At 35.9% G+C, this 72,089-nt stretch overlaps 5 protein-coding genes across 5 annotated transcripts in view; all 5 read left to right on the top strand.

Annotated features, from left to right (window-relative positions):
- Nucleotides 1-17,251: 17,251 nt before the first annotated feature.
- Nucleotides 17,252-18,310, top strand: LOC104887472 (hypothetical protein). Its single transcript, XM_010672101.3, has one exon. The coding sequence runs from the start codon at nucleotides 17,252-17,254 to the stop codon at nucleotides 18,308-18,310; it is 1,059 nt and encodes a 352-aa protein (XP_010670403.2).
- A 17,431-nt stretch (nucleotides 18,311-35,741) lies between these two features.
- LOC104887429 (serine/threonine-protein kinase D6PKL1) lies at nucleotides 35,742-38,669 on the top strand. The gene is made up of 2 exons (XM_010672052.4): nucleotides 35,742-36,900; nucleotides 37,548-38,669. The coding sequence occupies exons 1-2, from the start codon at nucleotides 36,122-36,124 to the stop codon at nucleotides 38,422-38,424; spliced, it is 1,656 nt and encodes a 551-aa protein (XP_010670354.2). The 5' UTR covers nucleotides 35,742-36,121; the 3' UTR covers nucleotides 38,425-38,669.
- Nucleotides 38,670-46,050: 7,381 nt separating this feature from the next.
- Nucleotides 46,051-51,577, top strand: LOC125494677 (uncharacterized). The gene is made up of 6 exons (XM_048638363.1): nucleotides 46,051-46,554; nucleotides 46,692-46,823; nucleotides 48,021-48,122; nucleotides 48,912-49,062; nucleotides 50,276-50,735; nucleotides 51,085-51,577. Exons 1-6 carry the CDS (start codon nucleotides 46,051-46,053, stop codon nucleotides 51,575-51,577), a joined length of 1,842 nt encoding a protein of 613 aa, XP_048494320.1.
- Nucleotides 51,578-59,318: 7,741 nt separating this feature from the next.
- On the top strand, nucleotides 59,319-66,517 carry LOC104887430 (probable prolyl 4-hydroxylase 6). Its single transcript, XM_010672053.4, has 8 exons — nucleotides 59,319-59,631; nucleotides 59,729-59,824; nucleotides 59,908-59,965; nucleotides 60,054-60,158; nucleotides 64,461-64,518; nucleotides 64,600-64,775; nucleotides 64,846-64,906; nucleotides 65,952-66,517. The coding sequence occupies exons 1-8, from the start codon at nucleotides 59,540-59,542 to the stop codon at nucleotides 66,251-66,253; spliced, it is 948 nt and encodes a 315-aa protein (XP_010670355.1). The 5' UTR covers nucleotides 59,319-59,539; the 3' UTR covers nucleotides 66,254-66,517.
- Nucleotides 66,518-69,750: 3,233 nt separating this feature from the next.
- Nucleotides 69,751-72,089, top strand: part of LOC104887431 (transcription factor MYB35) — a 3,023-nt gene continuing 684 nt past the window's right edge. The window contains exons 1-3 of the mRNA XM_010672054.4: nucleotides 69,751-71,114; nucleotides 71,768-71,897; nucleotides 72,009-72,089. The exon at nucleotides 72,009-72,089 is cut by the window's right edge and continues 684 nt beyond it. Of these exons, the coding sequence (XP_010670356.2) occupies nucleotides 70,793-71,114; nucleotides 71,768-71,897; nucleotides 72,009-72,089 (533 nt within the window). The 5' untranslated portion in view covers nucleotides 69,751-70,792. The remainder of the gene's footprint in view (nucleotides 71,115-71,767; nucleotides 71,898-72,008) is intronic.

The following is a 72,089-nucleotide window of genomic DNA, read 5'->3' as shown; positions in this document are numbered from 1 at the left end:
CCCAACAAAATTGCAAATTCAAAACCTACAAACCCTAAACATGGAAGCCATCAAAACCAACATTTCCATCAAAACAAAGCCAAGCGAAGGCACAAATCCAAGCCTTTTTGCCATGTTTTAATTGAAACTTACACTAAGCAATATTACTTATTGAAAGAAAGTTACCTTCTTTGGGATATCACTTAACATCGATCGATCCAATGCTGACATTTCCTCCATTGCCAAACGTTCAAGCACAGGTAATTGAAGGATGTAATGAATGCAATTTCCTAGGATTTTTGTGTCAAAACATCCAAATAGACGACACATTTGCACCGTATCGCGATAGCACTAACGTCATGATCAGTAATTGATTCGCAGGAACTCAAATTGACGTAGGAAAAATGATGACAGTATTTTGGAATACATTTAAGAACATAATCTGTTATCTTAACACATCTAGATAAGTTTAACAATCAGGGGCACAAGACCAACTTTGAGGGCCACAATCACACCATCCAAACATCACCAACAAATCAACAATTCCCAAAGACAACAAAAAGAGCTATTATTTGAACCTAACAACCAAGAATGGAACCCAAACAAAATTGCAAATTCAAAACCTACAAATCCAAAACATGGAAGCCAACAAAACCAACATTTCCAACAAAACAAAGCCAAGCGAAGGCACAAATCCAAGCCTTTTTGCCATGTTTTAATTGAAACTTACACTAAGCAATATTACTTATTGAAAGAAAGTTACCTTCTTTAGGATATCACGTAACATCAATCGATCCAATGCTGGCATTTCCTCCATTGTCAAACGTTCAAGCAGATTTAATTGAAGGCTGTAATGAATGCAATTTCCCCAGATTTTTGTCTACGAAACATCCAAATTGACGACACCTTTGCACCATATCGCGATAGCACTAACGCCATGATCAATAATTGATGCGCAGGAACTCAAATTGACATAGGAAAGATGATGACAGTATTTTGGAATACATTCAAGAACATAATTTGTTATCTGAAGATATCTAGATAAGTTTAATACTCAGGGGCACAAGACCAACTTTGAGGGCAACAATCACACCATCGAAATAACACCAACGAATCAACAATTCCCAAAGCCAACAAAAGAGCTATTATTTGAACCTAACAACCAAGAATGGAACCTAACAACCAAGAACGGAACCCAACAAAATTGCAAAATCAAAACTTACAAACCCTAAACATGGAAGCCAACAAAACCAACATTTCCAACAAAACAAAGCCAAGCGAAGGCACAAATCCAAGCCTTTTTGCCATGTTTTAATTGAAACTTACACTAAGCAATATTACTTATTGAAATAAAGTCATCTTCTTTGGGATATTACGTAACATTGATCGATCCAATGCTGGCATTTCCTCCATTGTAAAACGTTCAAGCACATGTAATTGAAGGATGTAATGAATGTAATTTCCTCGGAGTTTTTTGTCTACGAAACATCCAAATTGACGACACCTTTACACCGTATCGCGATAGGACTAACGCCATGATCAGTAATTGATGCGTAGGAACTCAAATTAACATAGGAAAGATGATGATAGTATCTTGGAATACATTCAAGAACATAATCTGTTATCTTAACACATCCAGATAAGTTTATTGTCTTCAACCTCTCGTACTCAATGAGTCCAACAATTGATCATCCCTCATTAGGGCCGTATTTGGGCATGGGCGAGAAGGGCAGGTGCCCAGGGCCCCAAAACACATAGCCCAAATAAGTAAAGGTAAAAGAGAATTAAAGGAAAAATAGAAAAAACTGGAAAAGAAACGATCACTGCAAAACCGCAAATGTTGTCCACAATTAAGCTTATTGCGAATTAAGTTTCTTATTCAATTCTCCCACTTGTTTTTCAATTCAATGTCAAACGCTCAAAATTTTTGGGTAATTTCTCTCTTTTCTTTGCAATTTTTGTTCTTTATTCGATTTTTTTAGGTTTTGCAAATTCTGAATTTTATTACTTCATTTTTCGACCAAGAATTATTATAATTATTTGAGAATTTCAATGACACACTGTATTTTTTCATAGTAACTAAGTATTATACATTAAATCAATTTAATTTTTCTGAAAACTTGAATAAGTTTTGTGAAATCAGATTGTTGCTGATTAATTTTAATGAACGACTGAACTCGAAAATAGATTGGGCCATAGAAGTAGACAAATTAGGCCATGAAAATATATTTTTATTTTTATGTCATGTTGTAGACCCTTAAAGGTTGTTAATGCTAATAAATTTCAATCTTTCTTTAGTTTTTAGTCTTATAATCCCACTTGTATTTAATATAAAATTTTGATATTTGTATATTGTAGAACTGCATAATGAAGTGGAGTAATAAAATGATAAATTTAATTTTACCCCTATCGTTTTTGTTCTGAATAAGTTTAGATTAGTTCATAATATTTTATTAAAAATAGTGCAAAGCAAATTAATTAAAAAGAACAGACCCTTAATTCATAATTTTTTTTAATAAAATTTTGATATTATATAATATAAATTTCAATTATTTTTTATCACTTTATTTCGGTCCAGGTTAGATTTTTCCGCCTTTGGTCCTTCTATAATGGATAGTTGTAACTTTATTTGTGATTTCTTTATTAATAATTTAATTGTGCATCTTTTCAATTTCTTTTTTTGGGTTTTCTGATTGACATATTAAATGATCAAATACTTATATCCTTATTTTAACGTCTCTTTCAAAAATTTCGGACCAAAAAATTATTTATTTTTCGGTCTAAACTGAAAAATAAAATATTAAAAAAACTTGGACTTAATCAGGGCCCTAATAGGTAGGCTCGCCCTTGGGGTTCTAAAATCTCAGAAACGGGGCTGTCCCTCATATTTGAAGAACGAGAGAGATCAATTCCATCGATGTTCTTGCATGAAACCATAAAAGCAGACAATTCTGTTGCACTGAAAGTAACTCCATTATCAATATTGATTTTCACTATAAGCTTCTGCACATCGTGACCGACTTTCTTCTTGACTAAACTAAGATCTTTGTTTTTCAGATTTTTGAATAGAGAGAGATCGAGAGTTTTGCCATTCAGACACTTGTCTGATTGCAAATAATAGGACAGTTGATGACGATCCATTTAAAATTGAGCTTGAAAAACAGAAGAAAAGAAAACGATTAATGAAAATAACTATTGACCCATAAATTGGAAAGACGGTTTGAAGATGAAAGAGAGAGAGATTGTTGAAGATGAAAGAAGGAGAGAGAGAAATTGTTGAAGGTGAAAGAGAGAGAAATTGTTGAAGGTGAGAGAGAGAAAAATTAACGGTTATATCTTTTAAAAAAATCCTTACAACTTTATTTAATTTCGAAATAGTTTTTTTATTCATATGAGCCATGAAGGCAGTACAAAGTACAAATAAAGGGGAAGGGGGATTCGAACCCGTGACCAATTGTTCAGAGTACCTCAATCTTAACTACTAGGCCAAGACATCCTTGGTTTAATTTCGAAATAGTTAATGCTCATTGAATGTAATTTTCCTTTTTATTTTGTAAACATTGTTGTTATATGGGCAAAATTATTCTTTTAAGGGTCTAAATTTTTTCAATATAACTTATATTTTTATTTCTTGACTATGTATGAGACAAATCAGTGTCTTAGAACAGTGTCTTAGAATGGTCATTTGAAAAAGTTGTCCATAATGTCATAAATTTATTCTCAAAAGTTCCAATTGAGATATTCAAATTAAGGACTCATTCTAAGTCCTTTAAAGTATAGACTCACTCCAAGTCTTTGATAATATGGAGTCGCATAGGTCCATACTACGGTATATATGGGCACATGGACTAAAATAGATATAGTCTAAACCCATTTTATACATAAAGCTGAAAAATGATAAAAATAGTACAGTGAAATACCCTAATCTAAGCTAATAGATCAGCGTTTGAATTTGTTCTTTGTTGACGAATCAGCGATCAAAATTGCCATTCGATAATGGATCAGCGTCTATTGTTTTTCATCGCTGACATATTAGTGTGAATTATTATCTTCGCTGATAATGGTCTTTCTTTTAGGAGCTTTTATAATTTATTTGTTGTAATAATCCTAAAATTAGAGATTATAAGTCCAATATATTCATTGAAGGACCATTATAGACTTTAAAAATGTTATTTTTCATGAAAGAACTACGCATGGCCTGATTAGTATCTTAGGATACATAGGCAACTTATTTTGAGTTCGACCCTTTTAATATAATTTTTCTAAAAGTATATTATCGGCAAAAAAAAACGTGTGTTATGTGAATAAAATTATATTTGCATAAGAAATTGATAATATGCTACATTTGTCTCAACTTTCGAAAATTCATTTCACTAAATGCAAAATAAATAAATGAATTCTTCAATTAGTGAAATGAGTTGTATAATCATTCTACTAGACCACTTGTCTATTTTGATTTTAATAAAACACTTTTTTAGTGTTATAATCAATGGACCCATGGTCCTCTTTTCCTTTAGAACATCCCATCAAATGTTCTAGACCAATGGGTCCAAGGTCCACTTCCTTTCAAACAATCAATTAGATTATTTTAATAAGCTCTAGGTTTATTTTTTTGGACTAGAACATAATAAAGATATAATTTAATTCAACATTGGCTATCAATTCAAATTGAAGATTAATCAAATGTATGCTCTAGAGAACGGGAAAAACGAGAGCAAACATACTTAGAGAAGAAAATTGTTGAAGCCAAATCTACACAAAACTATTTTCTTTTGTTTTGTATATATTCTCTCTTTCTCCTTTTTTTTAATCTTTCTTAAGATTGAGTGGAAGTCTTATGTTGTCAAGTCTTTTGTTTCTTACTTATCTCTATTTTCAATAAGATGAGATATTTTTTTAAGTACTTTTAGTCTCTGCTCAACACTTTTCTTGTTCAAGAAATGCACAAACACAGAAAAAGTTATAAAGGCAATGACTTTATGAACAAATTTCAACATAGCTTAGACAATGCAGCTCATTCCATATACACTAGCAAATATGTGTGATGCATCATTGTCTTAGCTAATCCTCATCAAAAGTGTTGATTTGTCGAAAGAGCATATTGACTCATACATTACTTATGAGCCACAAACTTATGCTCTAAACTTAAGGGCTCTTTCTAAGCCCAAACAGAGGTTCAATTTAAACCTCAGAAATAGGGGGCTCATTCTAAGTCTACCTACAGTGATATAAGATAATAAGACACTATACATCTAGACAAGAGGCATGTTTGTCACATTTAAAGTAACTCTTTGGAACCTACATTGTGACCCACTTTCTTGGTAGCACTTTTAGCCAAAACACATAGCCTGTTTTTTCTACCTGCATCAAACCAAGCCTGGGAATGGGAATTGTGCTAGGACTATTATTGAATGACAACTTCAACCAAACACTAACAAATCCTTTAAGTTAGTTTTGATGTGCAATAAAACCAAAGGCAAATAAAGAATGTCAAAGAATAAAGTTTTCAAAATTGGAGTTGACATAAACCAAGGAATCTGAGTCCAATTCAAAAGTATATAGCACATTTTGGGTTAATAAAGGGTATTTGGGCCTTTTTTTTGTCCATTTCTTTCTTAAACCCTAAGTCTAGCCATGATACAACCTTTTTAAAGTCTTCTTTAAGGTGCACTTAGTTAATTACATGTCTTTTATATTACAAGTGACTCAAAAATAAAGAGCTACGTAAGGCCTGATTCCAACTCGAATTGGATACATATGCAACCTTTCTTAAGGCACGGCCTCACTTATCTTATAACTTTGGGATTTCCAAAGAATATGAGCAAAACCATAAGGGCTCACAAAAGGTCCTTGAAGCACAAGACTCCTCCTAAGTCTTGGATACTCAATGTGATTTGGGACGCATAAAAAACGCCCTAAAATATTGCCTAAATAACAAATAAAGCAAGACAAGTCATCTTCTACATGTTCATCATACTATTTTCTTTCCTTTCCCACAATTACGTTCTTTCTCAATCATACTTTTTTTTCTTTTTTTTTTCTTTTCCACTTTAGACGGTGTCTTTTAACTGTCAGTCTTATTCTCTAATCTTAACCAAGAGACATATACCCTAGATCAGTGGCGGACCCAGGATTTTGAATTTGGGGATACGAAATAAAACAAACACAAAAGTAGCGGAAAAAAAGTTGACAAAAATTGTTTCATGGTGTGAGTGCTGACAAGTTTTTAGGAGCGTAAAAAATGTTAAAAGTTTTTGGTGTCGTTGGACTTGTTTTTTTTTTTTTTGACTATGTGAACTACCATATAGTTAACCGACAAATTTAACAATTTGTTTGGACTATGAAACTAATTGCGTTGCTTTTTCCTCGATGTAAATAAAAATTCAATTGAAAAATCGTCACTTTAAGTGACCGAAATCTTAAATCGGGATCCATTTTGTATAATCTGATAAGAAATAGGTAACCCCCCCCCCCAATTCACCAAAAGTCAGATTTATTATGAACTTACTACTATTTATTCCTTCTCAAGTTAACAAATTGTTCAATTTCAATTTCGAATTTCAATAAGTAAACCCTAACTAATTTATGAACCATGTCCACAATTCACATTCAACAATCTACATCTAAATATTCAATTAATCTAATAATCTGACATATATAAACTTATAAAAGTAGAAAAATGTGAAATTAAAACACAAAAATGAAACCAAACCTCTGTAACTGTGAGTCAATAATGACGCGAGTCGGAAGTCCTTAACTACTCACCGTCCACCGCGTGACTGTCGTCTGTCGACTGCCGCTCTGGTATTTCCCTTTCGTTTCGTTTATGGGATTTTATTTCCCTTGGATTTCTAGGGTCGGCCAAGTCGAAGTTCGAATTAAAGGGCGTGCGAAGTGCGAACGACAGTCGGCGTCTTGGCGGTCGGAAGTTATTGCTCGGTGGTTTCAGACTTTCATGTTTGAGACTTTGAGACTTGAATGTCGTTCAGTATTGAGAGAGAGAGAAATAGAGGAGAGAGAAAAGATGGGAGCGTGAGAGTCTGAGAGAGAGGAGAGAGAAGTGATGGGAGCGTGAGAGTCTGAGAGAGAGGAGAGAGATCAGTGACACGTGATACGTGCCTTCTTTTTTTAAAAGCTGATTTTTTTTTAAAAGCTGATTTTTTTTTAATATATATATATATATTATATATAAAATATATAAATATATATTATAAATATATATATATATATATATATATATATATATAACAAGGTTCAATTGGCTTATGTGTCATTCACTAAAAGAATCTGGTCACATGTCATTTATGTAGATTAATGGAATGCATTAATTACAATCTTTGTAACTTTAGTAAGTTTGTATATTTATGTAGATTAATTTCTGATTGTTTTCCTATTTAATATATATTAGCGATTTTTTTGGCAATTTTCTCTCCCCTCTCCACATCAAACAAAAAAATTCATTATATCATACACGGAAGTAGATACAAATTGTCAACCACCTTATTTTTAATTCTCGGTAGAAAAATACTTTTTAAAAAAGTTGTTAAAAATTAAAGCTTAAACCATCAACTCAAAAATTCAATGACCACCTACTTTTTAGGATTTAGTGGGGTTAAAGCAAAGAGAATTGGTACAACTTTTAATTAAACAAAAACATTAAGTGCATATTCACCGATTTGAAGTATAAACAAAAAACGATGAAGTGTGATATAAAAAAAAACTACCACGTTAGAAAGTTGACAATCTATGATTCCACTCTCACAGTCTCACTTAGATTTGACTGGATTAAGAGGAAACAATCGACATTGATAGAGTTTTTTCAAAATAGGAGTTTGGTTTATATAATTGAAATTAAATGGAATGACAAAAACAACCATATTATTAATTTATTATACAGTCGGGCTATGGATGATGAAGATTGAAATTCGTGTAAAATGAATTACCTTATGTAGTTATTATACAACAACCATATTATTATAAATAATTGTAGCTCAAGAAGATTTGATATACCATTGTCAATTACCATCACAAACAAAATAGTGATTTCGAAGTGTAGGAGCCTTTTAATGGATATATCTAATATTAAGATAATCAAAGATCAAAGAATAACAAAGAATCTAGAAAAGGGAAAAATAATTTTATTCTACAAATAATATTCAAAAATGTAATTAAAAAAAAATCAAATGGGTGATTTCATGGAGAGTGTAGCATAATACCATAGCATATATGATCAGGAAACACATTACTCTTTCAAGAATTCGGTTAGACAATCAAATATGTATAAAATCGAAATTCAAACAACTCCATCAAATGACTGTCATCGACTATTGTTATATTAATACTAGATGTCTGTTTTGGCAACTAATACAATCAGAACAAAAGCAAAAAATATATACAGTGGCTCTTGATGTGAACAACCTCACTAGCATTTCCAGAATAATTTTCCTACACTTCCACTATGTTGGCTTCTATGATTCTATCCCAAGGATCAAAGCTATTAAATAGAATGAATATGATGGGATGAGAAAGAAAGCTAGAGTGAAAACTTTTGGCCTAAGCCCTTTCCCAAAAGCCAATTCAGAAACCCTAGAACACCGAAAAATGTCCTCTTTGAAGACCGATTGAAATGTTTAATTCGATCTTTCTATCTCTTTTTCCTCCTAATCATTTCATTGTCTGCTCAGCTTTGGTTGGTGGTGGATTTATTGCGTATTGGAGGTAGTCTTCAGGCTATCCCTAAGTTAATTAGGGATAGGTCTGCTTCAATTAAGGGATTTTCGTCCTTCAAAATCTATTGTTGGCGTCTAAAGATTGCAGTAATTGGGGTGGGCTGTGTTAGATTAACCAAATCGCTTATTAATTGTCAGTTGGTTTGGTTGAGGTGGCTCTTTTTTAGGGGTTTCAAGTACAAATTAGGGCTTAGACCTAGGGTGTGTCAGTGGAGTGAAGTGTTCTCCCAGTGTATTGATTGTGTGTGGTCAGTGACTTTTAATCTTCTTGGAGGCTTTATCATCATTTCTTTAGGGTTTGCGGTGTTGGTAGTGGTGCTATGGTTCTGGTTTCTTGTTGAATTTGGATTTTTATCCATTATTTTTGCATTCGCATTTAATGCGATTAGAAAAGGCTCTACTCAGGTATGGTGTTTAATGCTAATTCTTTGGATTTCCTGTGGATAATCTCAGTATAAAAGCCCTATGAAGGGCTTGAGAATGGGTAAGTTATTCTCATTCTCATTCGCTTCTTTCTTCTGCAATGTTTGCTTTTTTCCTTTGATTCTCTTGATTTGTTTGCGAAATCTAAGTAATTTTATCTATTTTGGTGTGAGGATGCAATCATTCAAAGACATCCTATTGGAAGCTGAAAAAGGGCCGTCTCTTCCTGATAATGGTGGAGTTCTTGAGGGGGCTCCGTCTGCAAGCATTGATGATAAGGTAGTAAGTGATCCTCCTGGCCCTTCTACTTTTCCTGAAGCTATTGTATTAGATGATCTTTCTCAAGTTAAAAAAGATATTGATGATCTCTCAAAGTCTTGTTTGGTGGGGAAAATGTTGGGGGCCCCTGTTGATCTAAGAATGATAATGTTTAAGACTAAGGCTGATTGGCAATTCTGTAAAGGTGATATTGACTATTTGGATATGGGCAATATATGGGTGCTGATTAAGTTTGCTAACCCTGGGGATCTTTTCTTAGTATGGTCTGAGAGACCATGGCATGTTCAGGGGGAACTGTTTGTGATATACCCCTGGAAACCTCATTTTGACCCTTATGTGGAGGATATAAAGTATGTAGACCTGTGGGTGAGAATTCCTAGATTCCCTGCTGAGTTACTTAATTTTGATTTTGTTGCTAATATGTTAGCCTCTAACAATATTGGGGCACTTATTAAACTGGATGCTAGGTCTGTACTTAAACACAAAATTTGTTTTGCTCGTGCATGTGTGCGTGTTGATATTTCTGAGCCCTTATTGGAGTATGCTGAGATTACTAGAGCTGGTGGTATCAAATGTGGTTATGTAATTTGGTATGAAGATTTTTCTGTGGGTTGCTCCTTTTGTGGTTGTGATGATCATAGTCTTGATGAGTGTGTGATTCTCCCCCCCCCCCCCCAAAAGAAATTAAAGTTATGCTCATGAAACATCCTAAGAAGCAGTGGCTTTCCGAGTTCATTCAAGGTGCTACTAGGTTAGCCAAGCCTCTATCCACTGCTGAGCAAGCTTTAGTGGTGGAGGCTAGGCCTAGACACATTGTCCATCGTCAGTCTATTCCTGGTGCAAGTGGTAAACAGCCTGTTTATAAGAAAAAATTTGCTGGAAAGTCTTTTACAGGTAAGAAAGATAATGTTGGTGGTGGTGTTAAGATTTCTGATGGGCCTGCCCAGGCTCATTCCAAAGTTGCTGGTATCTCTTTGCCCAGCCCAGGTGGTAAAGGTAAGGGGCTAGTATTAGGTCACTTTGTTATTGAGTTGGATTCCTCTGATGATGAATTTGGTAATGAGGCTATATCTGCTACCCTCCTCCTCTTTTTGATGGGTGCAATTTTGGTACTGTTGAGCAATCTGCTCCAGCACCTGCTGCTACCTCTAGTGTTAAGCCCCTCCTCCCTCCTGTGCGACAGGCGAAGCCTCAGCGAAGCAGATCTGGGCGCTCGTTTTATTTTTTTTTCTTAAATTTAATTCTTCGATTTTAGTTTTTTTTTTATATATTTGATTTTCTGATTTTCTTCTTGTATTGTTATAATTTTTTAGATTTAGTTCTTCGATTTTAAATACTGTTATAATTTTCATCATCTTACCGTTATAATCTAATGTTAGGAGTTTCGATTTTTTTGATTTATTGTTAGTTTCATTTGTTGTGAATGAATGTGGTGTTATCTTAAAAGATCTAATGCTCATTTGTTATGTGAATTTGGTGGATAGTGCATGGGTTATTTGCCTGGTTCTAATTTTTTAAATTTAATATAAAAAAAATTTTTTTTTTTACCTGTACCTTGACATATTGCTGCGGTTTCTAGGCCAAAACCACAACAATATACTTAAGTAAATAATATAAAAAAGGAATATTGTTGCGGTTTCTAGGCCAAAACCGCAGCAATAGTCTCTTATAAACTAATAACGCATAATTATATTGCTGCGGTTTGCCCTAGAAACCGCTGCAATATCTGACATATATTGCTGCGGTTTAAAACCGCATCAATATAATTATTACCTATTACTGCCCCCTTAATTGTTGCGCGCCCAAAACCGCAGCAATAGGTCACTTTTTTACCGCAGCAAATAGCATTTATTCTACTAGTGTCATATGCATTAAGGTTATTACCAAACATGTTTATTTCTTAATGATATCCCACGATCAAAACAATTGGTTGAATCCCGTAAAACCATTTCATAGAAGTTCATTGAGTGGAATCCCATTCGAATTCATACAAATGAAATGTAGTAGTATAGGAGCTATTCCGATTTCATCGAAGCGTAAGAATCAAGGAATTTTTGATCTAAAAAGAAAAGGGAAAAAGAATCGAATAATCATTTATCGAAATATCAAATTAAGGGATAGGAAGATTATCTTTCCAAATATGAATCAATATATATTTTATCCTTTCACAAGAAAAACTTTGTTTTTAATTAAATCCTACGAGTAAATCTTAAAAAAAAAAAAAAGATTCTATTACTATTACTTATAGTATTGGTGGGTTGGTCCTAGTAGTACCTATCAAAACAAAAATGGAATAGTAATAGAAATATGAACTAGAGTAATGGCTCGCTATTTCTTCGGTTTCTGAGTATGGATCCATGGACCTAGGTGTCTATTCATGGATTAACGAAAATGTGCAAAAGCTCTATTTGCCTCTGCCATTCTATGAGTCTCTTCCTTTTTGCGTATGGCATCGCCACTCCCTTTGACAACATCCACTATTTCGGAACTTAATTTGAAAGCCATATTTCGACCCGGACGTTTTCGGGCTGCCCCTAATAACCAACAAATGGCAAGCGCTTTTCCTTGTGTGGATCCTATTTCAATGGGAACTTGATGAGTCGATCCGCCTACACGTCTTGCTTTTACTGCGATATCGGGAGTTACTCCACGTATTGCTTGACGAAAAACAGATAGTGGATTTGTTTCTGTCTTTTGTTGAATCTTTTTCACGGCTCGATAGAGAATTTGATAAGCCAATGATTTTTTTCCGTGTTTCAGAATACGGTTAACCAACATGTTAACTAATCGATTACGATAAATTGGATCGGATTTTGCAGTTTTTTATTCTATAGTACCTCGACGTGACATGAGCGTAAAAGGGGTTCAAGAATCAGTTTTCTTTTTTATAAGGGCTAAAATCACTTATTTTGGCTTTTTGACCCCTACATTTATTTTCTTTATTGAAAGATTTCTTATTAAAGATCCTAATATGAATCTAGATCATTATTAGGATCAAAATTGCCATTTCCTGGAATAAAAAAATAAAGCAAACAAAAAAAAATAGGGTATATAGCAGATTCTTTTATTACCAACCCACCAATACTATAACTAATAGTAATAGAATCTTTTTTTAAAAAAAGATTTACTCGTAGGATTTAATTAAAAACAAAGTTTTTCCTTGTGAAAGGATAAAATATATATTGATTCATATTTGGAAAGATATTACCAGACGAATCAATAATTTCCCAGAATTTTTTGAATCAATAGAATTCTGGAGGAGAAATGGAAAAGAGGTCCAAAATATTTTGATGAAACAAGGAGGTCAATCAAAAAAAAAGAGTTGTTAATTAATCAAAGATCTAACTGATCACCACGTCTGTATTGTAAATATGCAGTTACAAATAATCCAGCCAAAGTAATAGGAATTAGACCTAAGACGATTCCAAATAGAAAAACTTCAATCATTTCAATTCGTTTGAAAAAAAAAAAAGAAAGGTAATATCTATCCCTAAATATTAATGGGAATTGCCCATGAATCTCACCAAACCTACTAAGTGGAGGATGTTCTCCCAACACAATCCTTTATCATTAAGCATCAAATCAATCCTCTGGGGATTGAGAATCATGACACTGATCCATTAGGCAAAATACCTCACCAAACCCCATTGATTTGAGTTTTGGACCCCTATTCTCCCTTTTTGTACTAAAAAGCCCAAATTAACCTCATATCATGTGATTTTAAATAATTATCAAACATGTTTTGGGGATTTCGAAAGCTACTAAGTGGAGGATGTTCTCCTAATAACAATTCTTTATCATTACTCATCAAAGCAATACTATGCGGATTGGACAATCATGCCACTGGGTCCATTAGGCCCAATAGTTCACCAAACCCCATTGAATTGAGTTTTAGGCCCCCATTCTCCCTCCTTATACTAAAAATCCCAAATTAACCTAGATCATATGCTTTTAGGTAATTACCAAACATGCTTTGAGCATTACCAAACCTATCCAATTACAATCTATTCATATTACCCATCAAAGTCATCTTATGGAGATTGGACATCATGCCACTGGGTCCATTAGGCCAATACCTCACCAAACCCAATGGACTTGAGTTTTGGGCCCCCATTGTCCCTGCTTGTACTAAAAAGCACAAATTAAACCCAATCATATGCTTTATGGTAATTACCAAACTACTAAGTGGGGATGTTTTTCCAATCACAATCCTTTACCATTACTCATCAAAGCAATCCTATAGGGATTGGACAATCATGCGACTGGGTAAATTAGGCCCTATATCTCACCGAACCCCATTGAGTTGAGTTTTTGGCCCTCATTCTTCCTTTTTGTACTAAAAGGCACAAATTAACCCAGATTATATGATTTTAGGTAATTACCAAACATGTTTTAGGCATTACCAAATCTATCCAATCACAACCGATTCCCATTATTCATCAAAGCCATCCTATGGGGATTGAATAATCATGGCATTGGGTCTATTAGGTCTAATACCCAAATTAACCCCATATCATATGATTTTAGGTAAGTACCAAACATACTTTGGGCATTAGCAAAGTTATTTTGGATATTACCAAACCTATTAAGACATTGTTATCAATTACATGTTGTGACTTTATAATTCTATTTGGCTTATTTGGATTAACATATTTATATCATATTGATTAATGTGTACTTAGTATTGTTTAGATCAATTGTTTATTTTTCAATACACTTCGGAATTGGAGGTTTTGAGACTTCTTTTAGTTTCTGTCACATTTTGGTAATTACCGAAACCCTATTTAGTAATTACCTAAAGTGTTTGTTTAGTCATCTTCTCCCAACTGTATATTCAACCTTTCGCTTTTTTCTCTTTCCTCTAAATTTTTTCATCTAGTTGGAGAATAGTAATCAATACTTAAAAAAACGCATAAATCGGTTCCAAATCGGCAGTTTTCCAATATCTTACAACAATCCAAACCATGTTTTCGTTAAATTCATACTGACATAGAATTTTGATTTTGAGTTTCTTCATTTTGAAACTGAAACCTTAATTTCCTTGGAAATTCGAGTGTTCATGGTGTACATACAATCATCAATTTTAAGTTTGTTTATCTATTTCATGGATTTACAGATATGAAAGAGAGGAAAGTGAAAAAAATTCCCCAAAATCTTCCCAAAAAATCGGAAATTAAAACTTTGATTTCAATACTTCTCCCTCACAAATTCATGATTTCTCCATGAATTATTACCATTTCATGGAAAGAGAAAGGCAAAAGTAAGACATCTGCTAAAGTTTCGAGAAGAATCGAAGATCCATTAAAGATTTGAGGGAGGAAGGGGTAGAGGAGAGGAGAGGAGAGAGAAAACTTGGGTTGAAAAAAAAATTCCCCAAATTTTTTTTGGCCGAAATTAATTTTCGAATTTTTCAGAATTTTTTCATATTTTTTTTTATTTTGTATTTTGCGAAAGTATTTAAAATATTCTCATAAATCAGAATAAATGATATGGTATCAAAAATCATTTCAAAGCAAAAAAAGAAAAGGTAAAAGAAAGTTGAGGTGGGTGGCTCACAATCATTGTGACCCCACATGTTCCATAGTTTTTTTTTTTTTTTTTTGAATAAAGACCATCTTAAAATTTTCATAAAGTAGTAGATCATTGCCGATTTACTCAATTCCCAAAACCTAATAAAGTAGAAGTAACTAAAAAGTAGAAAAGTGAAAAAGTATTATGACAAGACTCAACAACACTCAAGAGATAGACTTCTACAGGCTACAACACTACATTGTAATAGTGTTATATTTACGTGTGCCTACGTCACATAACTCCTAGCATTAGATGAATTGAGTATATTACCAAACAACACAATATTAGTGACAAGTATATTCTTTACCAAAAATTTTACTTTTTCCCCCCAAACGTAAATTTTGTGTTTTTTTTTTTTTTTTTTTTTTTTTTTTTGCAGATTATGAATTGTTGTGTTTAATATAAATTCAAAACTCGAAAAGTAATATGATTAGTATATTTTAATTTTTATTATCAATTTATTATTAGATTATATGAAGTAGTTGATAAAATTATGATCTAATTAATATTTTCAAATAAATTCAAGAATGAACATGACAAACTAAAGAAATATTACCATTTTCTATAAGAAAGAATTAACAAATAACCTAGAGATTCATCAAATCCTTATCGATCTCAAATAATTTTTTTTTACCAATCGATATCTTCCCTCATCTCAAGGAATAAATAATAAATTATTTAGGTAATAATCTGTTTTTTTTTTTCAAATTCGAATATACTATTAATTCGATTATTATGGTTCCCCCTCAAAATTGAAAATTTGGATCCTCCTCTAGAAGACAAGCCTGATTTTAGAAATGCACAATCAAAGAATTATGTTTCAATTGTTGTAGTAAACTTATTTGTATTGATTTAACGCACTTCGCCTTGAAGTAAGCTGCACAAAATCTTTTAAGAGTACCATATAATGTCATAATCTCATAATCTTCAAAAATTTGGTATTGGACTTTGAATTAAGAGCTTGAAAAGTCCTTGTATTAAAGCTTTTCACTAAAATTTAGTATTTTTATAATTCACAATTTTGTAAAGACTTCTTAAGATTTAAATGAATTTCTCCCTACAATTATAAGACTCGTTTAAGACTTGTCAAAAATATGTAATCTACATATATCCAACATCATTAACCAATATGATGACGCAACCCCATGAGATTTCTCAAGTCTTAAATTGGGTCTTGAAAAATCAAGACTTCGGTTTAGACTTTGGTAAGTCAAAACAACATTTTTTTTTTTTTGTAATAGTCTTGTCTTAATACTAGATGAGACCACTTGTTCTGACGTCATACCAAGTCTTCAGACTTAGGGTTGATGTTGCTCTAAGCATGTAAGACTCTCTCCGCTTTTTTTTTACTTGTCACATTTCTTTATTTGGTAATCATGACCTACAAAAAAGTACTAATATTTCTTTTTATTTTTAACCTCTTCCTATGTATATTAAATTCCCAAATATTTGTCATTTTTTACCATAAAGTTATGATTTCCACCTCTTCTCCTAAATTTTTGTCCAAAAGCAATGTAGTAAGAGGGAATATTACTATGCTAACGTTCTTATTGATATACCATAATCTTCAAAAAGCTACATAAATTATATTATAATCTTCATATATATTTTTCCAAAGTGAAATATTGTGTTCGTTATAGGTCAAATTAATTTTATTAGAGTAAGTAATAATTTCACACAAACTTTTCATATAATTAACTCTTAAAATATTTTGTGGAAATATATTCGATATAATCCATATAATCAATGTAGCATTCACAAATCACTAGTGTATGTTAACCATGTAAGATATGTACTACTTACGTCCTTATTGTTCTTCCATTGGGTTTTAGGATAGTGAAAAAAGGAAACCCCAAAAAAGGTGGGAAGAAGAAAAATAAAAAGGTAGTTTATGAATAATGATATTTGGCCAACAAAATATAGCAGCACATGTGTAAAATGTTAAAAAAAAATCTTAAAATGTCTACAATGACATATCAAAGATTTGAAGGAAGTATGATGATATCACGATTATTATGGGAGAAAAAGGGTATTCGATATCTATCAACCATGTTCTATATTTGAGGTTTCCAATTTGTATTTATAATTTAATTTAAGCCACTCCATAACTAAATCTTCCCCCTCTAAATAAAACTACATTCTAAAGAAAACAAATTTTCCTCAAAAAATGTGTCAAATTCATTTAGCTACACCATCAGATTTCCTGGAAACTAAAAAAAACCATCATAGAATCACCCTTCTCTTTCTCTCTTCCAAAAAGAACTCCTTCAATGGCGACAAATTACCATAATCATAATAGTCACCAACAACGAACTATAAGGGCTCCCAAAGCTTGCTTCTCCTTTGCAGCATATGCAAAAACTGTGATCACATCGCTCAAAAAATCGGATGTTCACGTGGCACCCGGTCTCACTAACAATGAAATCTCTAATGTGGAATCTGCAGGAGGTTTCACATTTCCTCCGGACCTTCGTTCAATCCTTTATGAGGGCATTCCGGTGGGGCCAGGATTCCCAAACTGGCGTTCCTCCTCCCACCATCAACTTCGTCTCCTCACCTCCCTTCCAATTCTCTCTCTTATCCAGGAAGTTTCGAGAAACAACTTTTGGGTTCCATCTTGGGGCCCATATCCTAATAATAAGGAGGAGGCCCACTACGTAGCGAAACAATTCCTAAAATGTGCTCCACCTCTAGTTCCTGTTTTCCGACATTGTTATATCCCAACCGAACCCAATTTAGCTGGAAATCCGGTGTTCTATGTGCATGGAGGGGATGTGAGATTGTTAAGCGTTGATGTTGGAGGATTTTTTAAAGAGACAGAGTTTTGGAGGAAGGGGTGGGTTTGGACGAGAAGTACAAGGGACAAAAATGCGATTCCAGCATGGGCTCAAAGAACGAGACGCATCACATTGTGGACAGAGGCAATAGAGCGTGAACGCACATGTCGGAAATGGTGGACAGGGGAATTGGGTGGGTGCATTGAGGAGGTGATGTGGAGGTTAAGGGAGGGTGGGTGGGCAGAGGAGGATGTGAGAGAGATGATGATGATGAACGATTGTAATGAGGATGTGAGACCTAATTGGGAAGTAGTAGGTATGGGAGTGGAAATTGAAGGTGTGAGGAATCATGAAGGTGTAGTCAGGCATGTGCGAAAGTTGTCACGAGAATTGCTCAAAGGTGGTTGGAGTATCGACGATGTCATTTATTCGTTTAGTAATTGTGGAGAAATAGAAAGTGGGATCCTTGATGGGGAGGCTTGGGTGGAGTTTAGATCTCGGTCGTTAAATTTGATGGAGCTCCGAGATGAATGCGCAAGTTCATCCATTTGATTTGAATCCCATCTTATTTTAGAAGTTTATCTTATGTTTGTCTTTTTTCGTGAAAACAATACACAACTTTGTATATATATTATGGGAAGTAAATACCTGGATTTAAAAGTTAAATAGTTTACTTAAAAAGGTTGAAAACCTTAGTCCAAACCCACTAATTTTCTGTCAGGTTCTGGTTCAGTTAGCTAGTAAAATATTTTTACCACCTCTAATAAAAGGTAGCAGTATTACAACATCAAGAGAACTTTTTTTAAGAGAGTGTATATTGTATTGGGAGAAAAATAGTATTTTAATTTTGTTTTCCTATTTTTCTTTGTTTGGTTTGTAAATTGATATATATAGGTTTCTTCAAGGTTGAAATTGTTTCATTAGGATGAAATGTAATTTCTTTTCTAAAATAAAGCATGCCCCATTTTACACGTCTATTTATTACCTTCCTCTTTCTCTTATTTATCTCATGCATTTTTTCCTTGTATTTTCCCCTTCCTAACCTAATGGTTTATGAATGTAATTAAATAAAGAAAGAAAAAATTGCCTTTAAAAACTAACTTCACAGTCAAAACAAAAACCATTGGATAAAAAGAAATATTCAATGGAAACTTGGATTATTCGTGTCATCAGGTGTAGACAATAGAAATACAATTATATTACTCTGTAAAAACATTGCAATATAAATAAGCAAAATAGTCCAAGATCTCTGTTAATTAAGGACTGCTTTTTCATATGCTTGACAAGCCTATAGTTACATCTTCTCTAAAAAAACATATGGTTACATTTATTAATTTTTTCCACCTCAAGCTCCATTCTTCGCAAAATCAATGGCTCGGGTATTCAAATAAGGGTCGGTATATTTCATTGTTTCTTTATATTTCACTTTTCGACCAATTCAAGTAAATTAGCAAGTTATATAAAGAAAAACAATAGTGATCAAGCTATATCATATAAGGAAGAACAATGAGTAATACATCATGATCCATGAACAAGTTCAATTCATTAGATACATGTTCAATTCGGTGAAAATCAGATGAAATAAGCACAACATACATTACATTTTCCCCAAGAAAAAATTTCTGATTCTAGCACTATAAAAACTAGAGGTGATCATGGCCGGACTAGGCTATCTATAAAAAATTTTGGCCCAGTGGTCGGCCTGGACCGAAATTCGGGCCAATTTTTTGTGCTCAAAGCCCGCTATTTCGGGTCAAAGATAGCGGGCTTGTCGGGCTAAATCGGACTGGTCCGAAATTCAGACTAAAAAGTCATCTTCGGCTTGCCCAAAACCTGTCCAAAAGCAAAAAAATTCGGGCCGAACTCAAAACAGAACCAAAAAATTTGTCTAGGCCGAGGAAAAATTCAAACCGGGTTGGGCCGAGCCCCCTCATTTGAATTTTTTTAAAAAAAACTAGAGAGAAACCTAGGCTAGTCCATGGAATGGGACCATCCTAAAACATCCTTACGGATGATAGAGAGGAAAGTAAGATCAGGAAGTTCAAACTTGTGGTGGAGAGAACGACACAGATTCCCTTAGTGAGCCAGGAAGTCCGCCGCTTGATTAGTCTCCCTGAAACAATGAGAAAAACCAATGTTCCCAATATGAGCCAAATCAGCACGCGCATCACAGATTAAGGCATTAATTTCCCACAGAATTTTCTAAGTCCTTCGGAGAGAATTAATGATAACCAGATTATCCCCTTCCACAACAAGATTATGAATGCCCGAGGCTAAAGCTAGCCGCTCTAACCCTCTTCTCTCATACCCCAAGCTTCAGTAACAAGAATAGAATGATTACTATGGATTGACATGGCTCCCATAGTAACAATATTACCCAACCAATTACGAATAATAAAGCCACAAGCAACACTCCCATCCTGCAGTTTAGACCCATCAAAATTTAATTTAACAGACTCTGAAGGCGGTTCAAACCACAAGACTTTCCTAGGGATTAAGAAAGCTTTTTAGGGGGGTTAGCAGAGCTAATCACACCACGAAAAACACGGTCCGCTTGTTGGGTATAAAACCATTCTTGACTAAATCTTTTAATAAGCGTAACCGTCCTAAAACAGGAAACACTCTCATTTTGGAAAATAATTTTGTTACGGGCAAACCAAACATGCTATCAAACACAAGCCAGTTTGACAAAACTCCCAAACTTGATGCCATCACAAATCGAGGAGAATATCATATCGATTCCCTCCCTAGGGTCTACAACAATAATTGTTGGCCAGTCACCAGATTGAGAAAGTTGAAAGAAAACATCATGAGTGAGATTACAATCAAATAGAAGATGATGAGTATCCTCTGAGTGATTACCATAAAAAACACAATCCTTAGGCATAAACACATGAGACTTCTCAAGCTGGGACTTAGTAGATAGACCATCAACACACACTTTCCAAAGAAAAAATCCAACTTTAGGAGGGACATCTAGAGTCCAGATCCAGTTAAATCCCACTTTAGTAGGAGCAGACTTATCTAGGTTCTGTAAAAAATTCACTCTTGACTTTACTGTAACAATCCCATCCGAATTTAACCCCCAGACGAGCTTATTGCATAGTTAGAAGATGGGAGAAAGCAACCCATCACATCCTTTACAGTACAACCTGGGAGGAAACTTTCCAAAAAGGACGTTCCATGTCTTGTCCGCCGTAAGACAATCACTTACACACAAAGAATCATAACACAACGGACCAAAAACAATGAACGAAATAGGCCCCGGGTAGACCTAGTTATCATGCCAAAAACATATATTAGACCCATTACCTACCTGCCACCTCAGCCCACGCCTGAAGAAGGGACAAAGTTTCATCAGATTTCTCTACTGCCAAGAAGTACTACTACCTACAGCATAATCCCAGATAGAGGAGTGGTTCAAATATTTCTTTGAAACCATATCCACCCAAATATTAGAAGGGGGCGAAATGATTTTCCACAGGAGCTTTATTTGAAAGGCCATATTGGTAATTTTTGCTAGTACGAATCCTAAACCACCAAAGCATTTAGGGCGACAAAATGAATCCTAACCAATCATATTAGTCATACCTGCATTTGGATCCTTATTCCAAAAGAAGTTCCTATTAGTTTTATCTAAGCTTGAAAGAATAGGAGATGGAAGGGAGAAACTTTTCATTTGGAAATTCACTTTAGTGGCTAAATTAGAATAAATAAACACAGATCGACCAGCTTCAGAGAGAGAATTCACCTTTTATTTCGTTAATTGATTAACAATTCTATCCAACACATCCCCAAAAATGTTCTTGGTAACACGAGTGTCAATAATTGGGCATCCTAAGTACGTACCAAGTGAAAACGCACTATTCGTCATCAAAATATTCTGAAACCTAAGATAGTCCTCTGGGGAAACTTTGGATGTACACTGGAAAGCCGACTTATGGAAATTAACCAACTTATCAGACATGGAACAATACTTTTCTAAAATACTTTTAATAATATGACAACTTTCATTAGTAGCTTTAGCAAATATCATATTATCATCAGCACAGGTCAAAAAAGGCACTTTAACACCTAACCGACCTAATTAAACACCAAGCAGCTTAGAGTTAGAGAAACTCTGATTATGAATTTGCCGAGCCAGAAGCTCTGCATAGAGAATAAATAGATTAGGAGATAACAGGTCGCCTTGACGAATATCCCTAGAAGGAAAAAATCTAACCCCATGAAGTCCTTTACCAGGACTGAAATGAGACCGAGGAAATACATGATTTAATCCATTGAACCCACGTAGGATGGAAACCTAATGTTTCCAAAGTCATAATAATATAATCCCATTCAAGCCGATCATAGGCCTTTTTCATATCCAATTTAAGAGCAATCCACCCCTCTTTCCCACCCTTGTTCTTAAGAGAATGGAAAACTTCATGAGCTATAAGAATATTATCTTGGATTAACCTTTCAAGGACAAAAGCCCCCTGAAGCGGATGAATAATAGAACCCAAAAATTCTTGTAATAGACTTGTAAGGATTTTAGAGATGATCTTATGAATGGTCGAACATAAACTGATTGGACGGAAATGGTTAGCAGACTCAGGGTTATCTACTTTAGGAATCAAAGTAATAAAAGTGTAATTAATTTCATGTAATTAATTTCTCGAATGGAAGAAAGCTTTAACTGAACAACAAACAGAATCGCCCATAAGAGACCAATACTTTTGAAAAAAGAAGGGGGGAAAAACCATCAGGTGCTGGGGTTTTATCCGAGGCTAAATAAAAAACAGCAAGTTTAATTTATTCACTAGTCACACTTCGAATGAACTTCTCGTTATCTTGTTCTGATAAAATAGGTGTAATAAGCTCAAAATCTATCAGTGGGTCAAAACCACACTCCCTATTAGAGGTTAATCTTTTAATAAAGTCTTGGGTGATTTCGCTTTCGATTAAAGAAGGATTTGTAACTAACTCATCCGAACTAGACTTAAAAGATTTAATCTGATTTCTATTTCTTTTAGTAGTAGTTGAGTTATGGAAATATGTAGCATTAGCATCGCCCTATTTCCAAAACTCATCCCTACTTTTTTGTTGCCAAAAAGATTGTTGGTAGGAAAACAACTTTAGCCCGTTTAGCTAATAAACGATCTTGAGACGCTTGAATCTTTAATTTATCCGGATCAGCCAAATTGTTTACTTGTATTTTCCTTAAATTATCATCAACATCTAAAACTTGCCGAGCCATATTCCCAAAACGAACATGACTCTAATCTTTGATTTTGTCTTTTACAAGTTTGCATTTCTTAATGAAACAAAATATATATGACCCATTAAAACGGGTGGCCCAGGTTTTTTTTTAACTAAAACATCAAAAAAAAATTCTAATACAACACATTTTTTGAAACCGAAAAGGCGGGATCTTAGTGTGCATGATTTGATCTATATTAAGGAAGACTTGACAATAATCCGAGAAAGTGAAAACATGGTTGAACAATGAAGTAGAGGGGAAAAGGCTAAGCCAAGGAAGACTAGCGATTGGTTTATCCAATCTTTCAAATAAATTATTGGCCCCACTTTTCTTTTTACGCCAAGTCAAAGGATTACCCATATGATTAATTTCTACACAACTCAATTCACTCAAATTATTATTCATACGGGAGAGACGAGCATAACTAAAATCAGCTCCCCCTACGTTATCAAATCTGGAACTAATCTCATTAAAATCCCCTAAATTAAAATTACATAAGGATGATTAAGATTTTTAACATAAATAACAAGTTCTTTCGAAAAATTATTTTTCTCATGGCTTTGAGCATATGCATAAATAAAGATAGCAATAAATGAGATACCATAAATAAGGTAACTTATATTACATGCCACAAACCGGGAAGATTTATGAATAATAGAGAGGGTAAAAGGAGTTATTGAATCATCTTTTCACAGCAACCACACACCACTAGCAAGACCAATAGTAGGCAAAAACTCAACATGGCTAAATCCAACACTTCGCACCATAGTAGGAGAAGGGTGGACTTTAGTTTTCGTCTAACAAAGCATAAAAATGGATAACTTATTTACAGAGCAAAAGTTTTTAACTTCTAAAAGAGTATTTTTCCTATTGCATCCTCAATATTCCAAAATCCAACTGTCATCTAAACCATGATAAGCAAAATATATGAGTCTAACCGAAGAGACTAAACATAATATTTTCTTCAGAGTGGATGAGGCTGAATCATCTCCATAGCTCTTCCTCCTCTTGGGGGACTAGAAAGAGAAGTGTCATGCTCCACTCCCAAAGCTTCAATATTCCTCACTATATATAGAGCTTTCAGAATCAATAGAATTGAAAGAGCCATCAGGCTGAGACTTATACTCATCCAACGAGTTAGAAGCAGGCAGCAGAAGGGTAGCATTCTCAACATCGATGCGCAACCAAAAGCTGTGTGGTCCAGTGTTTTTGAGGTGGTGCTATCCTTTTGAGAGATATATGGGAACTTTGAAGGATAAAGTTCGGAATCCTGCGCAACCAGAAGGTAGTATAATTCAAGGGATTGTGGGTGAAGAGATCAGTAATTTTGTGGCTGAGTATTTTGCTAGTGTTGATCCTGTTGGACATCCGACATCCTGACACGAGGGCAGACTTGAGGGCAAGGGTACAATTGGTTCAAAATTGATCACACCTTCTGTAGAAAAGCGTAAACAAGCTCATTTATTTGTATTGCATCACGTACCAGATGTCCATCCTTATTTAAGTGAACATATGGAGGAATTACGTGTTAGCAATCCTGGAAAAGGAGTGAGGGCATTGACGCAAATGCATAACAAGACTTTCATTGATTGGTTTCATAAACGAGTACTCAATGATTTGGATAAAAGTGTTCCTGAAACAGTCAAGTGGTTAGCATTTGGTCCTCGTGAAACTGTACGCTCTTATGAGGGTTATGATATTAATGTGTATACGTTTTGGATTGAAGTCAAGATCGCAACAAAATAGTGGTGTTTCACTTGTGGCGTCGTCTACACAATATGCAAGCTCGAAAGAAAAGTCGCATGTGGATGCTGAAAGCAACTATTATGGGCGAATACAAGAAATATGGGAGCTGGACTACTGTACTTTTAATATTTGCCTCTTGTGTTGCAAGTGGGTTGACGATAATCGACGTTGTGTAAGAAACGATGATCCTTGCGGATTCACTCTTCTTGACCTTAGTCGTCTACGTGAAACTGAGGAGTCGTTTGTAATTCCATCACAAGTCAAGCAAGTATTTTTTGTAACTGATCCTACTGATCATAAGTGGTCAATTGTTGTACCTGGTAAAAGGAGTATCCTCGGTATTGGTGATGTTGATAATGAGGAAGAATATGATGCATTTGATGACCTCCCCCCTTTTACCTATCCTCAAATTAATGTGGAAGATGATGTGAATATGTCGGAGAACTATATGCGTGTAGATCACACGGAAGGGATACATGTACTTGAGGATCCTAAGAAACGGCGGAAGGTCAATAAATCATGAGACATAAACTCAGGTGTGTAATTTCTCCAATTTGTAACTATTTTGGCCTTTTCGCTCCCAAATCGTACTTATCGAGTCATTTAACCCCAAATTCTCTATGAACATGATTATATGAGGCATAATATAACTAGTATATAGATTCTTAGGCTTGCATTTGTTGTTGGTTGCTTTTCGGGAACGAAAACGCCATTTCCGGCCTATTTTGACCTATTTTGGCCTTTTCGCTCCCAAAATGTACTTATGAAGTGATTTAACCCCAAATTCTCTTTGAACATGATTATATGAGGCATAATATAACTAGTATGTAGATTTTTAGGCTTGCATATGTTCTTAGTTGCATTTCGGGAACGAAAAGGCCATTTCCGGCCTATTTTGGCCTATTTTGGCCTTTTCGCTCCCAAAATGTACTTATCAAGTGATTTAACCCCAAATTCTCTTTGAACATGATTATACAAGGTATAATATAACTAGTGTGTAGATTGTTAGGCTTTAATTTGTTGTTGGTTGCATTTCGGGAACGAAAAGGCCATTTCAGGCCTATTTTGGCCTATTTTGGCCTTTTCGCTCCCAAATCGTACTTATCGAGTGATTTAACCCCAAATTCTCTTTGAACATGATTATATGAGGCATAATATAACTAGTATGTAGATTCTTAGGCTTTAATTTGTTGTTGGTTGCATTTCGAGAACGAAAGGCTATTTACGGCCCATTTTGGCCTATTTTGGCCTTTTCGCTCCCAAATCGTACTTATCGAGTGATTTAACCCCAAATTATATTTGCACATGATTATATGAGGCATAATATAACTAGTATGAAGATTCTTAGGCTTTAATTTGTTGTTGGTTGCATTTCGGGAACGAAAAGGCCATTTACGGCCTATTTTGGCCTTTTCGCTCCCAGATCGTACTTATCGAGTGATTTAACCCCAAATTCCCTTTGAACATGATTATATAAGGTATAATATAACTAGTGTGTAGATTTTTAGGCTTTAATTTGTTGTTGGTTGCATTTAGGGAACGAAAAGGCTAATTCCGGCCTATTTTGGCCTATTTTGGCCTTTTCTCTCCCAAATCGTACTTATCGAGTGATTTAACCCCAAATTATCTTTGAACATGATTATATGCGGCATAATATAACTAGTATGTAGATTCTTAGGCTTTAATTTGTTCTTGGTTGCATTTCGGGAACGAAAAGGCCATTTACGGCCTATTTTGGCTTTTTTGCTCCTAAATCGTACTTATCGAGTGATTTAACCCCAAATTCTCTTTGAACATGATTATATGAGGTATAATATAACTAGTGTGTAGATTGTTAGGATTTTTTTTTGTTGGTTGCATTTCGGGAACGAAAAGGCCAATTTCGGCCTATTTTGGCCTTTTCGCTCCCAAATCGTACTTATCGAGTGATTTAACCCCAATTTCTCTTTGAACATGATTATATGAGGCATAATATAACTAGTATGTATATTTTTAGGCTTTAATTTGTTGTTGGTTGCATTTCGGGAACGAAAAGGCCATTTACGGCCTATTTTGGCCTTTTTGGTCCCAAATCGTACTTATCGAGTGATTTAACCCCAAATTCTCTTTAAACATGATTATATGAGGCATAATATAACTAGTATGTAGATTCTTAGGCTTTAATTTGTTGTTGGTTGCATTTCGGGAACGAAAAGGCCATTTACGACCTATTTTGGCCTTTTCGCTATCAAATCGTACTTATCGAGTGATTTAACCCGAAATTCCCTTTGAACATGATTATATGAGGTATAATATAACTAGTGTGTAGATTGTTAGGCTTTAATTTGTTGTTGGTTGCATTTCGGGAACGAAAAGGCCAATTCCGGCCTATTTTGACCTTTTCGCTCCCATTACACCCCTCCCACTTCCCCCCTCCCCCTGCTTCCCCCTCCCCCTCCCCGTCCCCCCGCTGCACCCCCTCCCCCTGCCTGCTGCTGCCCCCCTCCCCCTGCTGCCCCCCTCCCCCACCCCCTGCTGCCCCTCCCCTGCACACCCCTCCTATGCTGCCCCCCTCCCTGCACACCCCTCTTCACTCCCCCTCCCCATTGGCCCCTCCCCACTGCCCCAGCCCCCCTCCCACTGCACGCGCCCCTCCCCCTCCCTCTGCTGCCCCCTCCCCACTGCACAGCCCCCTCCCGCCCTTAATTTTTTTTTTTAATTAATTCGTATGTTTGTACAATTTCAGGGACATGGCGGTGGTGCATACGGATACGAGTGCGGAACACACTACCGAGGATGAGTGTTTCGATTACGAAAAGGAAAAGCGGCAATTGGTTAAGGCTCGCCGTGAAGAAAAAGATTTACAAAGGCCAAGTAAGAACTTGGAGACGAAAAAGAGGAAAGGAAGGGGACCTACAAAGTCACTAGGGAAACCCACACTAATGACTTTGGATTACGATCATTTGGGGCAACCTTGTGGAAAATGGCATCAAAAGTATGCCATGCAAGTTGGGATTTGCATGCATAAGCTCTCCATTCTCCACTCATGGAAAGAGGTGCCCGAGTCTTTGAAGAAGATGATTTGGGAAGATACTATGGTAAGATTTGCGTACAATTACGTTTAGAATCTTAACACTTTAGTTAAATATACTATGTAATATTTACTAATTTGTGAAATGCGTTCTTGATAGAATCAATTCCATATTCCAAATGATGAAGCGAAGAAGAATGTGTTTCTATCCGCGGTTGCCCAGAGGTTCCGAGACTTCAAGGCCAAGCTAGTGTCGGGGTGGATCACGAAGCGGAGAAAAATCGGGGGAACAAATAAGAAGAAAATCTACGAGGGAGCAACACCTTCTTCTGAGGCTTCACCGGACACATCATTTGAGGCGCCCTCCAAGCTTCCATATCAGATATGGAGGCATATCACACCTGAGGAGTGGCATGCATTTGTTGCACAAAAAACAACCCCAGAAGCTGTTGTAAGAATATTTTACTAGCTAAGATTTAATACTTTTAGATCCAATATTATTGTATAACACCATATCTAACCTTTGTTTATATTTGTGTGTTTCAGGCATCTCGTGAGAAAAGTAGCGCGAATGCAAAAGCTAGGAAGTACTATCACCATCTGGGTGCTCAGTCATATGATCAGGCGAGAGAATCGTGGATGTATAGCCATTACCCCACGATTGCATCGACCACGGCATCGGACACTAGCTCTGCGACGACAGTTGCACAGCGGCAACCAGATAGAGCGCTCGATTGGTGGTGTTCCATGCATGGGGTTGATGCAAAGGGATAGAGAGTCTTACCTGATCCCGGAACGAAATAGATAGCTAATGCCATTGTAAGTACATATTATAAGCTTTTGATAAGGTATACATAATAATATAACTTGTGCGCTCACGAGTATTTTTCTCTTATCCTTATGCAGATTGGCTTGAAGGAAAAGGAGGCAACTGGTGAGTTCACTCCTAGAGGACAAGTTGATACCTTACACGAGACTCTAGGACGGGACCAGTATGGACGTGTGAGGGGCGTAGGAGGTGTCCGCCTCGGGGTGAGAAAGGTGTATGGCGATCAATACACCTCTACGTCAAAATCCAGTGCCTCTAGTATAAATCCAACAGCTGCCATAGATGTGGAGGCTATGAAAGCCCAAATTCGGGAGGAGCTCAAAGCGGAGATGACTCAGAATTTCAACGCCATTTTGGCGCAGATGGGCTTACCGACATTTGGTGCTTTCTCGCAGGGTAGTGTTCCTACGCAGCCTGTTCCTACGCAGCCTCATCCAGATTCGGAGTTCACGGTAATCATTTAATATTACAACTATTGTTCTTAAATGCATGAGTTTCTTACTATATATATGTTGTTTCATAGACTAACTATGAATAGAGTTTTTTTTTAAAGGAAGAGACACCATGTGAGCTATTAAATCAAGGAGATGGTCATGGTAGTTTCATTGTCGTTGCTTATGGATCTACACAGCCCCCTAGGGACCGGGTACGATTGCACAACCAGCCAGTCGCTGATATTCACTATGTGGTCAGCGTTTCAAACATTGTGCCCGGTTTCGAAGCATTTCCTCTTCCGCCGCCGAATGCAGAAGTTGGTGTACAGTTATTGACTGATGCCCTTGGCAGTATGTTCTATGGCCGCGTGCATTGGTGCGGTTATCAGATCAGGTACAATGATTAACATAAGTTATATACACAGTTTTCTTTTATAGTTCCCATATATGATTGTCAGTAATATCTTTTAATTTAACTAATTACTAGGGTTCGGGGAAGGCCGACAGGAAGGGAAAGAAGGTAGCTTCACCTCAGGGAGGCCGACGTGCCCAAGTGGAGAAAATAAATGTTTCTACGGCAAAGTCTCCACTCATTACGGATATGGAAATGGTGCAAGGCCTTACTCAACCGTGCTTCTGGCTACATGAGTGTGTTAGCGATGCAGACGATGAAGCAATGATTGAGATTAAGTTGTCGGACCGCCAATTCCACTACTTTGAGGATTCATCGACCTTCATTTCTAAGGTTGATATTAAAGAATTCTTACTTGAGGAGGAGTTAAATGTTTCCATGATACAAACATTCATGAGGTAATACTTTATTAGTATATAAATTAATAAATATACATATATGCCTTAATTAATTAGTATTCAATCCAACTAATAACTTCCATAATAAGTAAGTTTTATTTTAATCAATATGATTTATCAGGCTATTATACAATGATTTGAGGACATCTAGTGAGCCAATGTTCGGTTGGTTATGTCCAAGCTTAGTACGAGATGCCAGTTGCGTACAAAACGAAAAGGAGGTGATGGCATATCTCAAGGAGTCTTTGAGAGCATGTTCTCGTCTTGGACATAAGATCATTCTTTTTCCTTACCTTGAATCGTATGCTTCTTAAACTCACTTTTTACTTTAATTAAATTGACCTATTAGTTGTTCTACTACGATATAATAATAACATTTTATTGTTGTAGGAACCATTGGACACTGATTGCAATATGTTTGCAACTAACGAAGTCTACCACTTCGATTCTTGCGTAAAGAAACACTCGGTCTTACTAGTCAGATCATTGTTAAATAGGTAGCCTAATCGAAACTAACATATGCACACTTATTAATATTAAATGTACATCTAATCTTATAATAATGTATTGATGTAGTGTGATGAAGGGTTATGCATCTGGACTTCGACAGGAAAACCTCCGTTTGGATTTAGTACGAGGTAACATGAGTAATTTTTTGCATCCTTTTATAGAAACACATAATACACATCTAACATGTCATTTATTGCATCTTTGGTGAATTTTAGTGTCCGGTACAAGAAGGTGGACTTGCGTGTGGGTATTACGTCATGAGGTTATGCTCGATATCGTCAACTTGCAAAGATGTTGGTGATCTTCGAAAGGTATGTAACTTTTAGGTTTCCAATTGTTGTTTGTGCATTTCCGGCCTATTTTGGCCTTTGCTTTCGCTCCCAAAATGTATTATGAAGTGATTTAACACCAAATTCTCTTCGAACATGATTATATGAGGCATAATATAACTACTATGCAGATTCTTAGGCTTACATATGTTCTTGGTTGCATTTCGGGAACGAAAAGGCCATTTCCGGCCTATTTTGGCCTATTTGGCCTTTTCGCTCCCAAAATGTACTTATGAAGTGATTTAACCCCAAATTCTCTTTGAACATGATTATATGAGGCATAATATAACTTATGTAGATTCTTAGGCTTGCATTGTTTGGTTGCATTTCGGGAACGAAAAGGCCATTTCCGAGCCTATTTTGGCCTTTTCGCTCCCAAAATGTACTTATGAAGTGATTTAACCCAAATTCTCTTTGAACATGATTATATGAGGCATAATATAACTAGTATGTAGATTCTTAGGCTTGCATATGTTCTTGGTTGCATTTCGGGAACGAAAAGGCCATTTCCGGCCTATTTTGGCCTTTTCGCTCCCAAAATGTACTTATGAAGTGATTTAACCCCAAATTCTCTTTGAACATGATTATATGAGGCATAATATAACTAGTATGTAGATTCTTAGGCTTGCATATTGTTGTTGGTTGCATTTCGGGAACGAAAAGGCCATTTCCGGCCTATTTTGGCCTTTTCGCTCCCAAAATGTACTTAAGAAGTGATTTAACCCAAATTCTCTTTGAACATGATTAAATGAGGCATAATATAACTAGTATGTAGATTCTTAGGCTGTCATTTGTTGTTGGTTGCATTTCGGGAACGAAAATGCCATTTTCGGCTTATTTTGGCCTTTTCGCTCCCAAAATGTACTTATGAAGTGATTTAACCCCAAATTCTCTTTGAACATGATTATATGAGGCATAATATAACTAGTATGTAGATTCTTAGGCTTGCATTTGTTGTTGGTTGCATTTCGGGAACGAAAAGGCCATTTCGGCCTATTTTGGCCTTTTCGCTCCCAAAATGTACTTATAAGTCATTTAACCCCAAATTTCTTTGAACATGATATATGAGATATATTATAACTAGTGTGTAGACTTTTAGGCTTGCATTTGATTTTGATTGAATTTCGGGAAGATATATGTCATTTTAGAAGTACTAACTACGGTAAAATGATTGAATTCTTATATATGTGTTTATTCCTTGGTTGTTTTGCAAGGTTTATGCGAATTCCCACCACGTTTGAGGAACTTCACCAAAGAAGAAATAGATGAAGTTCGGGATAAGTTGGCGTCCCACATTACATGAGATTGCATAGGATGACATTTAGCTCGAATGTACTAGTTTCTATCAATCCTATGTACACATTTTACATTATTAAATATATTTGAAGTTAATTATTACCTTTCTCCACTTGTCATTTATCGTATTGCAATTTGCAATTTTTTTTGTCCAAGGGAGGTTTCTGGTGGGGTGGGTGGTGGGGTGGGGTGGGGGTGGGGTGGTGGGGTGGGGGTGGGGTGGGGTGGTGGGGGCTGCTGGGGTGTGGGGGTGGGTGCTGTGAAGGGGGCAGTGGGGGTGGGGGCTGGGAGGGGCAGTGGGGAGGGGGCAGTGGGGTGGGGGCTGGGAGGGGGGGCAGTGGGGTGGGTGCAGTGAGTGGAGGGTGGGCAGGGGTGGGTGTGATGCTGTGATGCAGGTGTGCAGGAGCTGGAGCAGGAAAAAAAAATTAATAAGTGAAGGGTTGCGCTAGTTGGAACTAGCGCATCCCTTATAAGAAGAAGGGCTCTAGTTCCAACTAGCGCAGCCCTTCTTCTTAGCATGGCTCAGCCCATCAAACTTAAAAGGGCTGCGCTTTTTAACAAGCGCAGCCCTTCTAAGCTTAGAAGGGCTGCGCTAGTTAAGAAAGCGCAGCCCTTTAAGCTTAGAAGGGCTGCGCTTTTTAGTAAAAAGCGCAGCCCTTCCTTTTGAAGGGCTGCACTTGACTAGCGCAGCCCTACTTGAAAAGTGAAGGGCCGCTATGGAAAGGGCTGCTGTCAAAAAGCGCAGCCCTACATGCCAATTTCAGCGCAGCCGTTCTGCTTTTTTCCACTAGTGATCGGAACCAAAAAGAGAGGGGTCGGTCTACTCAAACCCAATAAGGGGAGCAAACTAGTTACTCTCATAGACATCAGGATACACAATCTGAAGGGGGACAAGAGATCATATACCAGCATTGGAAGGAGAAAACACTTCCTCATTCTCATCCTCCCAAAGGGAGAGCACTCCACCAAGATTTTTTGAAAAGCTTTAATAGAGGGGCTAAGCTTGCCAAGAGGCCCAAAATCTCATCATCAGTTAAGTCTCAGAGTTAGAACAATTACCTTAAGAAGTAGCTAAAAGAATGGATTTACCTTTACCATGACCCTAACCAGCAGCCATAAATAAGCTTTTACCAGCATTCACAACCTTAACAGAATCTTTGAAGACAATGCCTTAAGACCTCTTACTAGCAAAAGAGCTCTTTCTAGGACCAGCAACATCATAAGAATGAGAGAAAGATCTTCCCAAAGCCTTAGACTTTGTTGGAACAAGAATGGCCTGCTCAGCCCATGTGCCAGCTTGAGCTTGCCCATGGGTTTGGTAAGCATCTCAACTAAGCATATCTGCTTAGGATTTTTCAGCAAACACACCTTCACTTCTTTATAAGGAGCAGTCAAAAGAGGGAACTTATCAATATTATGGTCATCACAACCACAAAAGGAACACCCTGTAGAAAAATCTCCGTACCATATAATATGACCACATGTCTTACCACCAGCTCTCTTTATTTCAGCATACTCAAGCAAGGGCTCAATTATGTCAACCCTCATACACGCCCTAGCAAATCTTATCTTGTTTTACAATAAAGACCTTGAATCAAGTTTCACAAGAGCACCAATATTATTAGAAGCCAAAAGACTAGCCACAGAATCAAGATTCAACAACTCAGCAGGGAACCTTGGAATGCGAGCCCAAAAATCAACCCACTTAAGTTCCTCTAAAAAATTATCAAAATTTGGTCTCCAAGACTGAATAACAAACAGGTCGCCCTGGACATACATGCCAGGGGCTTTCAGACCAAACCAAGAACAAATCATTAGAATTCGCAAAACGAAGCAAAATCCATTGATTACCCATGCATTTCAATATAGTCAACATCCCTCTTAAGAGATTTTTGGTTAGCCATAGTCTTAGCAATAGTACGAGTATTTAAGGGAGCACCCAACATTTTACCTACAAGACAATACTTAAAGATTTCATCAATATCTTTTTGAATTTGAGATAACTCATGTAAAACAAAAGACTCAAAAAAATTAATAGCAGGAGGGGAGTCACTAACTTTAGCAAACTGGGAAGAAGGACTATTACTAGAGAGTGGGAGGTTAAAACATGAGGACTTGGCTCAGAAACAAACCAAAAACCCACATTATCTCCATCTCACAGGGAGGAATTGGATAAAATAGCATCCTTAAAAAAGGGATTTTTAGCCATAAACAACCCAGCAGAAAATAAAATTAAATGATCAAACAACCATAATATTTTAGAGAGAAAACTTGGAAATAGACTGAATGAAGTAAAGTAAAATAACTTATTCACAGTAGGTATTTAAAGCAATTAGGGTTTGCATGCACCAACTGACTTGGATAAATCCCAGATAAGGGAGAATAGTAACTTACCATCGCATTAAATGCAAGAAAGGACTACAAATCTAAAAGCCTAATCCACGCTTGCTTAGCATGCCAATTAATAGCAATCTGATGTACGAGCACCCCTCTGAAAGAGAGGGACTTCACATTAGCACACCGATAACTCACACTCCTCACTATATTAGTCTAAAATGCATTAAATGCAACCAAAAAGAACCTCATCTTAGAAAGCCTCAATTTAATTGAAAACCCTATAAAATATGGAAGAAACTCAATTCCGCCTAATAAGAGACAGGTTATTATCTATTGATACGCCAAATACAGGCTGGAATCTGAAAATTATAGCCACAAAAGCTAACTTTAATGATAACTAACTCTACACCATAGCGTAGTAGAGTCATGATTAAAACAAGGGTGGTAGACATTAGCAACCCAAACCTCAACTAGACCCATAAAGAGGAACCAAAAAAGGATAGTTATTGCTGAAATCTCATCGCATAAGGATGAAATTATGAGATTTAATTGAAAACAAACTGAGAAATAATTGAATAGTTGCCATCGGAATTTTAACGGGTTTCTAGGGTTATAAAGATATGAGATTGGAGCTTTCCTGTTTTTATCCTTCTCTTTCTCTCTCTAACTTCCTCTTTCATATTTGATAGAGCCCGCTCATCTGATCAGTTCAAATAAAAACTACAAATCAACAACTAGAGGTGAAAGTTCGGTGTTTGGATTAGGGGCACCTAATCCTTCTGATCCTAACAATATTTGGATTTCAAGTTTCCAATCTGAATCCAAACCGATTAGAGTTTGAATCCGATCAAATCCAATCCGATTTTTCATACTTTAGATTGAATCCGATCCGAAAATTCAATTTTTTAAAACTATAATTTTTTGATGAAATAAATTAAGAACAACAGAAGTCTAGTGGATTTAGGAAATGAGAAATTAAGTGATGTTAGAGTTTTAGGGGAAGGGTTGAAGTGATACGCCTAATGGGCTATGGACTAGGCTTTTCTATAAAATAAATTCAGTTAAATACTTAGCCCAATCCGGATACATAATACAAAGTATATTGTTATTCGATTATATTGTATTTTTGGATCCGATTACCCTCAATCCATTTTTTTTTGAAAAAAACTCAATCGAAATCTAATCCAAACACAATTAAAATACAATCTAAATTACTAATTCGTATTAAATTAGATTTTATCTGAATAATTTTCACTCCTATCCATAACCTCACAATTTCACATAGGATGCTTTACTCTTGTAGTAGTAGTAGTAGGTAGTTATAGAAAGTAATAATACTAATACTACTTTTTAACGGTATTGGCCGTAACTTACCAAAAAAAAACTCTGCTATTAATTATTTTATATTTAGCCTATTCTGGAAAATCTGAATCACTTTTGTCTCCCTCGTAATTCCAAAGGCATCACTTTTTCCCTCCTTATTCTCTCTCTCCTCTCTCTCTCTCGAAGACTAATTTTTTTTTGTCTGTAAGCTGTAACTCATCTAGGGCATTGAGTCGTAAACTCAAACCCCAACTCACTCTCATTGATTCTTTCACCTCACACAAATAAAAATTTTACCCACAAAAATTTCAAATTTGAATGCCGTTTTTATTCTTTCCCTCTTTCTCTCTCCTCCATCTTCTCCCGCTTTGACCGCCTCGGCGACGACGTCCCTTACCATTGACCCATCTTCCCATAACTTCAACTCCCCTAAAGGCTAAAAGATAATCATTTCTTCATTGACGCATTTCGTCGAACACCTTACCTTTTGTACTACCATGAATAAACCCAGGAAACAAAGCTCTGATCTTCAAACTCAATCTTTCACTACTACTACTACTAGTACTAATACTACAACTACCCTTCAAGATCTAAGCATTAAAAAAAGTGATAGTGTTAGTGTTAGTGTTAGTGTTAGTGCTAGTGTAAGTCCATGTAGTAGTAGTAATACCGTGTCCGGATCGGAAGTTTCCGGGTTTATTAAGCCGAATATCGGGTGTTTGCTTAAATTAGGTGAAAATGGAGAAAGTGAGAAAAGTGGGAGTTTGAGTTTGAGTTCAGCTAGTAATTGTAGCAATAGTGTTGATGGAGGTAATAGTAATAATAATAATAATAATGATAAGAATGAATCAAGTAGTAGTAGTTTTAGAAGTTTTTGTCCAAATAAGCCTCATAAAGGGAATGATATAAGATGGGAAGCAATACAATGTGTGAAAGGGAAAGATGGTGAGTTGGGTTTAGCACATTTTAGGTTATTGAAAAAGTTGGGTTTTGGAGATATTGGGAGTGTATATTTGGCTGAACTTAGAGGAATGGGTTGTTTGTTTGCTATGAAAGTTATGGATAAAGGGATGTTAGCAGGAAGGAAGAAGTTATTGAGAGCTCAAACTGAAAGAGAGATTCTTGGGTTGTTGGATCATCCTTTTCTTCCTACACTTTACTCACATTTCGAAACCGATAAGTTTTCTTGCTTGTTGATGGAGTTTTGTAATGGTGGTGATCTTCATATTCTTCGTCAACGTCAACCAAACAAGCACTTCCCTGAACAGGCAGCAAGGTTGGTTTTCTTTTTCTTAGGAGTAGAAAAATGAATTAATCTAATATAGTTCGACTTTCATTTTACGGCTTGTTCCTTATCGTTTTTTGTTTCTAGTTGTTCTGGAAACAAATAACAAAGATACGAAAACTAGAAAATGTAGTTTCCAGTGTTTCGATGTCAGTTATCAAAATTGACTGAATTAGTATAAGTATGACTAATTTTTAAGTTCATTATACCTGACTTTTCGATTCCCGTTAAATTAGCATTTCTAATTGCAATTATATGGGTAATTGATTATTGGAGATTAAATTAGCATAGACATGATCAAGAGGTGTAATTGAATAAATAGTGTCTGATTCATGATAATGTTTTGATAGTGTGGGTCTATGAGATCTGAAGTTGTTAATTTCAGGCTGCAGCTAAGGGAACATGTTTCTCTAAGAATCCCACTTGAAAAATGTGATATGATGGAAATGATTGGCATATATAATATGGTCAAGACATGACATGCTTGAAAATTTAACCCTTAGGCATTTATTCATTTATTTTAATTTGACAATTTTGATTGATGTTGAAAGTTTCATGGACTTGTTGAGTCTTCAGTTTGTTTAGTCCTACTGTATCACTTAGCTTCCTGATTGATGATTAGTTTCCAATTGTTGCAGGTTTTATGCATCTGAGGTGCTTCTTGCCCTTGAATATCTACACATGATGGGTGTAGTGTATAGGGACTTAAAACCCGAAAATGTCTTGGTAAGAGAAGATGGACATATCATGCTCTCGGATTTTGACCTCTCCTTAAGATGTTGTGTAAATCCAACTCTTGTTAAAGGTAGCAATCAGCCCAACTGTACAAACACATCATACTGCATTGAACCTCGATGCATTCAGCCGGCTTGTAAACTACCTGTTTGCGTTGAGCCCTCTTGCTTGCAGCCTTCTTGCTTCAGACCGCGCTTTTTCACTTCCAAGTCTACTAAGGTTAAAAGCCAGAGATTTAGTTTTACAAATCTGGATTCACTTCCAGTGCTTATTGCAGAACCTACCACTGCGCGTTCTATGTCATTTGTAGGAACACACGAATACTTAGCTCCTGAAATAATTCGAGGAGATGGGCATGGGAGTGCTGTTGATTGGTGGACATTTGGTATTTTCTTGTATGAATTACTCCATGGAAAGACACCCTTTAAAGGCAATGGAAACCGTGAAACATTGTTCAATGTGGTTGGACAACCACTCAAATTTCCTGAAGGTTCAGCAGCAAGTTTTGCAGCTAAGGATTTGATCAGAGGTTTGTTAGTGAAAGATCCTCAAAAGAGATTGGGATTCAAAAGAGGAGCAACGGAGATCAAACAACACCCGTTCTTTGAGAGTGTAAATTGGGCTTTAATTCGCGGTAGTCTTCCTCCAGAGATCCCAAAGCCTATCGACTTAACTATTTTCAACCACTCAACAAAAACATCTGAACCTCCTAATGAAAAACAGGGAACTTCTGATTCAGATAGGTCTTCTGGTCCTTACTTAGATTTCGAATTCTTCTAATCTCTATTTTAGTTAGGATAATCTTTGATTAGTTAGGATAATATAAGTGCCATTTGTGTATCCATTTTTTTGTGTTCTTCAATGAAATGAGGCCCTTTTCCCCCTGCATTTTATGCTTGGCATATTGTTTTGGTTCAAATTATGTGGTTTGTGTAGGATTTTTAGTCATAGTTGAAGTTGATTAGCTGAATGTCATTCTTTTTCCTACTAGAAATAAAAGGCACAGGGAAAGATGCTTAACTTTTTATGATTTGTCTTTCAATATCCTGCTGTAATATGTCATATTGGCACAAAAAAGATCCCTTTAGTGGCCCTTTGGTGGTGGGTCTATAATTCTAAAACTCTTATTTTTCCATGTAGGGTTGTTGTTCAATGTCACGATTTGCCTCGAACTAGGGAGTGGCCCTATTATGCTTTTTTTAGGCCAGCGTGAATCTCTTCACTTTTAGATAAAACTATTGAAGTGGACTACTCATTATGAAAATTCCATGCAAAAGTTAGTTCAATTTCTTTTTTGTACATGTATTTTGTTTTTTTAGGGGAGGTAATTGACAGTTGATTTTCTGTGTTGCATTTTGCTTTTCTAGTGTTGGATGTTGTGCTCCCATGAACTTTTGTTGGTAAAAGGTGCTCCCATGACCTTTGCAAGTAAAAATTTCCTTAATTAATGAGGAAGTAATTGTCACAACTCATACGTCCTACCCTCTACAAGGCCTAAACATTTTGGCTTCTTATATTTATGATGTTATATGAAGGTTTGAAATGAGGGGGTTCGTTTGAAAACGAAAAAAAAAAAGTGAAGACGATCCGTACGTGTAGGGGGGGAGACAATTTAAGTGTATAAATAGTCCCCTCACTTGACTAATGTTTGTAAAGGCGAAGGTCATATCTATACTAATATATTAAAAGGCGTGCGAAAGAACGTCTATGTGCCACGTGGCACTCTCCCTAGGGTATTAGTTCATGTAATCCATGTACATTAAAAAATTTAGAAATTGCATGGTATAGGATTTGATCCCTAGACCTCAAGTAAATATACTAAAGTCTTAACCACTAGACTAAGTTGTATTTAGTGTTCTTATCATAAAGTGTTATATTAATAAATGAAAGTTTTTCTTACCCGGGGCATAGCCCGGGCCTAATAACTAGTTAGTATATAATATTATGCACAATTGGGACCATGAACGCTTGATAGATATCTCTCAAGTAAAGATCATTTGAGTAAGACTATCTTAAAAAATCTTTTAGAAATCACTAAAGTTATGTTTTGATTGGGAGAAAGTATATCTAGGAAAACTATTTTCCTCAATTTCCTTTATTTGAATTATACCACATCAAGGAGGAAATATATGGGTTGAAGTTCATTTTTCAAAGAAGGAAAATTACTTTTCATAGTGAGGGAAGAGAAGTCGCACTTTTTTTGACTCTTTTGAACGACACACAACACAAACAAACGAAAATAGGTTTATAGAAAAGTTATTTTCCTTGCAACCAAACAAAGGAAAAATCAATCAAGAATTGATTTTTCCTTTAAAAAATGGTTTTAGGCTCCATATGGTACGACGTAAAATATTTTCGGTGAGAACAAATTATAATGAAGAATACAATTCCAAAATTAGTATTCTGTTGTTTGGTTCCATGTAAGAAAAATGATGAAATGAAAGAGAAAGTAAGGAGGTAGTGAGAGAATTATACAAGAGAGATAAGGAAAACAGTTTTCCCTTCATTTTGAAGGGAAAATGGTTTTCCATTATTGGGAGAGTAATTTTACCCCAATGGAAAATGGTTTTACACTCTTTTGCCAACCAAACAATGAAAATAGAGGAAAACAATTTTCCAAGAAAACGTTTTACGTCCTACCAAATGGAGCCTTAATGAAAAACCACTTTCTATTGAAAATATTTTATGTCTAACTAAACACACCCTAATTAAAGATTCAAAGTCTATCATATTAGACTGTTGAAGATGAGATCATTAAAAGAGAAAGTATAGAACTATTGTAGTAGGCTAACGACGCAAATTCTCATGAAATTTCATTGATATACGGGACTATAGGAGATTACTCATCAGTAATTTGTAATGAACACATATTCATAAGGGTTTATTCTGACAACCTTTTTTTTCCGAGTTAAGCAAACAAAAAGGACCCCAAGTTTGCTTTTTTTTACAGTTTGGGACCTGTCCTTTTTTTTTACACCGTTTGGTACCTAATACGGAGTTCTGAGCATAAATGTTAACCTTGGTTAATTTGTGGGCCCAGTTGATAATTTAATAAATGTGAAAACCCCAAAAGATATCATTTGTTGTTTTTCCCCCCAAAAAAATTTTGTTAGTTGAGAGACAAATAAGCCGTCAAAACAACGAGTGCAAGCAGCTAAAAAAAAGGGTTTTACCTATACTTGGCGCCATTCCATCTTCCACTCTCGTGTTCCAGAAACCTTGAACTCTCTTTCATCTCTCTCAAAGGCGAAAAAAAACTGCTCAGAAGAAGAAGCTTCATCTCCAAATTATTCGGCTAACAATTGCTTATATATCTGTGGTAATCATCTAAACTCTCTATTTCTTGTCTTTTTTTAGCGAAATTTAGTGTTTTTGTTGGGTCCGTTGGAGGGGTTTTGGGTGTTGGAAATTTGGAAATTCAAAATTCTGAACTTTTTTTTTGTTTATATTTGTTGTTTTTTTAATTACCCTATCTAAATTTTACCACCTGATCTAAATTTTAATTACCTTAGGTCCCTAATCAACTCTCTAGGACATAAGAATGTGATTAAGTTACACTATTGTGATCCATTTAATGAACTAAAGCTTGGTGTTAGATTCTTGGACTATGATAGTACAACTTTTGGCGTGTTCTTAAGTTTAATGGAGAAGTGTAGGATGATTGATGTTTTCTTAGAGCATGGGGATCTTCCCACTAAAGTCATTAATGTTGATGAAAGTGACAAACATAACACTGAGTTAATTGATTTGGAGGAAAATGATGTAGTTTGGAATCCTTATGTAGGAATATGTCATGTGTTGGAAGATGTTGTCCCAAATGTTGATGTGTTAGAGCAAATGATGGATGATGCAAATATGAGTCAATCACTTAGCTTAGGGTCTGTTGAATCTAATGATATAGACTATGATGATGAAGGAACTAACCATGAGGATGATGAAGTGAAAGAGGCAAGGCACATCATTGTATTTGAAAAAAAAAAGAAATGGCATACCATCAGGAGCTTCAGTCACTTGATAGAGTGGCTGAGAGGAAGGGTATATGTGATGATCATGGCTCTGATTATGAGGGTGATTCATCTAACTTTGATAGCCCACCTAATTTAGAGGATGAGAGTGATTGTGGCTATCTTCTACCACCCCCGCCCCTAAAAACAGGAAGAACAACCAACCAACTACTAAGAAAGTTGGTTTGCTGGAGCAGGAATGCCCTTTCTTTTTGGGACAACAGTTTGAGAATGCGAATGAGTTTAGGGATGCAGTAACCAACTATTGTTTAAGTGTTGGAAGGGACACATATTTTAGCAAAAATGATGCAAAGAAGGTAGGGGCTAGGTGCAAATCACAGAAGTGTCCTTTTATGTTTGGTGTTCACTTGAAAGGGGAAAAGGCCACCTAGTTGTTAAGACCCTGGTTCCCACACACAATTATGGAAGATTAGCCACTGTGAAGAAAATTAGGGCAACTTGGATTGCTAAAACCTACCATCAAAGTTCAAAATTAAACTTTACATGAAATGTTAGGAGATAGTAGATACATTGTGGGCTGAAAGAGGAATTAAAGCTTCATTGTGGCTTGCTCTTAAGGCCAGAAGAAAGGCACAGCACTTATACTAGGTGAGTATGAGGAGCAGTATGGTCTCTACATATAATGCATAAGAGTTGTTAAGGTCAAACAAAAATAACACAATAAAGTTTAAACTGACCCAAGGTGTATTTGAAAGATTGTTTATGTGTTTTGATGCACTTAAAAGAGGGTTTCTTGCTGGTTGCAGACCATTCTTTGGTATTGATGGTTGTTTTTTAAAAGGTCCATTTGGTGGGCAATTACTTGTAGTGTTGGAAGGGATGGGAACAACCAAATGTTCCCAATTGCTTGGGCATGTGTTGAGGTGGAGTCCACAGACAGTTGGGGATGGCTCTTACAGATTTTGGCAGATGATTTAGGGACAAGTGATGGTCATGGCTACACAATCATGTCTGACCAATAAAAAGGTTTGTTGAATGTTGTGTCCCAAATATGGCCAAAAGTAGACACAAGGTGTTGTGCAAGACATGTTTACTGCAATTTCAGGCAGGTCTTTGGTGGTGGCTTAGAGTACAGAAGAGGGTTTTGGAAGGTTGCTAAAAGCACAACTGAAGCTGACTTCAACAGACGCATTGAGCTTTTTGGTGATATATCAAAGGCTGCTGCAGCAGATTTGAAGAAAAGGAACACAAAAAAATGGGTCAGGGCCTTCTTGACCACACTTTGTGATAGTATTGATAACAACATGAATGAGGTGTTCAATGCATACATCTTATCTTCAAGGCACAAACCTATCATAACAATGTTGGAAGACATTGGAGAAGGTTTGATGGAGAGGTTGCACAAGAAGAAGACCTCATCTCAAAGAAGGAAGTTGAAATCTGCCCTAGGATTCAAGTAAGGCTGAAAAAATCTAAGGTTGATGCAAGAGGTCCGTCTGCATATAGGGATGGACACTTCTCTTATGGAGTTAGATAAGGAGCTACAAAACAAGGTATGTTGTGAGCTTGTTAGAGAGAAGTTGCAGTTGCTATGCTTGGCAACTCAGTGGTGTTCCATGCAACCATACAGTAGCTGCAATATGGAAAGCACATGAGCTGCCTGAACACTATGTGTCCCATTATTTTTCAAAGATACCTACCTTAAAGCTTACCAATTCCCACTAGAACCACTAAATGGACCTACAATGGCCTACATCACCCTACCAACCTATCATTGCACCACCACTGAAAAAAATTCACAAAGACGCACAACTAAAAGAAAGCCACCTTAGGAGAGGTCACTATTGTGGCACAAAGTTGTCAAAGAAAGGAGTGATTAATAGGTGCAGTAATTGTGAGGAACAAGGACACAATAAGAGAAAGTATCAAGGCAAACCTAAGGAACCAGTAGCCCTTCAACCACCAAAGCAGCCTAAGGCACCAACTCAACAGAAGAAACAGAAGCAAAGTGGAAATGCAATTCCTAGGCCACCTCAGGGAATTGGTCTGTACACATACCCAAATGGATTCTAGACAGAAGCAAGGGTAAGAACTGTATGCTTGTGTTAATTTTTTTTTGCAAGATACTAATTTTTTAAAATTTGCAACAGACTAATCTTTTACCATTTGGCAGGTGTTTAATTTAAGTCAATCACAATCATAGTCAAATGCATCAAACATAACTCAATCACAGTCAAGCAATGCAAGGACATTTGGTTCATTATACAAAGGACCAACGCATTTATTTTGAAAGATAAGCTTACAAGGTAATCACTACATTTTTACTTCACATTTTCTTAACAAAAACTGCAATTATTAACACTAACACTACAATAAACACTCTCATTTTCTTAATCTTTGTTTTCGGTTCTTGCACTTCATCCTCAAGCTACATCCTCTTCCTCATATATGCCACCATTTTGTTGCTCAATTCAATATGGTGAGGCATGTCTATCCAATCAAAAAAATCACAACCATGTCTTGTTTTGAAATTCTCACAAATATAAAACCTCATGAATGGATTTCTGAGTGTTTTGGACACCTTTTTTTTGGCAACCATAACACAATAGCAGAATACTTGACTGTGATTCATCTTCTTCACTACAGGACTGCCAATACTAAGAGATGCTGCAATGGAGTTCCTGAACTGAATTGTGTTTTTGGGTTTTAGATTATACAGTTTTTTTTGGGAAGAATAAACATGGTGTTTTTGCTTTTTTTGGATGAAGAAAACTGGTTCATTTGTTCCATGTTCCACGGAACCCATGTATTTATGCAGTTGATGAAGTAACAATTACTTTTTTGGATTTTACGGAATATTTAGTGCTTTATTATTATTATTATTATTATTATTATTATTATTATTATTATTATTATTATTATTATTATTATTATTATTATTATTATTATTATTATTATTATTATTATTATTATTATTATTATTATTATACCTCCGGTGTGGTTAAAGTGTGATTAGGTTACCGGATTTTCCAACCCTGGTCCCAAATGGTGCATAAAAAAAGGACAGGTCTCAAAGGGTGAAAAAAAACAAACTTGGGGTCCTTAATGTTTGCTTAACTCTTTTTTTCTTTATTCTTATTATTATTTTACTGAAGTTACTAACATTCTATTCATGATTTAGATCGTTAAGGTATTTCTGCAATTGTAAATAGTTGTGTATTATACTAACTCCTTGCAATCTTTTTATTTCTTTTTCACGTACACTATTTTTTTTGTGCTTGATTACAATGTTTTCCACCTTTATTATTATTAATCAAGACCTAAATATTAAAAACTCCAGGCGTAGGATAAGGTGATTTGTCTATCGTGTGCCCTGAGCTTTATGGGCCGGAAAAAGTGAACAATGGGTTTCACTGGCCAAAACCGTATGGGCGAGAAAGGTATGGGGTTAAATTTTATTGCTCCTGTTGTGGTTGATGGTAAGCCTACTGCTAAACTGGATAAAAAAAGCGATTGACCTATTAAGTGAACAATGGGTTAATGCTTTAATCATGTATGTAGTAGGCCAAAACCCCACTATTAATGTTATGACTGCTTATCTGAAATCCCAGTGGAGTGTGAGTATTGAGCCAACATTGTATAAACATGAAGCAGGGTATTTCATTGTCAAGTTTGGTTGTCAAGAGGATAGAGATTCTATCATCTATGCTGGGCCACACTTGTTTTATGGCAAACCCATAATTGTTAAACCATGGACATCTAGTTTTGATTTTCACAAAGAGGTGTTGAAGGTGATTCCAATATGGGTTAGGCTGCCTAACCTACCTCTCAACTGCTGGAGTGATGATTCACTTAGCAGGATAGGGAGCTTGCTGGGGGTGCATATATATGCTGATGAATGCACTACTAAGATTTTTAGAGTGTCATTTGCTCGGATTCTGATAGAGATGGATGTTACTAAGGAGATTCCTAAAGGGTTGAATATAGAGGATCCTAGTGGTAGGGTGTTCTCCCAAAAAGTTATCTATGACTGGCTTCCTGCTTACTGCAATAAATGTCAGCTTATTGGACATTACTGTGCTCAAAGTTTGGCTAAGAAGCCTGTGAAACAAGTGCAAAAATGGGTTCCTAAGAGCACAGCTCCTCCTCACACCTCAGGTGTTGAAGTCACTGCTAATATTGGTGCTCCTCCCTTAGTAGTAGATCCCAGTCCTACTGGTGAACCTGCTAAGGAAGTAGAGCTAAGTATTACTGAGACCACTCCAGTAAACACTCCTGAACCTAACCAGGGGGGAGAGGAAGAGGAGCCTTGGAAGGTGGTTACTAGAAAATCTAAAGGCAAACAAGTCTCTTTTCATTTAGCTAGGGTGGTGTCATTTTCTCAAGATCCAGGCAGACCTGGGGGTGCTAGGGGTCCTAACCCCTATTTGTCATGATGAAGATGGTTGCTTGGAATGTAAGATGTCTTAATGACCCTATTAAAATAAAAGAAACTAAGGTGTTTCTGCAGCATCATGGGGTGGATTTCTGTGCTCTCTTTGAGACTAGAGTGAGAGATCATAAAGCTTCAACAGTTCAAAAGAAGCTTGGTAGTAACTGGAGTTGGGAGGATAATTATGGTTTCTCTCCTAGGGGCAGGATTTGGATAGGCTGGAAGCCAGGGGTAGTTTCAGTTACTGTGGTTAGGAAGACAGAACAATGTGTCATGGTGCAAGTAGCAAGCTTAGAGCAGAATCAACTCTTCTCTCTTATTGTAGTGTATGGTCTACATACTATTGCAAATAGAAGGCAACTCTGGGTGGATTTGAGGGAGATGGTGGATAATGTTGCTTTCCCTTATCTTACTATTGGTGATTTTAATGCAGTTTCTCAGGCCTCTGATAGGATTATTGGGACTCTTGTAAGTGAAGCTGAAACAGTGGATTTTTCAAATTTTCTTATGGAGGTGGGTGTGTTAGAAGCCCCTTATTCTGGAGCTCATTACTCATGGAATAATAAAGTGCAGGGGAAGCTAGAATCTCTAGCAGGATAGATAGGGCTCTTATTAATGATATACTACTGCATAAGTTCTCTGATATCAAGGTTGAGTACCTTGCTGAGGGGATTTCAGATCATACTCCTTTGTTGGTGTCCTTCTATACTATTCATGAGAGAGGTGGTAGACCTTTTCGTTTTAACAATATACTGGCTAAGGATGTAAATTTCTTAGCCACTGTGAGAGAAGCTTGGTTGTCTACAGGTGATACTCACAAGCTTAAGAGTGTCTGGCTGAAATTAAAGGCAGTGAAAGAGGCTTTGAAAAGAATTCACAACACTCCACTAGTGGAAAAATGAAGAAGGGCTGCGTTGAAAAAGGCATGTAGGGCTGCGCTTTTTGACAGCATCCCTTTCAGTAGCAGCCCTTCACTTTTTAAGTAGGGCTGCGCTAGAAAAGCGCAGCCCTTCACAACGAAGGGCTGCGCTTTAACCTAAAAAGCGCAGCCCTTCCTACCAAAAAAAAAAAAATTCGACATTTTTTTACTCATAATCTCACATTTTCTGAAATTAAACAGAAGAGAAGAGAAACGAAACGAAACGAAAATGAAAATAATAAACCCAAAACACAAAAAAAAAAAGAACGAAACGAAAATGAAAAAAGGAACAAAAACTAATATACAGAAGAGAAGAAATTATAGATCTGAAAATACAAGAACATTAATCAGAACAAAGATGAAAATACAAGAACATTAATCAAAACAAAGAGAAGTATACAAGAATATTAATCAAAACAAAGAGAAGTATACAAGAACATTAATCAAAACAAAGAGAAGTATACAAGAACATTAATCAAAACAAAGAGATGTATACAAAGAGAAGTATACAAGACCTCCAAACATTAACCTAATAATGTTTAAATACATAAAACAAAACTCTAATACATAATTAAGGAAAAAAAAAATTCGGAAAAACTTAAAATGGCTATTTGGAGGCTTAAACGAACTCAATGGCTTAAAAAGCCTAAACATCACAGCATAGAGTGAGTTTGACTCGTTGGTCGTTCCGCTTCCGAAAAGGTATCACAATAGGCAATCGGACTCCGTCGGCATGATTCGTGCAAATCATTTCAGCTTTTTGTCGCAACATTTCTGGGATTTTTGAGAGAGAAGGAGGAGAGGGAGGAGGGACGTGAGAGAAGGAGGAAAAGGAATAATGAGGGACGTGAGAGAGGAGAGAGAAGAATGAGGGATATATTTGACGAATCCCGCTTAATATTTGAAGCCCGCGAACTTTTTTATTTCAAATTTTTTTAGGAAGGGCTGCGCTTTTTTAAAAAAGCGCAGCCCTTCACTAGTAGGGCTGCGCTTTTCCTAAAAGCGCAGCCCTTCCTGCGCAGCCCTTTCTGTTTTTTCCCCTAGTGCTCACTACTCTCAGGCTCATATAAAAGTTGAGGAGTTTAGAGCTCAACTTGCTAATGTGCAATCAAGGATGGTTAACTGTGGTGATGTGGAGCTCCATCTGGAGGAGAAAGATTTGGTGAGTAAGTTGAGGTATTGGTCAGGCATTGAAGAAAACATATTGAGACAAAAATCTAGAATTAGTTGGCTTACTATGGCTAATTCTAGAGATGGCCAACAGTGCGGGCCAATCCAGCCCATCCAACTCAGCCCACCTCGTGGGCCGTGTGGGTCGGACTTGCAAAAAGCCCGGTCCAGCCCAGCTCGAACCTTGAAATTGGTGGGTGGGCTGTGGGCCAGATTTCTTGAGCCCAGCCCACTAAAGCCCGCTACTAAAACCGCCCAGCCCGGACCACGAAACCGGTCCAACCCAACCCATTGTGTATATTTTAATCAAATTGTATATATTTTAATCAAATTGCATATATTATAATTCAATCAAATTTTAAAATAATGAAATTATTCTTTAATTTTGATAATTGTATATATTTTTATTCATTTTAAAGATTTTATATAACAACAATGAATAATTTCGATGATTAAATAATTTTGAAAAAAAAATCTCATGCCGGCCCGCCAGCCCGGTCCAGCCCAATAGACCTACGAACCGCCAGAACCGCTTCTCGGACCGTGAAAACCGGTAACAGACCGACGTGGGCCAAGACTTTTCAGCCCGCAAACCAGCCCACCCAACCCATGAATTTCATGGTCCGGTCCTGGGCCGTGAAATCTCAGCCCAGCCCGCTACAGTCCACGGTCTAGCCCGCCCAGCCCGCACCAGTGGCCATCACTAGCTAATTCTAATACATGATTCTTTTTTAATGTTCTCAAAGTAAGAAAAGCTAGAAATGATATCACTATGATGCAGGCTGCTAATGGGGTTATGTTGACTACAAGAGATAAGATTCAGGCTGAAATTATTGACTTCTATACAAAGCTCATGGACACTAGAGCTGGATCTCTCCCTAGTATTGATCTGCACACAATTAGAGCTGGAAGTAGAGATGGAAATGGATCGGGTTCGGGGCGGGTGGATCATCACCCGCATCCATCACCCGCCTCCATCCACACCACCCGATCCATCCATCACCCGGTCAAACATCCACCCGAATCCATCCATCCATCCATCACCCACAGGTGAAACGGGTGGATCGGGTGATAATCGGATGAACTATGTTAAAATCAAAATAATAAAAAATATCAATAACATCAAATAACTAAATCCAAACTTCAATTAATTAAAATACACCAATACAAAGTTCAACATTCAACAACATCAAATAATTAAGGAGTCAAATAAAGTTTAGCCAACATATGGCAATATCTTAATTCATTATAAAAGTCAGAAAATAAAATCAGTAGCAAATAGCAACATAACAATACAGTAGCACAACAGCAGAGTAGTACAACAACACAGCATCACAACCATGTACAGCAGCATAACAACAACACAGCAGCAGAACACCACCAATAATCACAACAGCAGCAGAACAACATCACAACCATGTACAGTAGCAGCAGCATCGAACAAAGCCCTCCACAAGAAGTCTATCACTTACATAATCATCATATATTTTTATCTTCATCTCCCTGCCAATAATTAAACAAACAAATGATATTAAGATAAGAATAATATTTAGAAAAGTAATAAGTTAGGAAGTAGGAACTTAGTATATAAAATTATTAAACAAACAAATGATTAAGATAAGAATAATATTTAAGAACTACCATTTTGAAAATGCAAATTTTCCCCCTTAAGAAAATGCATATCAGAAGAGAACACAAATTTTGACGAGGATTAAAATTTGAGTTTTAAAAAAAAAAAACTGAATTTGGGTTTATAATCTTACTTGAGTTGAGAAGAATCCTCCGGTAAAGCTATGGCAGTCCAGCAGTCCGGCAGTCAGGCACTATGGTAATGGTGAGAACTGAGAACTTGCTTGAGTTGAGAGTTGAGACTCAGTGAGGGAAGCTGCGCCTAGGTTAAAGTTTAATTGCTTTGTTTGGGGTCTTTGGGCCTTTAGACAGTGGACTAAATGACCCCAAAAAAAAAAAAAAAATTTAACTTTAAACGGGTGATGGGTCGGGTGACGGATGGAAAAAATATCACCCGAATCCGTCACCCGGTTATCCGTCACCCGGCTATCATCCGTTTAAACCGGGTTTTTCACCCACTTAATAAACCGGGTGGAGCGGGTGGTCGGGTGATCCACTGGATATTTTCATCTCTAGCTGGAAGGCAGTTGAGCTATGATGCTAGAGTTTTGCTTAGTCAACCGGTGACTCATGCTGAAATTGACCAAGCTCTCTTCATTATTGATGATAATAAAGCACCTGGACTTGATGGATTTAATGCTTTATTCTTTACGAATAGTTGGGAGATTATTAAAAATGATGTGTATGAGGGTATTGAAGATTTTTTTCACTATGCTTTTATTCATCATCCCATTAACATCACTGCTATTATTCTGGTGCCTAAGATTGCGCATGCATTACAAGCAAAAGACTTCAGGCCAATTGCTTGCTGCTCAGTGTTATATAAGATCATAGCTAAAATCCTTACAATCATATTACACTCAGTTATTAGTGAGGTGGTGAATCCCTCTCAAGATGGTTTTATCCCAGGAAGAGCTATAAATGATAATATTCTTTTAGCTACTGAGTTGATTAAAGGCTACACTAGACTTCATAGGTGTGTTATCAAAGTGGACATAAAAAAAAGCTTATGACTCAGTTCAGTAGCAGTTTCTGGAGCTCAGCTTCCCTAATGACTTTGTGAAATGGGTTATGGCCTGTGTGAGGGGAGTCTCTTACTCTATACTGCTTAATGGTATTCCTTCCCCTCCTTTTCAAGCCAAGAAGGGTCTCAGGAAGGGGGATCTTCTCCCCCCCTTTCCTTTTTGCAATTTGTATGGAATATCTCAGTAGATGCCTTGGTGAACTGATGAAAGACAACCCTGATTTTAATTTTCACCCTAAATGTGAAAGACTCTTTCTCTTACACGTCTAATGTTTGCTGACGACTTATTGTTATTCTCAAGTGCTGATGTTCGCTCAGTCACTAAGATTATGGTTGCTTTCACCAAATTCTCTCAAGCCTCGGGTTTAGAGGCTAGCTTGGAAAAAAGCAATATTTACCTTGCTGGGGTTAGTGCTCATGAGGCTACCCTCCTTGCTGAAGCTGTGCAGCTAACTATTGGAGATCTGCCTTTTAAATATCTGGGGGTGTCCCTCTCCTCAAAGAAGTTGAATTATTCACAATGCAAAATCTTGATTGACAAGATTACAGAGAGAGCTCAAGGTTGGGTTACTAAAACCTTATCTTATGCTGGTAGATTACCGTTAGTGAGGAGTGGGTTGAGCACAATGCAACACTATTGGTTTCAGATTTTTCCCCTATCTAAGAAGCTTATCAGAGTTGTGGAGGCAGTGTGTAGGAAGCACCTGTGGACACGTAAGACTTTAGACTCCAAGAAAGCACCTATTGCTTGGAGTCAGTTCTACAAACCTAGAGCAGCTGGGGTTGGAATTTAGTAAATATGGAGGTCTGGAATAAAGCTGCTATCCTAAAGCTTCTATGGGCTATTGCTTTTAAAGCAGATAAGCTTTGGGTGCAGTGGATTAACTCCTATTATATGAGAAGAACGGATGTGTATACTATAGCTCTTAAGAGCAACATGTCATGGCAGCTGAAAAAGATTATTGAATCAAGAGATCTCGTACAAACTGTGGGAGGCCGGAATGCAGTTATGTATAATGGGAAATTTTGCATTAAAAAGGCTTATAAGCTGATGCTAGGCACTTTTGAGAAAGTTCAATGGAGAAGAATGGTGTGTAACAACACAGCCAGCCCTAAGAGCAAATTCTTGCTTTGGATGGTGCTTCAGAACAGGGTGGCTACTGCAGATAGGCTTAGTAAATGGGGGATTCCTTGTTCTATTACTTGTAAACTGTGCAATACAGCAGATGAATCAGTGCAGCATCTGTATTTTCAGTGTGGTTATTCTGTGGCAGTTTGGAAGGAGATTCATGTTAAGCTCAGGTGGCATTTCCAGATTCTTCCTTTCCATGAAGAGGTGAAAAAAGCTACTAGGAGAGCTCATGGTAGCAGCAGACAAGCCAAAGTCTATATAAAGGTTTTAACAGAGACAATCTATGGTATTTGGCTTCAAAGGAATAACAAGATCTTCCATAACAATCTTGTACCTCCTTCTGTTTTAATGAAAGAAATTCTGTTTAGAGCTGCTTGTAATTGTACTAAGGAAGAAAGAATATTGCTAGTGTTTTAACCCTTTTTTGGGTGTGCGTCTCTCTTTGTAGGCCTCTTGGCTGTTTGTAGCCTGGGCTTGAGTGTTATCCTTGTAAACTCTTTTTTTGGTTGTCAATAACAATTTTGAATTGCCAAAAAAAAAATCAAGACCTAAATAATTGTTCTAACACTAAATCACACAATATAGACAATTTGTTAGGAACCCAGTAATTTGATTGTTAAATAACATGCACGTAAAAAAGTAATCTTTTATGTGTTTAATGAACCAACCTAGACTAATATTTTCTTAGAGTGCTTAACATATTGTATGGTTATTCTTTTGCATAAAACTTGCTATGAATTGTGTTAAGTAGAGGTCAATGTGATTCATGATCATGTTCGTACCTTTAACCAGAACTCAATTTTTGGTTCATGACCATTAATGAAGTTATGGTGGTAAAATCTAGATTGGATAAATCCTCAAGATGTCCCTAAGTTTCATAAATGTCCAATTACGTTTATGAGTTTTCCTTTAAAGAATTGTTGGTGACTTATAAAATGTGTTTTTAATAAAATGCTTCAATGAGGTAGTCAAATGTGCTCTCACGTCGCGTAGGCGAATAAAAACACGCCTACATAATCAAGTAAGAATAATTAATTAAATTAAATTAGGGTAAGGGGAAATTTATGCATCAATCATTGGTAGGGTTCAACTTAACCCTAGATTATAGGACTAATTACTCATTATTGAAACAGCAAAGCAAGTAAGAAATACAAAAATAAAAATGATAATAAATAAAGAGAGAGAACTAGAAAAACTTAGTTTTTTACTTGAAATAAGATGATCCAAGGTAGCCTAATTCAAGATCTAGAAATAATGTAGTCCTCTCTAAAAGTTATCTAAAGTCTGATAATAAAACCTAAGTCCGTTACTAAAAGAAAGAAAAGAGTATTTATAGTGTCCGAAATTAAATGAACCGACAAAATAAGTTGCGTTATAGAACAGGCAACATGGACATGTTGGCCTGTTGTTACATAAAGTTCCTATGACCAACAAGCTATTTGCCTGAATAAATTGAAGCAATACGGATGCGTCAATAATGAAAACATGTAGTGTGCAAATTCCTTGCTGCATAGAAAGTTCTTGTCTTATGGAAAAAGGAGCAACACTGACATGTCAAATGTTTTGGTACAACAAATGCAAGCAGCTCAACTTCGAACATCTATAACTTTCTATCAAGAGCTTCGTTTGACACATGTAATATATTTTTATAGAAAGCTGATTAGAGTATAGCTTCCAGCCCAGCTGAGATTCTCTTTTTATAATCTCTATGTCAAAAGTTATAATCAAAATAGTGAAAAAGTGTCATATTTCGCACAACTAAGAAAAGCGGTTTGTATCTTCTCCAATTCAGATCCAATTTGGGCACATTATAAATCGTTTAAAAGGTTGTCCCATAGCCTTTATCTCATTTGCTCCATAGGAGTATAGAGTACCTGAAATTACATCAAAAGACCGAAAATCAATGGAAGCACAAATGCAAGCTAAATGGTCTAAAACTAAGCTAAATGAGACTTAAAATGCATATAAGGATCGCTTCTGGTGGGCTCCTCATATGTTATGAGCACATGACATAAGGCTTGGGGCTTCTCTATTGGTCGACCTTAAGGACCTTAAGGATTACACTCTGGTGGAGTGTCTTAAGGGAAAACCCTCTGGTGATTATTATGAAAGTCGCTTTGGAAGTAGGCCTTTTTTTTGGTGGGAAGCGTTCCCTAATAAGCGATGTGTTTGCAATATGGTGTTGCCAAATTCGCGTCATTCTCTTACCTATTGCCCAATAATTATGTTTAAAGAAAGAAAAGTATAGGAATGTGTATAAAGATAATGGAAGACAAGGAGTAAAGATTATTCCATAACATTGTGAAGTCACCAAGTGTATTGTATGACATGTTTAAAGCATGTGTTGTTGTTGTTGTTGTGATTAATTGGTTTTCAAGAAAAAGAACACCAAAGCATTTTTTTTTATGTCTTTGTATGTTTTGTTTTGTTATTTTTGTGGCATGTCACTTGGCAGGTGGCAGATTCCTATTTGTATAAGTTCAAGGCTTTGAGTTTATTTTATATAATTGATGGTTTCAGATTGCTAAAAGTATGAAATAGTAGTATTAATTTGTATTTCGAAGTGAGGTCGCTCGACTTGTAATATTTTAGTTATTAATGTAACTAATTTTGGTCAGAAAAGAAAGGTAATAAGACACTTTTTTTTAGTGTTAGATTTCAAACTTTCTAAGATAACCTATCCTCTATCTAAAACAAAAATCTTCCCAAAAGCTAACCCTACAAAACACAACCCCCGCCGCAACCATCCTAGGCTCGCCGGGAGTTGGCAGCTCAGCCTCGTTGTCGGCGAGCCTATCCCCTTGTTCGACGCTACTTTACCTTCCCCTCCCGTTTCCCCGTCGATCTCCTTACCGCGTCTCCCCTTCCCCACCTTTTCGTCCCCCTGTTCCATCGTTCCCTCACCCCTTCCCAGTGTTCTGCGGCGTCCTTCACCGCCGTTACGTTGGTCCCCACCTCCCTAATCGGTTCCCCCGGTTAGTTTTCCACCCCCTCCCCCTCCCCCTCCCCCTCCCCCTCCCCTGTTAGCTGTGTCTCCTTCCCAATCCTCCTCTGTTAGATATATCCCTTCCCATCCCCGGGCGCCCTGTTATTACTGTGTGTCGAGTCTTCCCCTCCCCCTTTCCCCCTGTGTTATTTGTTAACTTTATGTTTTCCCCTTCCCTTCACCTGGTTACGTGTGTAATTTACTTCCTCTTCCCCGACTTCTGTATTCATCGTCCTGTCTTAGTGTGTTACCCCATCCCCGTCTCCTGTTTAGTGTCTAAGTGTGTATCCCCTTCGCCATCACCCAATCGTGTTCGTAGGTCTCCCCTTCTGACGTAGGAAGGTTAGCGGATAAGTTCGATAAGGAAGTTTGACAAAAGGGCCTGAAATGATTTCCACTAATCGGGCTTACGGAGTCCGATTGCTTATTGTGATACCTTTTCGGAAGCAGAACGGACCAACGAGTCAAACCCATCGCTACGCCGTGACCTATAGGCTTTTTAAGCCATCCGAGTTCGTTTAAGGCCCGAAATAAGCATTTTAATGATTTTCGAATTTTATTATTTCCTTAATTTCGTATTAGGGTTTTGTGTTAAGTATTTAAACATTATTAGGTCATTGTTTGGAGGCAGTTTTTGACTTTTAATGAAATCGCAAAGTTCCTACTCTTTTCTGGTGGATTCCGGAGTTTTTTTACAGATTTATCGCTTGTAAATCTGTTTGTTCTTCATTGAGATTAGCGCTTGCTTTTCTCCATAATTTCCGACTGCGTCACCTTCCCCTTTCCCATTGTCAAGTTGTTATACTTGCTGCCACCTGAGTGTCTGATACGTGCATTTTTAACGCACTTGTGGACTTCTTTTAGCTCATTTTGACCCTCTTTCTTCCATTTCTTCCATATTTCTTCTCCATTTTCCCTTCTATTTCATTCATTTGATCATTCTTGATCATAGTGATATTTTGCTAGATTTTCAGTCATTTTTGACCGAATTTCTAGTACATTTGCTTTCACAACGGTGCGCCCGCACTCTCACAACGGTGCGCCTGCACGATTTGACGACTGATTTAGTTTTGAGGCAGGAGGATTAGTGCGCCCGCACCTTTCGTTTTTGCAAATTAAAATAAATCGAATTTCGAGGCATCTAAAAGAACGAGTTTTTGTTTGATTTTAACTTATGCTATTATTCTAGAGTTTAGAGAGTATTGTTAGGGTTCATACTAGAGAGATAAACACATTAGTTTTGTCAAAGATTTGAGATTGCTAGATCACAGTTTGTGATTCCTACAACTTCAAAGGTACTTTTTATTCAATTTAATTTCAAAGTTTCAGTTTTTATTCCATCTTTTCATGGTTGTTCTTGTTCTTCCTTATTATTAGTTCTCCATCCTTATAGTCTCATAATTGTTATTTCTATTAAATTAATTATCTCTTAATCATGTTTAGCCCTAAATTAGTCATATATTTCATATTTAATTGCTTAGAATCCATGATTAGTGAGTAGTTTCTATATGTTGAGTTTTTCTTCATATATTTTAGTGGGAATGGAAAAAAATGCATATCAAGTCAAAAACACAATACCAATCAGGGGCAATGTCCGGGTCCAAATACTAGTTTTATTAAATTACCTGGGGAATCGCGCGAGCCCAACAACTACTTGCACTTAATATGAAGTGATAATTAGGACCATAATGCAAATGTTTCAATAAATCATATTACAAGCATAATTGTAATAGTTTTCAAGTGTTCGTGAGGAATAAATGGTTGAGTAAAAAATAATAGAAACTTATGATAGGTAAAGAAATCAGATCTACAAGAAAAAAACTTAAAAATCATAATAAAGATAAGGAGATGCGTATCTATATGTCAAAGAAAAAAAAGAATTTAAATTGCTCTACAATCTACATGCTCGAAAATTTCTTGCATTAATTTTTTGTATTATTATGAAAGGAAACAAACCAGTCCACTTTCATTTGATACTTGATTCCTAGAAAAAAATTTAAAGAAAAACATGGAAGAAAATGAGATGCGTAACATTATCAAACAAAATGGCAAAGTAAAATGTTGATTTATACCTTTTTCGTAGTTGAAAATCTCCATAGCACAAGAAAAAGTAGAATGGAGAAGTAGTAGAAACGCATAGGACATAAGGAGCTGTGAAAACATGTTGAGTTTAGGGTAATACTTGAATAGCTGGATGTAACTTGATAGGCAATAATTTTCAAGATTTTAGAACATAGATATAGACTCTGTTTGACAATCAACGGATAATTGATAATTGTTAGCTGATTATTTTAGCTGATAACTGATATCACTAGTTGATTTTCTTAGTTGTTTGTATAAAAGTATTTGGTAAATAACTGATAGTTGATTGCTACCTAATTGTGTAAAATGATCAATAAGAACATGATACAATAGTAAGGCTAGTAACTTTAAAGAAATTTATGATTTAAATGTAATTTAGCCCACTCATCACAAACTTTTGATTTCAAAAAATTGATCCCCCTAGCTTATTCAAAAAGAATTTTTTTGGGCCTATCAGCTATACTAAATATATGTTTACAAGACAATCAAATCAGAGGATTGACAAGTGAAGACCACTTATATGAGTTCAAACCTCTAAATTTTCTCCAAACTTTTTTTTTTACCAAATATGAACATAATTTAGTTCATTAGTTCCCAAACTTCTAATGTAAAAATATTATTTCTAAGTTTCCTCTAAAAGAGTTTTTTGAGCGCATAATCAACTATATCAAACCTCTATAAATACGCAAATTAGATCCTATACCGAGGTGTAGGATGAGCATCATACACCTTACCCATGTGGTTGGCTTTTGATAGTATTTTTGAAAGTGGGCTAGCTCTTTCTCTCTCATCACTCACTCATTCACTCTCTTTCTCTCTCATTTATTTGCTGAAACAATTCTTTTAATGTACAAATGCATATGGTTTGGTGTACAATAATATACGAGTGTACATTTGGGGATTTTCAGTGATCAAAGTAATGACCATCAGTGTACATTGTGATTTATTGAATTTCGGTATGAGACTGTATTGAATTTCATTAGTGAACAAACATCAACACACCCAATGTACAAAGATTGGAAATTACTCACTTGACATATTTCGGTATGGGACTGTAATTGTACATATTGAATTTCATTAGTGAACAAACATCAACACACCCAGTGTACAAAGATTGCAAATTACTCACTTGACATCAGCTTCAGGAATTGGGTTACTTTCAGCTGGGAGACTGTCATTGTACATTTTGATTTTGTTAATGAACAACCACGAAGCCAAGAATGTACAAGGAGGTTGAGTGTGGAAAGGAGATAAGTGGTGAACAGTATATGAGGGGAAATGATGGCGGTTGACATCAAATCAGTTATTAAATGGTGAATAGTAACTGTCAAATCAGTTACTTTTTGAATTTTCGACATGTACACTAGATGTAATGGGAATATACATTGGTTGTCAAATCAATTACTTTTTGTATGTTGAATGGTGCGTTTCATTCTTCTTGCCTTGCATTTTGAAGCTGGTGTAAGATGCTCATCTATTAATTGCTACTAGCCTTTGTATGCACGCGATGCGTGCGTTAATTTTAAAATTTATTATTCTATTAGATACTCCATTCGTACTTTATTTATGATTAAACTTAAATGTGAAAAATTCAACAGTTAGATGAATTTAGATATATTAATTCGCTAATGTAAAAAAATAAAAAGGTTGTGAGTGATTGTTGATATTAATTTTTTGTGAATGAATATTCAACAGAAAGAACAAAAATAATGAGTTGGTTTAACTGAATTAAAGAGTATCAAAGGTAGTGAATGTTCAGACTTTTCATGTGCACGTTATGTATGCCATCTTTTTTTATAAGGTATAAGTATTTTGTCCATTTAATTTTTGATTGAAGTATTTGATGCATATACCATTTTAAACTTTTTAAATGGCAAGTTGGAATGAGAATTTTTAAATGATTTGCTTTTGTAATTTTTTTCATTTCATTAATTAGATCATTAAGGGTATTTTAGTCACTTCAAAAGAGGACACCACACCTCCTCCCTTGGCTTATATAATAGAGAATTTAAACTTGTTTTAAATGGCAAGTTGGAATGAGAATTTTTAAATGATTTGCTTTTGTAATTTTTTTCATTCCATTAATTAGATCATTAAGGGTATTTTAGTCAATTCAAAAAAGGACACCACACCTCCTCCCTTGGCTTATATAATAGAGATAAATAGAGGTGATCTAGTCACTAATGGAGTAACTAATACGTGAAGTCGAATAAATAAATAAATAAAATACGTGAGGTCAAAGTTGGCAATTTGGCATTAACTTCACAGAAAATGAACCTTCCAAACGAGTGAAAAATTGATTTCGAAGTTGAATAATTCCAGATTTGAAGAGTCAAAATTAAATTCTGTGGGTGTCCTTTTGTCTGTTTCTCTCACAATTCCACTCTTTCCTTCAATTCCATTCACTCAAATTTCAATCCAGTGGGATCCTCAATAACGTGCAATAAATCCACACACAATCACACATCACCATCTTTCTCCCTTACAACAAACTACGCACATAACACATTACACATTATCATCAATTCTTCATTTGGGGAAGAAGAAAAAAATTTGATGATGGAATTTCGCATTTTTCTCACATTTTCTCTCTCCTCTTTACTCTTGCTCTTCCCTAACCCTTCCCATGGCGGATGGCTCGGCAACAAGTAGGTTTCTCTCTCCTCTTTTCTGTAAATTTCTGCAACGAATTTCACAATGTACCGTAATTTTGATCATTTTGCGCCTTTAAAATCTTGTTTACAGGCGTCGAGAATCCGTGCTTAGATTGAAGAGTGAGACTGTTACTTCTTCTTTCGGAGTTGATCCTACTCGTGTTACTCAGCTCTCATGGCATCCAAGGTTTTCTTTGTCTTTCTCTCTCCTCCTTTATTTGAATGCTTTAATGGCGTGTTCTTGACTGTGATTTTTGCTGAAATTTTTAGGGCGTTTTTGTACAAGGGATTTTTGAGCGAAGAAGAATGTGATCATCTTATTAAATTGGTTAGGGTTAAAGAAAAAATTAATTTGTGATTTCTTTTTATTGCTTTTAGTTTTTGAATTGAGGCATGTTGTTTTGAATTTATTTTAGGCTAAGGATAAATTGGAGAAGTCAATGGTGGCTGATAATGATTCTGGTGAGAGTATACCCAGTGAAGTTCGGACTAGTTCTGGCATGTTTCTTAAGAAGAGTCAGGTTTGTATTTATGTGCATATTATCTCCTACTTTATTTCATGTTAATTATTTTTATTATGCTGAGTTTGAGAGAAATTGTTTGTTAAGTTTTTAAGGTTGTGACTTGTGAGCAATGTCAATTAGAGATACTTTAAGTTTAGAACTAGTTATAAGGATAATGATTCTCTTGTTCTCCACCATTCGAACATTTAACATGTTATACACGAGCTGAGCTGAGGTGAAATGTGGCAGAGCTCGGCTTTATCTAGATAGAGTCTATCTGACTCAAGCTAGAGCAGTTTGATACAAAGCTGGCATGAGAAACAACATTCAAACAGAACATTTGATAAGCTTTTGTTGTTGCTCTTTGGATTGACGGTAATCTTCAACTCATCGAAGCCGTGTGAAAAGTTATTATAACTCTATAGCTCTATAATCATATGAAACGTTTGCTATATAGAGTAAAGGATCTATAACATAATATTTGAAACATATGTATCATTTGTCTTAGAGTTCAAGAGTCCATGAGTCGAATTTAACTGATATCAAATTTTGCTCATTCAAAGTTCAACTATAATAGTCGTTTCAAACTTGGCTTGTTTCAAATAACTCAAGATGTGCCATACTTTTAGAAGTTCAAAATTCGAACTATTATGTTCATGGTCAGCCCTATTCATCATGAAATTTCCTTCATCAATGTCAGCTTCATTCGTCATTGTTGTGCAGATGCACATAATTTTTTTGCCATCCTCCTGATTAGAGTTGTTGCCGTCTTCAAGACCATTGTTCTGCCATTGTCTTGATCATTGTTGATATTATCCTTCCTATCATTGTTAAAGTGGCCGCATTAACACCCCGAGGAAGCTTGTTTTTATCTGTTTCGTTTGGGAGTCACACGTCATCTTCAATGTGAAGTCATTAGGTAGCCTCAGGGTTGCTGCCAAGTTATGTTTGCTTTGTGCCCCTCATGTCCAAGATAAGAATGAACACCATCCCTGAGATCCTGAGGAAGCTTCTTTTTGTCTCTTTCATATGGATTTGCACATGTGACAATCTTTAATGCAAAGCCATTAGAATTAGGGCTGCAACCAAGTTAGGTTCGCTTTGTGGCGCTTGTTAATATTTTCTTTCCGGCATTCCATTAGGTTCGGCTTCCGTCGCCGCCAATATACGCAAGATGACTTTCAGCATGATGACTGTGATTGACGACAAAACTAGCATGCATAAATTAGTCATTATCTGATGGTCCTATTGTGTAGTGTTGAAGCTATATTTGTCGGTGAAAATAGATTATCAGTAACTAAATTTTTCATGAGTTTGGGACATACTAGTTACTAAAAAAGAGTTGTGAAAAGAACATTTTGAAATTCTGTAAGTGAGCTGCACATCAAACAGTTATTGTGCGATTGGCTGGATTTGACATCTTGTTGTGCAGCTTGAAGACTATAAATACTTAAATAGACTTACAGAAGATCCAACTCGTTCTTTACAAGTCTTTTGAAGATTCGTTGTGAATTGCATATGTGCTTGGCATATCGGTGATCGCATTTTTGAGTCTTGAGAGATTCTGCAGCAAAAAAATAATAATTCACGGTATAATGGAAAGAAAACTTTACAGAGAAGCACAAAGGAAAGCACGAAACCTATATCAAAAGGAATGCTAGAGGGAAAGCCATAAATGTGACATGCTTGTTACAATGCATATCAGCATATCAACTCAAAACAATGATGAATGAAGCTCATGCTGGTCAGAGAAAGGCAAGAGTTGTTTCCTTGGTTATGTTGGTTCAATTTGGTTGTTTGCAGCTTTCAATATCCTCTTGGATAAAGTTTTTGATAGTGTAGATGCTCTCATCAAAATCTAGAATCATGAATTGAGCGAATCATTTAGCAATGTGCTAGTCTCTGTATGGCTCTGCCCCCAAGTAAAAGCTATGGAGCACCTTGCTGAGGAAATTCTCAAAACAAGTATAAAATGCATCTAGTTGCCCTCCAAGTATAAAACAAGTAGCACTGAAGGACATGATAAAATTCAAAATACTCTAATAATCAGGCTGAAATTATAGATACTTATAAATGTTCAAACTCAATTGTGCATATTAAAAGCAAAAAAAAATCATTAACATCTAGTTCTTTGAACTAGCAACAACTCAGTTCAATGCCCAAAGTAACTAGTAGATATAGTACATCATTTCATTGTCAACACTCTCGGAGATCAACTTGCGCTCCAATTTTGTCTAATCAAGTGAGAGTTCTGAACTCAGAAATTATTACATCCTCCAAAGGATAAAATGCATCTCTACCAATGTCCCATCTTGGTCATTTCACGATCTTCAAAGAATTTGATTGGATTCTTGATGGAGAAAAAAGAAAAGAATTGGAAGATGATAGAGAAATAAGCTATGAAATTGAATTTTTAATGGAGGGAACAAAATTTAGAGAGAAGAGAGAAAGAAATGAATTCCATATCGAGAAGGTGTTTACTCAAACCTAGTTGACTCCCACTTCTCTTCTTTGCTGACGCTTTGGGTTCTTGGGAGCGACGAGAACTTGACAGAGAAGTAGAGAACAAAGAAGAGTCTGAAGGAGATGGGACTTTGCCATGTATTGTGTTCGTTTCCATCTCCATGTCGTTCACTCCAGGGCACTTGTCCCCATTACCGACTTTTGTTGGATGTAAGAGCTAGAAGTGTGGAGTAGTAGGGAGTTAAGCAATGGTGGATTAGCATAGTAACTCATACTTCCTTGTAGACGTTGTCTTTGACTAAGTTTGGCAATCAATTGGGACAGCAAAATAGGAGGTGATGCTATAAGTATATAACAAAAGCGATGGAAGGTTTAGGATAAGCTTGCTTTAGCTCGTGAAACATCTCAAAATTTTCATGTAACTAAAGTATCTGAGAATTTTTTTTTGTTTATGATATGTTCGATCTTGCTGGGTTGCTGGTGAGCATCAGGAAAATATCTATAGAGGTAATTCATCGAGGAATACCCTATAGGCTTTATATGATGCATAATTTACCTGGTGATACCTTATCACAATTTTCCCATGGAAAAAGACTTCTGCTTAGTTGATTTTCTTTCCCTTTAAAGCTTTTCTTTGTTGTCATTTCGTCCAACTTACGTCCCATTACTTTATTTTGGAAATTCTACATTTACTTTCACTAACAACTACACATAGCTATTAAACCCTACCTCTGTCCACTTATCATCTTGTTCGCTTGTCGTGGATATCAAAAGGGAGGATATAAAGATCCAATTTGCTTAAGATTCTTGTAGTGGAATCGTTCAAGCAACTAATGAAAAACTAGGATTTCTTTGGGTGCCTTGTAAAGTTAACAGGTTGGTGGAGTGATTAATATACTTTTGTTCAAACAATCCAAAGAGGCGCCCTTGCTTCCTTCACCAACTCGCTTCTTCGATCACTTCACTGTCAGCTTGTTTATATGGGTTCTCAACTCTGAAGATTCTGTTCTTATCTTCATGCTTAGCTGTTTCCTTTGTCAGTCTACCAACTTCATTAAAAATCACCTTCTTCACCATTACTAATGGATTAGTATCCCTTTGCCAATCAACAAAGCTTTCATCAACAGTAGTTTGCATCAGTTCCTCCTTAAATCAACGATCACGTAAATTACATGCAATGAGCTTCCTGCTCCAGGACCTCAATATTCTAATAAGAACTCCACACTTGCATCCGTTAGGTAAAGTGGTGGAAGAGGTAACGTCACAAACATGTGTTGCTTACTTTTGTCTGATGTTCTTGATGAGGATGAAAAGAGAGAAGAGAATTAGGTTTTCAGAGAAGATTGGGGACTATATGGTACAGTGATGGAGAAAAGATGATGAAAAGGGAGGTGAATGACTACAGTGAACAACTTTTGGAGGGACAGAAAGTCAGGTGATAAGAATTTTAAATTTTTCCACTCGAAAATGGTAATAAGGGACCTCTGAAAAAATGTTCATTATTAAAGTTTTTTAGAAGGTACTTCCTCAGTTCCTCACAGAATAAGTGTTCTATAAGGTATTTCCAGACAAAGTTCCCTAATTATAATAAATTTATATGTCTATCATGACAGGACTTGGCCTAAGCTTTTGCCTGATAGCTTTCAAATAGATGTAAAAGATTTTCATTTATTGGGGGACAAATCCCTATCTGGTCAAAATCAACACGTGTGAATATGTAGAAAATGCTTAAAAAGATTGCGGTGTGCATAATCTATTGTGTTCGAAAAACTGTCATTAATTCATGTCACTTTAACATCGATATATATTTTTTAAACCCGAAAGGCTTATAGTTCACCTTGTGTTTTGCCTCTAAAGGACGACGTGGTCGCTAGGATTGAGGGAAGAATTGCTGCCTGGAGTTTCCTTCCACCAGGTGAATATTGCTCTCTGTCATCCATAATTGTTCTGCTTACTTTTAATTTTGCTGCATAATCACATTATCATCATTGTTCAGAAAATGGTGAGGCTATGCAAGTTCTTCGATATGAGCTTGGTCAAAAGTATGAACCCCATTTTGATTACTTCCATGATAAGGTGAATCAGCAGCTTGGTGGTCACCGGATTGCCACTGTTCTCATGTATTTGTCGAATGTTGAAAAGGGCGGAGAAACTATCTTCCCAAATTCAGAGGTAACTGCTTTCAGCTACATGACCTTCATGCTTTTTGCTCAAGTTTTGTCTAATTAGATGTTTTGTCCAGGGAAAACTGCAGCAACCAAAAAATGACAGCTGGTCTGATTGTGCTAAAGGTGGCTATGCAGGTAAGAAGTGTTGCATTATTTTACAAAAACAGCTAAATGTCAAGCATGGATATCCCCTAAGATGCCTGATTGTCTTTATCTGTACACCATTTCTATGTCTTCCTCGAGTATGAATTCACCAATCTGCGAGCATCTGTTTTTTTTTTTTTTTTTGGGTCTTTTTCTAATTTGACTACTTTCAGTTGATATATGTAGTATTGCTGCTTTTTGTATTGTGTCCAATAGTCATGATATCATGACTCTTCTGTTGCTCCCCCTCCCCCCGGCAGAAAAAAAAACAAAAAAACAAAAGAGTTATTCACGAGTATGATTGTACCTCACTGCTCATGTACAAGTAAGCTTTACCAAAGTTCGGGATCTCCATTTATGTCTTTAAGAGCAATTATGTGGATGCTAAGGAATGTTGCCACCCCATTGATCATGGAACTAGTCCCATTTGGGTATTAGTGAGAGGATACAAAGTAGAAAAGGAGGCAAGAGTAGTATGACCCAAAAGGATGGGGTCTTGGTGATGACCAAAATTTTCTGGCCATCCCTCTAATCTCATCCTTTCTCTCAATCTCTCTTTTTCTTACTAATCCCCAAAGCTTCCCTTTTTTATTATTATTATTATTATTATTATTATTATTATTATTATTATTATTATTATTATTATTATTATTATTATTATATTATTATTATTATTATTATATTATTATTATTATTATTATATTTATTATTATATTATTATTTTATTATTATTATTATTATTATTATTATATTATTATTATTATTATTATATTATTATTATTATTATTATTATTATTATTATTATTATTATTATTATTATTATTATTATTATTATTATTATTATTATTATTATTATTATTATGACCAATTTTGTTGGTCGTTGATATAAAGAGTCTGAATGTGAAATCTGGATCTATGGTTGTAGGTTTTTATTAATAAAGGCCCAGGACATTTACATATTTAACACTTCTTTCACAATCTTATCATCTTGTCCTAGTCACTATTAACTTACAATTTTATGTGTCATTGCTTGCAGTGAGACCCTATAAGGGTGATGCGTTGTTGTTTTTCAGTCTTCATCCTGATGCAACTACTGATTCACTGAGCTTGCATGGTAGCTGCCCTGTCATTGAAGGTGAGAAGTGGTCTGCAACAAAATGGATTCATGTACGATCTTTTGATAGATCCATGGTAGATACATCTTCTGGAGGGTGCGTAGATGAAAATGTGAACTGCTCTCAGTGGGCACGAGCAGGCGAGTGTAAAAAGAATCCTTCGTATATGGTAGGCGACGAAACATCAAAGGGACATTGCCGAAAGAGTTGCAAGGTTTGCTGAGCGTATGTACATCAGTCATTCCCTATGCATGGATTAGTTCTCGGCTTCCTTTTTCCCCCTTTTTCTTTTGGGTAGGGATGGGGAGGCTTTGAAAAGGTTGGATATCAGTTTTGTTTAACTGTGGGTCATCTAACACTGAGATAGTTGTAGATAATGTTGTGTGATTGTGATATTAGAAAGAAAGGAACTACAAGTCTACAACCTTGGATTGTTCTTTCTCCCTTTCTCCCATATTAGTTCTATCTTTTAACTGTACTTCTAATATGAACTTTTCTGGTGGCCCTGTTTGGTTAAGAAATTGAGGCAAAATTAGAGATTTGAGTTCATATTAAAGGATTTGACTAGTTAATTCTCTAATTTGAATGTTTGGTTAAGAAAGGTTTGAAATAGTTGATTGGGCCTCAAAAGTTCTTTTTAAAGCTGAGGGGAGGAACATTTTGATATTAGAAATTGGTTATGAGTAGGTTAAATTATGAATTTTTTTTTTAAAATTATTACCTTACTAAGGTATCCATCCAGAAATATAAGAGCATGTCCACTCATGGTAGAATTGACCATGAAATTTGGTGGAATTGGTCATGAAATTGGTCATCCACCAAGGTAAAAAAACACTTAGCATTCCATCCATGGTTTTTTCATGTTTTGCATTGGGTCATAAATGACTCAATCCATGCTTGGGCATCTTATGACCCAGAACATGGATTAAGTCATGTAAAAGGAGAAGGAAATAACCCACAAAAAACGTATCAAATTTGGCTGCCTAAACTCAAAACGTTGAGTTTTGAGGTACAAAAAATTGGAGAGCCAATTCGCGTGTGCCACGCATGCTGCTGCTAAACAAAAACATTAACGGGAAAATCTGACGTGTCAGACGCGCATTAGTATGGGTAGCGCGCCCAGAGAACCACACGCTGACACGTGCATCTTCAGTTCCAACTGTTATTTTTGTTATTCAGATTTTGTAATCTGAATAACTTTAAAAATACAAATAAAAATTTATATTTTTTTGAGATCTATATGTTGAAACCCATTGAAACCCGCTTGTGAGTGTCCCACATTGGAGAAAGAGGAGAGAGTGTTACACTTTATAAGGTAGATGAGTTATTCTTACTATTACCAATTGGTTTTAGTATGGAACCTCCTTTGGGCTTACAAAATGGACCAAATCTCTCCTCCTCCTTGTTTGGGTCACCCATGCCCGTTTCGTATTGTTTCTAACTTTAACATGGTATCAGAGCCCAGGTTGCGGGTCTCTGTCCAGCCCCTAAGAGGATTCTTGCTATGACCTTTCTAGGTAGCTTTGAATTTCTAAGAACACTCACAAGTGAGGAGGTGTGTTGAAACCCATTGAAAGCCCACTTGTGAGTGTCCCACATTGGAGAAAGAGGAGAGAATGTTACACTTTATAAGGTAGAGGAGTTACTCCTACTATTACCAATTGGTTTTAGTATGGAACCTCCTTTGGGCTTATAAAGTGGACCAAATTTCTCCTCCTCCTTATTTGGGTCACTCCTGCCCGTTTCATATTGTTTCTAAATTTAACACTATAAATAGACATCCATTTTGTTATATTTTGACACACTTCAAAATTAATTATTTTCTCCCTCTACATTATACGTACTTGAATATTTATCTTTGGAAGCTTTTATTCTTGTAGAAATTATTATTGAAGACAATTAAAGTGAGTCAAAAATTATATTCATCAATTTTCGTATTTTATATAATTGAATTATTATTAATAGTTGAACTTCTTACAATAATTATTATTAATTACTTTATTTTTAAAATAAATTTTTACTAAGTGTTGAATTTTATATATTAAGTATTGTGATAAATTAATAGTTTGGGGTATAGTAAAAGATAGGAGAGAGAAGGATGATGTTCTTTTTTTTTGGATCATGAGTGGGGTGCAATTGTCAAAATGAGTCATAAAATATGACTAATTTTTGTAAAATAAGAGAGAAAGTTGATGAAAGAGGGATGACATGTTTTTTGGGCATGAGTGGACATGCTCTAACATATTTCACTCCTCCTCTATTCTTTGTCCATGGTTCTACTAACTAATGCCTTTTCATTTTTATGCTCCTAATTGTCACTTGCAATATGCATGAATAGCTACAACTAATAGATAGCTTAATTAAAATATTTCTACAATTAATAAATAGCTTAATTTAAAATATAGCCACAACTAAGAAATATTTTTGGGATATTCCATTTGGTACCATTGAATTTTTAGCTTTTCCATTTGGTACCACTGTTATTTTAAAATTCCACAAGATACCACTCTAATTTAATATTAATCTTTATCATACCATTTTTTAAGCAAAATGTTAGTTAATGGTTGAACAAGAATACGGTTTTGTTTGGGTTTGCATGTTTCTATTTATAGTTGCAAAAATTTAATAAATTAAGATTTTAGGGTGTCGTTTTAACCCTTAAATCTCTATTTTTCAGTCAAAATTTTCATAAAAATGATCATAATATTCTATGTCTTTTTATTGTCAAATATGACTTCAACTTTGACCTTAACGACTAAAACGATTACTAAAACCTTAACGCAAATTAAAACATGTAAATCAAAGTAAAACTCTAGCCTATTCTAACTTAAATTAACACTTTACTTAGTTGCATGCTACAATAGAGAATAAAATCAAATTATAGTGGTACCATGTAGAATATCTGAAAAATAGTAGTACCAAATGGAAAAGCCAAAAGCACAATGGTACCAAATGGAATATCCCAATATTTTTTATGTGCACAAAAAAATTAACATGCAAATTATCAACTCTTAAATTTTGAATAGTTAAACACTTAACTGATGACTAATCTTATATGGTTTAAATTTGTGTTGCATTCCATCTCCTCGGAAGAAGTTTCATCCACAAAACTTTTTTCAAAATTAAAATTAATTCATTGATCCAAAATCATACGACATCTGCAATCAAAGTTAAAATTAACAAATATTTATCAAAATGAAATAAATATGATTCTAATATGACAAAACCACCATTGTTGGGGAGATCTAACACTTCCGAAAACCCTCGTTTTTTACATCGTTGTCTGATGCAACCTTTTACAAGGGGGTCTATCGATCTTTTGTAGTTTTGAAGTAGAAATGATTTAATTCAAGTGATTGTAAACGAATTATTAACATCTTTGCAACCCCTCATAAATTTCGATCAACAAATTAACCTCTTAAATTATACAAAAAACCAAATTAAAGTCTCGAAACTCTCACATGGATAGAAAAACTCTCCATTAAAGAGACACTGAAGTTTATTAGAGATCATAACATAAAAACGAGTAACAAAAGGAGAATAGGGGATTAGCACCAAAAAATTTGACGATAGCCCCTAGATTGAAACTTTAGGGTTTTGTGGAAAATGGGAGAGAAAGAGAAAAAAGGAAATAAGAGGCAGATATTTTTTAATAAGATCCTGGTAACTAAAGTCTTTAAAGTTATTAGATGACAGTAATACCTTCAAATTTCTCGTCTAGAAATTTTATATTAAAATATGTTTTCAAAATATAGGAATTTGGACTAGGACTTTGGTACTTAAACTGATTTCTAATGACCCTCCAGATTCCTGAGGCTGAGGGTACATCATTCTTCAAGTTATGAATGAGTAAATATTCATACTCTGATTGCATTCATCGCCTCAAAAGAAGTTTTATCATAGAACTTAAAGTTAATAATTAGTACAAAAGTTTTTAACATTATCACATTACGGTAATATATTCAAGTTTCTATTATAGAAACTTAAAGCTAATACTCCCTCCGTTTTTTTTTTAGATGTAACATTGGACTTTTCACATTTGCCGAGGCACAACTTTGACCGATAATATCTCCAATTGTATAAAAGTAAAAATTATAAAAAATATATATTTGGAAAGCGTATACCATAATGAATCAAACAAGATCCCACATGACTATATTTTTTCTTATGTATAAATAACAATTAGTGGTCAAAGTGTATTGGATGAATAGTGTCCAAAGTCAATATGTTACATCTAAAAAAAACAGAGGGAGTATTTAGTATTAAAGTTTTTAACGTTATCACATGACGGTAATACATTCAAGTTTCTCTAAAAGTTTTATATTAAAATATGTTTTCAAAAAGAGAAATTTTGGGTGTTACAGTAAATAAAATTATGTTAATGTTGGAGTGCTGATGTCAGTAGTGGTATACTAAGAGAATCTTCATAGCTTAACAAAATCTGATAATTGTATCTCATTTGTTCTCGCTAACCTCTACTTAATTTCTTTTTGCCAATATGATTCCAGAAAATAAATTTCTTAACTAATTTAATAATGTGCAGCAAAATGTTGGGAGGTGAGTTTATTTTTATATCCAGAGTGAGCTAGTTTACAGTTTGTAGTAAACTAACACAGTAAACACTTCAAGTTTGTGACAGTTATTCTCGTGATAGTTAGTAAAAACTACTTCAAGTACTGGCATATATGCGGAATCTGCATGCAGATTTAACTAGAGTTCATTTGAAATCAAAATGAGTTTAATTACTAGAAAATAACTTGTCATGCGAATGTCATTAATTGGGTCCTCCATTTACATGCAATTCTTGCCTAGAAAGTTGTTAATTGTTTCTTCATTGATTTCTATAAGAGTTAAAAACGGTGTGAGCATTGCATCACATCATTACATCAACTCCATTTCATTCTCTCTTTCTCTCTCCTTGCTGCTTCTGCTTCTGCACTCTGATCTCAACATGGGAAGACCTCCTTGCTGTGACAAAGCAAATGTCAAAAAGGGCCTTTGGACTCCTGAAGAAGATGCTAAGATACTTGCTTATGTTTCTAACCATGGCGTCGGCAATTGGACTCAGGTTCCTAAGAAAGCAGGTAATCTTCGTCGAGTTTCCTTCCTTTCATCGTCCTTCTCTCGAAAAATGGTTCGATATTATGGTTGCCTTCTTTGTTTAACAATGTTCGAAGAAAATACTTGACACTGATATAAGTAGTCACCTAAAGGACACCCTGTAGTTTAGGCAAAACATCTGAAAATTATGGTTAACCTGTAAACATATTGTAGAGTAGTTCTTATTTAGATGAAGTGATTTCAACTCTTAGTTTTGGCTAGAAAAGACTACACTAGCTCATAGTGGGAGGGCAAAAATCTAATTCTGGAGTGGGGAAATCAGTTTCCATGTTATGTAATGTGATGGATGGCTGATATTGCTATCTGTCACTGTCAGTCTATGAAGCGCGGAAATGGCTGAAATATGAGGTTTTCTCTGTTCTTGAAATGTTTCCATTCCCAAAACCCAGCCATTTATGTGCTAATAAAGCCCAAAGATGACTGAGACCTAAGGTCTCGCTGTTTCCATGCTTACATAGTATATCAGCTTATGACTTATGTCGTGTTTGAAGATATGAATCTGTTATATATCTCGGCAAATGATCTGTTATCAATCCTTAAGGTGTTTCTTGGGTGTTTTTCCTGTATTTGCTTTTTTAATTCGATAACGATAATCAGGGTTTCCGTCCATCTTCAGGGCTCAATAGATGTGGGAAGAGTTGCAGGCTTAGGTGGACTAACTATCTGAGGCCTGACCTAAAACATGAAGAATTCACAGAACAAGAAGAGCAGCTCATTATTCAGTACCATGCAGCAATAGGCAGCAGGTGATCCTTAAGTCTCTTTTTTAAGCTTGCATCACATTCAGTATTCTGTTACTGATTGTCAGAACCTTCCTATTTGATACAATTGTCGAGTCTGTTACTAACTTGGTGCAGGTGGTCCCTGATAGCGAAACACCTACCTGGAAGAACGGATAACGATGTGAAGAACTACTGGAACACCAAGCTTAAAAAGAA

This window comes from Beta vulgaris, chromosome 2 (genome assembly GCF_026745355.1).
Source record: "Beta vulgaris subsp. vulgaris cultivar EL10 chromosome 2, EL10.2, whole genome shotgun sequence".
Lineage (NCBI taxonomy): Eukaryota > Viridiplantae > Streptophyta > Magnoliopsida > Caryophyllales > Amaranthaceae > Beta > Beta vulgaris.
This window is presented reverse-complemented; position numbering and strand designations above follow the sequence as displayed.

Coding starts and splice junctions, on each gene's coding strand:
- LOC125494677 (XM_048638363.1), top strand. CDS start 46,051: ATGGTTGCTTGGAATGTAAGATGTCTTAATGACCCTATTAAAATAAAA. Junction 46,555..46,691: donor TTTCAAATTTTCTTATGGAG/GTGGGTGTGTTA, acceptor TCTGATATCAAG/GTTGAGTACCTTGCTGAGGG. Junction 49,063..50,275: donor TAGAGATGGAAATGGATCGG/GTTCGGGGCGGG, acceptor TTTCATCTCTAG/CTGGAAGGCAGTTGAGCTAT.
- LOC104887430 (XM_010672053.4), top strand. CDS start 59,540: ATGATGGAATTTCGCATTTTTCTCACATTTTCTCTCTCCTCTTTACTC. Junction 59,632..59,728: donor GGCGGATGGCTCGGCAACAA/GTAGGTTTCTCT, acceptor TCTTGTTTACAG/GCGTCGAGAATCCGTGCTTA. Junction 60,159..64,460: donor TGTTTCTTAAGAAGAGTCAG/GTTTGTATTTAT, acceptor TTGCCTCTAAAG/GACGACGTGGTCGCTAGGAT.
- LOC104887429 (XM_010672052.4), top strand. CDS start 36,122: ATGAATAAACCCAGGAAACAAAGCTCTGATCTTCAAACTCAATCTTTC. Junction 36,901..37,547: donor TTCCCTGAACAGGCAGCAAG/GTTGGTTTTCTT, acceptor CAATTGTTGCAG/GTTTTATGCATCTGAGGTGC.
- LOC104887472 (XM_010672101.3), top strand. CDS start 17,252: ATGGCGACAAATTACCATAATCATAATAGTCACCAACAACGAACTATA.